General features: G+C 51.0%; 2 protein-coding genes across 8 annotated transcripts; both read left to right on the top strand.

The window, feature by feature from the left end:
- The first annotated feature begins 8,313 nt into the window (after nt 1-8,313).
- Nucleotides 8,314-44,276, top strand: ELMO2 (engulfment and cell motility 2). Of its 3 annotated transcripts, XM_033094679.1 has the most exons (23): nt 8,327-8,433; nt 12,692-12,789; nt 19,302-19,429; nt 19,733-19,773; nt 20,251-20,323; nt 20,698-20,748; nt 24,031-24,212; nt 25,815-25,914; nt 26,987-27,138; nt 27,752-27,830; nt 28,996-29,031; nt 30,908-30,958; nt 35,286-35,408; nt 35,775-35,909; nt 36,466-36,570; nt 36,663-36,771; nt 37,207-37,343; nt 38,460-38,623; nt 38,726-38,838; nt 39,003-39,110; nt 39,856-39,938; nt 41,526-41,603; nt 42,752-44,269. In XM_033094679.1, the coding sequence occupies exons 3-23, from the start codon at nt 19,352-19,354 to the stop codon at nt 42,950-42,952; spliced, it is 2,199 nt and encodes a 732-aa protein (XP_032950570.1). In that variant the 5' UTR covers nt 8,327-8,433; nt 12,692-12,789; nt 19,302-19,351; the 3' UTR covers nt 42,953-44,269. The 3 variants fall into 3 exon arrangements, with proteins under 3 accessions (XP_032950569.1, XP_032950570.1, XP_032950572.1); XM_033094678.1 differs by lacking the exon at nt 12,692-12,789 and having other exon boundaries at nt 8,314-8,433; nt 42,752-42,952; XM_033094681.1 differs by lacking the exon at nt 28,996-29,031 and having other exon boundaries at nt 42,752-44,276.
- Nucleotides 44,277-45,833: 1,557 nt separating this feature from the next.
- Nucleotides 45,834-59,112, top strand: SLC35C2 (solute carrier family 35 member C2). Of its 5 annotated transcripts, none has more exons than XM_033095017.1 (11): nt 45,834-45,951; nt 50,994-51,069; nt 51,200-51,364; nt 51,937-52,087; nt 52,983-53,046; nt 53,737-53,830; nt 54,365-54,533; nt 54,616-54,699; nt 56,783-56,958; nt 58,077-58,206; nt 58,553-59,112. In XM_033095017.1, exons 3-11 carry the CDS (start codon nt 51,203-51,205, stop codon nt 58,672-58,674), a joined length of 1,152 nt encoding a protein of 383 aa, XP_032950908.1. In that variant the 5' UTR covers nt 45,834-45,951; nt 50,994-51,069; nt 51,200-51,202; the 3' UTR covers nt 58,675-59,112. The 5 variants fall into 5 exon arrangements, with proteins under 5 accessions (XP_032950908.1, XP_032950910.1, XP_032950911.1 ...); XM_033095018.1 differs by lacking the exon at nt 45,834-45,951 and adding an exon at nt 47,928-48,079; XM_033095019.1 differs by having other exon boundaries at nt 50,994-51,364; nt 53,758-53,830.
- The last annotated feature ends 6,845 nt before the right edge of the window (nt 59,113-65,957 follow it).

The raw sequence follows: 65,957 nt of genomic DNA on the forward strand, positions 1-65,957 counted from the left end.
CATCGCACATTGCTGGGAAATCATCTAATGGTGTATGCGTCTGCCCCCGCCACCAGAGAGGGAGCGACTTGACAGAAGTACACGAGGCAACAATGAGATGACTTCCCAAAATCTTAGCAATTAGGCTGCCCTCTGATAATTAAATGATTAAAAACCATCCTCTGAATGGAGTGGAAACAGATCCAGAATGTCACCCGTGCGGTTACTGAGCTATCTCAGCTCCAAACCCATCTTTCCATACCCTGCTTTGTGGTGCTGGAGCTGGGGTCTGAGAACTGCACTGCATTGCGGCTTCGCAGCAGCTCCCTCCCAGCCTCTGCTAAAGGGGGTCTTCCTGGAGGAGAAAAAGGACTTGCTCCTTCCTGTTTGCTTTCTGTGGGAGTCCTGCGAGCATCACCCCGGGATCACTTACTCACCTTGGCAGTGGCAGTTTCTTCTCGTATCACGAGTTGGATCCAGTTCACAGTTTTTTCCACGTTTGCAGATGGCCTTCTGGTGCCCTGCAGATCCAGCAGCAGTCCCGCCTCGGAGAGCTGAGTCCCAGCCTCAGAGACCCTCCTCTGAGCTCAGGATCCCAGCACAAGGGGCCGGTGGCCCCTCCTCAGAGGGCTGAGTCTCGGGAACCTCAGGAACTGTCTCTCAGCTTTAATGATCCCCACGTCTTTCCTTTGCTCTTTCAGCCTTCGAGATGGTGGGTAGATGCTTCCCGTGGTCATTACCTCTGTGACACCTTAGAGATCTTTTGATCCTTTTTTTAAGGTACCGACTTAACAACTTTATCCCTAGTAAACACTTCTTTATATTGATTGATCTCTTTCAAATACCTGGTGTGGTTTCTATCTCCTGACTAGACCCCAACCAACACATCTCCTTGAAGGTGTAAGCCATTGCCCAGGACACAAGGCGACTGTACATCTCAATGCAGACACACAATCTCCAAAGGAAGAGAGTGTCCTTCAAAAGAAGTCTGGGCCAGTGCGTCAGCAGGACATCCTCAGCAGTGACGAGGACAAAACCATCCTCATCCATAGCCTGGATGACCGTAAAGCCCTCTGTCAGAAGGTGAGACTATTACTCAGTATCTGCAACCAGCTGAGTTTATTGCTTCCTTAAGTGCAGGAGCGCTTGGCTGGCCAGGCATAGTCTCTTGAGCAAAGCACGCTGTTGATCTTATATAGGTTTTGGGATCGGGTTGGTTCCAAAGGCAGGAGTGGGTCGACGCCAGACTTAGAAGCATGTTCATTGCAGTGTATCTGCTGCGGATTAGCTGACTTTGAAAGCACAGATTGTCACTGATTGGTTGGTTTCAGAGGCAGGATCAGTGAGGTGAGCTGCCATTGACCTATTAGACAGGGTTAAGCCCCGTTCTGGTGGTTTCTTATTACTTATTAGGGTTAGGGGAAAATCAGTCTTTTCCTAAGAGTGTGCAGGTTTTATAATATTCACATCCCACTTGGTCTTCCTGCTTTTATCTTTGTATCCTACTAGCCATTCTCAACACCATCTTATCCCAGCAACCAAAAAATCCTTTTGCAAAACTCAAATCAAATCATGTCATTCCCCTGCTTACAACCCTCTAATGGATTCCCATTGCACGTAAAACCAAACTGAAACTCTTCACAGCAGAGCCGACAAGGGCTGCATTAGCTGGCTTCTCTCCATCCTCCTCTTCTCTTTGCTTTTATGATGCAACCACCCAGTTCAGGTCAGGATTTCTCCTATCTCCAGGTCTTCCCACATTGCTGTTCTTTCTACCTGGCGCACCCTACCCTTCACCCTTCACCTGGAAAAGTCCTATTCATCCATCACGGCTCAATGTAATCATCACCTCCTCAGAGAGGACCTCCCGCTTTAGTGGCTGGAATGTTGGAAAGCGGCCCTAATCGTGGGGAGCATGACATTTATCACAGCTTATAATAACATATTGTATTCGTTCCTTTGTTTGTTTGCTGTCTGTCTCCCCTGTGGGGCAATGAATGCTGAGGACGGGCCATGTTGATTTGCTCATCACCATATAACCAGTGACTGTCATACATTGAGCGCTCAACAAGTGTTCACAGAAATAACAGATAAACTTTGGGTCGGGGGTTGACGTCACCCTACCATAAGCAGGAGCCTCTCCACATGGTACATGGTCTTCTCCCCCAGCCAGACCTCCAAGGCTAGGCCTTCCGGCAAGAGTGACCCTTCATTTCTTCCATGATGGCTCCATCAGCTTCTCAACAAATGGGCAGTGCTTGGACAAACCAGACCAATTCAGTAAAACTGGTGGAGGTGTCTACTGAAGCAAAGAAAGCACTGACAAATAAAGGAACCCCCAGCCGCCACCCAGGCTCTGATCACTAGGGTACGGCTTATAATTAAAAGGATGAAAGCAAGGGATGGTGAGACAGGGGTCCAGGGTCAGCAAGGCTACCTCTCTTCCCCACCCCAAAAGCCACAGGCACACACAGCCCCCACCACACACACACACACACACACACACACACACACACACAAACACACACACACGGGGCTTTAGATGTTGGAAGACGATCTCCTATGCCAGCAGAAGGCGCTGGTCTTACAAGTAGGCTCCAGCACACCCCTGCTGGGGCTGACAGCTGACTGCTCACCATGCTCTCCAAGTCCCCTGTCTCTCTCTCCGCCTCTACTCACACAAATACACGATAAGTCCCAGTTCCTGGAAGAGTGATCCTCACAAATTAAGTTATCGTGAGTTATGTGAACCCCCAACCTGCAAGAGCTGATGCTAGACTGGCTGTCTGCCTCCTGCCCTTTGCTTCCCGCTTAAAGAACCGAGTCACCATGAATTTTCTTAATGATACTTTATGCGCCTGTGTTAGTCATTTTTCTTCTCTTTCTATCTGAGGCAGAGAGTTGTCTTAAGGGAGACAGCACAATGTTGCAGAAAAGATCCAGGCCTTGAAATGAGAGAACTGGATTTGAATACTGGCTTCGCCACTCCCTCAAATAGACCTGGGAAAATGTCTCAACCTCTCTGTGCCTCAGTTTCTTCATTTGTATAATAAAGGTAATAAGAGAATATACCGTATAGGAACGTGAGGATCAAATTAGATAAATTATGTAAAGACCTTAGCACAAAGTCTCATATATATCAAGCCTTAAGCATTTTAAAATAAGAACAACTTGAAGAATGAAATGCCCGGGTATATTGTTTTCAGTGGGTAGTATAAAGAGAAGGACATATACTTTGAAGTCAGACTTGGGTACCAACCAGGCTGTGTGGCCTCAGCAAGTTTCTTTGCATCTCTAAACCTCAGTCTCCCTCATCTGTAAAATGGGTGCTCTATTAATACTCTACAGAAAATTGATAGTTTTAAATGAAATAATGTATATAATAGTCCCCAGCATAACTCTTGGCACATAGTACACCCACAGGAAATACTGGTTCTTTTTCTTTTAGCACATAAACATAGGTTTTGACATTTGTGAGCCACCCTATCAGAAATCCTTCTGGCATGATTACAAGGATTGTACTTGTATGATAATTGTATGTGAGAAGGGCCAGGCTGAACTTAGGAGCGTTTAGGAAGATCCAAACATAACAAGAGTCCAGTTCGTAGAGACCCTCCATTTACCCATGGCTTCCTTTTGTTTATTTAATGATGCAATAAATAAGATACTGATCACATATTAGGCACTAGGTATGCTCTAGGTGCTGGGGATCCAGGTAGGAACAAGATAACCAGCATCCCTGCAGCCATGGAGCTTACGACTAATGTGGAAGTCAGAAAACAACACTAATATGACATCAAGTGCTGTGAAGAAGATTAGAGCTGGTTAAGGGAACAGAGTGGAGTTGGACAGTCTGGATTAGAGAAGATAGGGTAGTCACCACCCAAGTAAAGCCATGTGATGATCAGGGGAAGAGCATTCCAGGAGAGGGAACAGCAAGTGCAAAGGCACAGAAGTGAGAGGAAACTATGTTTGAGGAATGGGAAATTAGACCTGTTGGACTCAAGCAGAGTGAGCTCGGGGGAGAGTGGAAATAAATTAAGTCAAAATAGTCAAGGGCCAGCTCGTCTAAGGTCTTATAGACCATGGTGGTGAGTTTGTCTTTTTAAGTCCCCCAGCACAGTACAGATGGGCTATATTACAGTGCTGATGGCGATGACAGAAGGGCTGATTTTATAAGGCTAAGAAAATAACTGCAGAAGCCAACTTTCTGAGTAGGAGAGAGGAGATGAAATCAGGGTACACCTGCAGGGTTGCCCTTACAGAGGATCAGAGAAGGTGCATTTATGGTACCAGGAGAGAAGGCAGAGCACTTAGGTGCTGATGCAGGTAGGTTGGTGGATTTTGCAACAAGAAAAGGAGATGAGATGGTTTTCTCCTTATTGCTTCTTTCCTCTCTTTCTTTTTTTGTCAGAGAGATGAGAAATTCATCAACTAGAGTGAGGAGGTGAAGGCAGAAGAAAGGAGAAGATGTGAGATAGCCTCTGGGTGAGTGAAAGTGAATTAATTGGCCAAGGAAATACATACTGTAGTATGGCCCGCAGTGGGAGGGCCTGCTTGAGCCAGAAGGCCCTGTATTTCTCTCTGGCCCCCATCCATTGCTGAGCGCATGTGTGGAACAGGTGGCGAGTTGGAGTTAAACAGAGTTAGGATTTTCCAGATGAGTAGATGGAGGGAGAATGGAGCATAGGAATTGAGGGTGAACATGACAGAGTGATTATAGTGAAGACCAGGGTTCTAAACTGGAGAGAAGTGAGGCCACACAGGGGATGACAGACCATACAGATGTGGAAGGTCGTGGATTAGAGAACTGGGATGGGTATTTTAACACACTCCAGTTTTAGACGTGATTTTAGAAGAACTCAAAATGTTATAGCTAATTCGCTCACACGATAAATACTTATTAAAGGCCCACTGTAATTTTTTAATCTACCTGCAATTTATGGAGCACTTATCATGTGCCAGGCATTGTGCTAAGTGTTGTGCATTTACTGTATCTCATTTAATTCTCACAATAACGCATTAAGGTCAGTACTCTTGTAATCCCCATTGTACAGACGAGGAGACTGAGGCTCAGAGAGATCTAGTAACTTACACAAGAATGCACAGCTTGTAAGTAGCAGAGAGCTCTGTATGATTATAAGGCCCAGGGAATCTTAACAATTATGCTCTACCATGTGCCAGACACTGTGTTGGGTTTGTGTAATCATGACATTTACCTTCAGGTACTTCTCCTACTTGATCCCAGCCTGAAAATAGGACACCTGGTCTCAGTTGCCCAGGGGTAGCAGCTGGGAGTGGAGGTAGAGGGATCTGGAATTCTTCCCTTGTGTGTAATCTTGGTGGAGCTGTCAATCAAGGTGCCCACCCTCCTAAGCTAAGGGGAGGACATGTTACCTGAACTCAGACAATTGGGCTCTTGCTCCGTGGACTTTGACTCTGATCAAAAACAAATCTGATCAAGAAAGAGAGATCTGATCAAGAAACTGATTCATTTTGGCTATCTAAACACCCAAAGCGTCTCCAGTCTCTGTTCTTTTCTAAGCCTAGCTCTCCAGCTTCCTGCCATCTCTGTGAATTCACCACTGGCCTGCCAATAAACTCCTTTTCTGCTAAAATGAGCCAGAATTGGTCCCTGAGACTTGCAATTAAAGAACATGCCCTGGCATATCAGGGGGAAAGTATTGTTCAAGCTAAAGTGAACAGTTCATTCCTTGGAAAAATATGTACTGACAGGGCCAGGGCTAGGGTGAGGCAAGTGAAGCACCCAGCGCACAAAATTTCAGGAGGCTTTCACTCTCAGGGTTGTGGAAGTGCAGGGCTGGCTCTACCACATCAAACAGATGCACACCCCCATCCCACCCCACCCCAGAAAGTTAGTGGCTTTAGTAACAAAGATTACTTCTTTTTCATATAAGAGTATGAAGTGACCTGGAAGTATTCCAGGTCAGCAGGTAGCTTTCTGCTCCATACGATCATTCTAGGACACTGGCACCTTCTGTATTTGTGGTGCTGTCATCCCACAGCACTTCCTCATTATCAAAGGTCAAGGCTCCCCAGCAAGTGAGAAGGAAAAGGAGCAGGGAGGAGGCAGGCTCATTTCTAAAGGCCTTGCCTGAAGTTTCACACATCACGTCCACTGGCAAGGACTTAGTTACCCAGCTGTTCTTAACTGCAAGGGAGGATGGGAAGTGAAGCTTAGCTGGGCAGACATGTGACTGAAAGGCAGGGAGAAGGGGTTTCAGCCGGCTGTGAAAACGAAACAGCTAGTACAGTGCTAGTAGACTCCAGCACTATCATTGCCCACAGGGAGCCTATTTTCCAGTATATTCTCTTCTCAGTAATATTAAAGGCTGCTGGGTATAAGCACCATGGGGGCTCAAAGAGGGAGAGGTGTTCATGGGGAAAGCAGGGAGGAGTGGGAGAATGCCCCTGAGGAGGAGTAAGCCCTGGAGCCAGGAAAAGGTGAAATGAACTCGGCTTGTCATCCTGCCTGGGCAGGAAGGAAATCTGCTAGACCAATGCGTGGAGCTCTCCTGCAATCTCCCAACACAGTGTGGGAGAGAGAGGATGGAATTTGGAGGGAGGAAAGCTGGATCTGACTTCCGGTTCCTGCATTGATGTCAGGTAAATCCGTAACTTTGATTGACATGCCTTACAGATGGCTCCTTTGTAAGATGATAAGGAGGACAACATCATGAACAATAACAATACATTAGCAACAAACACTACCGTGTTTCCCCGAAAATAAGACCTAGCCGGACCATCAGCTCTAATGCGTCTTTTAATAGAAGACCTGGTCTTATTTTACTATAATATAAGACCGGGTCTTTAGTATGATATAATATAATATAATATAATATAATATAATATAATATAATATAATATAATAATATAAAATATAATACTGGGTCTTATATTAATTTTTGCTCCAAAAGACTTATTAGAGCTGATTGTCCAGCTAGGTCTTATTTTCGGGGAAACAGGGTAGCAGTATGAATAATAACGAGGTGGCGGTGAGGATCCCACAAAGCAATGGTCTATGAAAGGCTCCAGTATCCAGCAAAGCACTGTAGACCAGGGGTGGGCAAACTATGGCCACTGGCTACCACCTATTTTTGTAAATAAAGGTGCAAAAGAACCCAGACACAATCATCTGTTCATACACCGTCTGGTTGCTTTCACACGACATCAGCAAAGGTGAGTGGTTGTGACAGAGACCATGTGGGCAAAAGTATGTCCTATCTGGACCCTGTTGACAGTTTGCTGCTGACCTCTGCAAAGGCGGTAGCGATGTCAGCTGTTACTGACCCTCAAATTCCCTGAGCATCACTTTATTCACCAGGAAAAAGGACTAATAAAAATTGTTTTCAAGCCCAAGATGTTCTGAAGATCAAATGAAACAACATATGTAAAACTGCTTTGCAGACTGTAAAGTGCCATTTAAAGGACAGTCATTATTTAGTCTCTTTGTTGAGGATCAGTTTCATTATTTAGTCTGCTGGGCATCTGTGGAATGGACAAAATACCTACCTCTGGGAGTTGTAAGGATCTGTGAAAGAAAACTGGTAAAACATATACTTTGGAATCAGACAGGCACAGGATGGTGTCTCGCTCTGCCCATCACTCTGCATGATCTTCGCCGTCTCCAAGTCTCAGTTTCCTCTTCTGTAAGAAGCGGATCAGCATAATATCCACCTCAGAGTTGCTGTGAGTATAAAGGGAGATAGCACGAGTGAGGCCTTGGCACGGTGCCGGCCTTGTTCCCATCGCAGGTGCAGTGACGAATGCCACCACCCACGGGTCTCTACCAACAGTACAGCTGAGCTGTACGCTGTACCCCTCTGCCTCTGCTCAGCGCCCACGGTCAGCCCTGGGTGTCGGTATAATTAGCTCCATTTCGGTGGTGATCAGCCGCGGCTGCTCACAGCCTCTGACACGACTGTCACCTCCCACTCAGTCATCTCCACTGTTGAGTGCGCGTTACTTGCCCGCTGTGCACCGGACTGAGTGCCACCGGAGGACAAGCTTAGCCTCCAAAACCTCTCATTGGTCACAAGGAATCAAAGCCTGTTTCTTCACTGCCGGCTGTTCCAAAAGAAAAGTTTGAGGGGGAGAAAAAAACAAAACTGCTGCCTCTTGCATTTACTGAACATCCCGTTGTTCCTGATCCCATAGCCCGCGGGAGGAGAAAAAGCAACTATTTCTTTAAGAGGCCTCCGCTAGGGGGCGGGGACCGCCGGTGTTTCCCCGTAAACTGTGCCCGCCCTTATTTGAGTGACAAGCAAACAACCCAATTGAAGAAATCGAATTCAGCGTGACGGCGAAACGAAGCAATAGAGGCCCGAGTTGGTCTGCGCGGGGCGGGGTCCCGGGAAGGCGGAGCGAGCGGAGGCTGGAGGAGCCAGGGCGGCGAGACCCGGGCGCGGGAGCTGGGCCTAGGTCCGCGCCCTGGTGAGTGAGGGGCGCGCGGGGGGCTAGGGCGTGGCGGGCCGCTGAGAGGGGCTTAGCCCAAAGGACGCTGCAAGGAGAAGCCGGGATGGGACGGGGGCCGGAGGCTGCAGCGTGCTTCTGCCCTGGGGGCTGAGGGCTTAGAGAGGGCGGGCCTGGGTTCCACCGCGCGGGTTCGGCAGGCCCCTGAGTGGTCGCGGTCCAGTGGGGCACTGGGTCCCGGACCAGGGAGAGGGGTCAGATGGGGAAGAGGGCGGACCAGGTCTGGAGAAGAGGGGGCAGGGCCGGGCAGGGGTCTGAGGAAGGAGGAGGGTGGGAGGATGGAGCCCGGGGATGCGACGAGAAGATGGGGGAGGGAGGAGATGGGAGAGGGACAGGATGGAAAACAGCTCGCTAGGAGTCCGGGGAGTGTTTGGAGCTGGGTGGCACACGTCCGAAAGCCAGGAGCCTTTCCGGACATCGCCACTGCACTCACACATACCCTGCTCATCACCCCGCCCCATCAATCTGGCCGGCTCAGTAGCCTGCAATCCATCTACTTTCCGTCTCCGCCTCTCCACTCAGTTCAGGCCTTTCTCGTCTCTTATCGGGACTGTTGGTGTCCTAACTGATCTGCCCACATGCTCTCCTGTGGGCCTCCCACGGTGGCCAGAAGAATCTCCAAAATGCACATCAGACCCGGACACTCCGCTGCTTCCAACTGGCGGGCTTCCCACCTCTTGCAAGATCAGCCCCCACGTCCTCACCCAAGCCCTGGAGATCTAGCCCCCCTCCCGACCCCCCCCCACCCGACCTTTCCCTCCTCTCAGTTTGCTGATCCCTCTCGCTTAATACCCTCCCCACACTACAAACCGAGCTCTGGCCCTCTTCAGGGTCTTTACACTTCGAGTTCCTTCTCCCTGAGCTCCTCTTCCCGCCTGTCTTACTCTAGTAAACGCTTCATCCTTCAAATCTCCACTTAAGTATCACTTCCTCCAGAGGCAGCCGTGGTCCCGGACTCCCCCACCAAGTGAATTCCTCACTTTCATCACCCTGTGTACTTCTCCTTTAGGACACTTGCACAGCTGCAGTTTTACATATACTTAGGAAAGTATGAACGTCTGCCTATCCGACCAGACAGTAAGGTCCACAAGGAAGAAGATGGTGTCTGCTTTTGCTCCTTGTATCTCCAGCATCTTGCACATGGCCAGGCACTTAAATACTTATTTTGAAAAATAAATGGAGGACTTGGCTTTGGCAGGAAGAAGTGGGTATGAGTTGTGGCCCCTGATGTCTGACAGTGGGGGAAGGAAACCAACTCTGGTACAGTGCCAGGCTCTGTGTTGGAGCAATGCTGTCCAATAGAAATATAAATAATGCAATCTGTGTAATTTTAAATATGCGTAATTTTAAACTTTTTAGTAGCCATATTAAAAAAGTAAAAAGAAACAGGTGAAATTAATTTTTGTAATGTATTTTACTTAACCTCATATATTCCAAAACATATTATTTTGACGTGATCAATATAAAAACATTGCTAGTGAGTTATTTCACATTTGTGTGTGTGTACTAAGTCTTTGAAATCTGGTGTGTGTTGTACACCTATAACGCATCTCAATTTGTGGTAACCATGTTTCAAATGCTCAGTAGCCCTCCGTGCTATGGGCTGCTGGGTTGGCCTGTGCAGTGCTAGAAGCTACATATACCTGTGGCATATAATTCCCCTCTAGAGTCTTTTGAGGAAGTTGTTATCTGCACTTTACTAGTAAAAATAATGAAGCTTCTGAAAATTATGTTTCCTGCCAGCAATCATCCTAGCTTAGAGTTTGAGTGGAGGAGGCAGGATTCGGACCAGGACCCCCATCTGTTAACCTGGAACCCCCATCTGTTAACCTGGAGGCCGCATCTTTCTATACCATATGCTGCCTCTAGGAGGTGCCAAGGAAGTATGGGGGTACGGGAAGTGGGGACTAAACTTTTATTTTTTTATTGGGGAATGTTGGGGAACAGTATGTTTTTCCAGGACCCATCAACTCCAAGTCAAGTTGTTTTTACTCTAGTTGTGAAGGGCACAGCTCACTGGCCCATGTGGGAATCGAACCGGCGACCTTGGTGTTATGAGCACCACGCTCTAATCTACTGAGCTAACCGGCTGCCCCAGGACTAAGCTTCTTGAAAACAATGGCACCTGTGGGTATATTGTATATTCTGTCTTGTTTTGTGCACAACAAATGTGTCTAAATACATTGGTACTACCTGCCTAGGTAGCTCAGGGATGAGCATATTTGATGCAGTTGAAGGAAAAACCTGCAAGGCAAGTCCTTCTGTGGTCCAGTCACCATACCTCAGCGCAGCCTGCACCAGCTCAGCCTGGTCCCAGGATCTGGGTAGAAAACTGTACACACCCTGCAGCATCTCAACGGTGCCGGCAGTACTAGGCTTGCTTTGATAGTGTGGCTTTTCAGTTCATCAATTGCTCCCTGAGTGAGGCCCCCGCTCCTGTGAGGCCAGCACTCTTCTAGGCCATTTAGGATACTGCGGAGTATAAGTCACAGCCTTCCTCTTCAGGATGCCTGTTGTGTACTTGGAAAGACAAGACCAGATCACAGAATGATTAGACCGTGTGCAAGGTACTGTGTGGTGTGATGAAGACCCAGGATCAGTGGTGTGCAGAGGCTGCCGAGTGGCCGGCTCGGCTAAGCTGTGTAATGTGTTTAAAGTGTTCAATCTGAGTTCCTTTAGGCAGGGTGGTACTTTGCCCTTTGCCACAGTCCCTGGGTAGCTACTGCATGGCTTGTTTACTTATTTACTGCCTGGCTGCTTAAGGCATTTGAATTTGTAACCCTGTTAGACATGCTGGCGTTTATTGAGTCACTAGAAAAGATTTGTTGAGCACCTATTACGTGTCATTCTATTCATCACTGCTGTGGAACTGACTCTAAAACCCTCCAAGGTTCTTCTGCTAGAAGAAGAAAGTAATAATGATAATACAACATCAACAGTACTTTGCCTTCTCTATTGATTTTATTCCCCGATTGACTTCACATGTACATGTATGTTCTCATTTTGTCCTCAATATACTTCAGCTCGGCAGGTAGGGCTTTTTTTGTGCTGGGGAAGTACGGCTTTTGCAACTTTTTCAAGTTCACACAGTTGGAAGTTTGCTTACTCTGTGTCAGGTATTATGCTTAAGTAATTGACATATATCCTCCTACTTAATGTTCACAATTTTATAGAGTAGGGTTGATTCTAATCCCCATTTTCCAGCTAAAGAGCTTGTTAGAGCTGGGATCCTGATTCAGGTCTGTCCCACTCTAGACCACAAGCTCCTGTTTGGCTATCCTGTCTCACTAGACGATCAAAGTTGGAAAAGACCTCAGAAACATCTAGTCCAGCCCCCTCATGTGGATCAGGACCCGAGGTCCAGAGAGAGGCATGTGCCCATGGCCAAGCTGGGCGGTCAGGTCTCCTGGGCTGTGGGGAGGACTAAGCAGAAGTGGAGCCTAAGCCTCCTTTGTCCCTAACTAGCAGGATGACCTCGGTTCCCTTATTTATAAAACGAGAGGGCCTGGCCTGATTTTACAACGAGAACAAAGCTGTGTTGTTATGGTGGGTAGTGAAGGAGTCAGGCCCACAGCCCAGGACTCTTCTCAGCTCACCACACTCCCCCATCTCTACACAAGCTCTGCCTTCCTGTTGCAACCCAGGCAGTCTGCGGAAGGCAAACAGTCTCTTAAAGTTCATCTGTATTTCCCATCTCAGTTTCTGTTTCATTTCCAAAAAGCGGAGGCTAGTGGTCTGTAAACACTGACCCCTTCTAAAGCCCTCTCCTCGATTGTTATAGCTAGGGATTTGCGAAGTTCTACGCCATGGATAATCCTCTGTCGGTAGTGTTTTTATTCTCTTTGAAGGGCAGTTAGGTCTAGGGGCACCCTGGAGGGTATTTTTGGTGTGGAATTCCGTGGGCACAGCTGCGTACCAGGCAGCGTGCTGTGAACTTTAGTTAGAGTAGGCGGGGGAGTAGACACTGGCTTGATGAGCCCGTCCTCAGACTGCTGACTGTCCTGGAGCTGTGGCTCTCGTCCCTGGCCACCCAGTAGAGTCCCCTGGAGGAGTTTGTCCGTGACTGTGGGGTGGGCATTGGTGATGCACAGTCACAGTTGATAACCACTGGTCTAGAGTCTGCTTCTCAGACTTGAAGTTGCGTGTGAACCACCCGGGTGGGCGAGGGTCTCGTTTCAAGGCAGACTCTGACTCCGTGGGTGATTCTGCATTCCTGCAGGCTCCCAGGCAGTGCCGATGCCACTGGTGTGCAGGTCACACTGAGTAGCAAGAGAAGCGACTGCCCGTAGAGAATTACCAATCGGTGGGATCGTGAAGGTATGTATGAAAGACTGGAAACACCGAGGCTACGATGTGTTTTGCCTGAGGCGAGAGGACTAGGACGTCCATGGAGAAAGAAGAGGGATTGTCTGAGATGGGTCCTGAGGGATGAGGAGTAGTTTGTCCAGTGGACAAGGAGGAGGGAATAACGGCACAAGCAAAAGTTCAGACTTAGAGGAGCTTGATGTTGGAGGGCACAAGGTGGCCTGATGTGACGGACGTACCATCTACAAGGGAGAGTCTGAAAGCCAGTTCTGCCCTGAAAGTCACACAGAACTGGAGTAAGCCAGATGTTCTGCTAAGGAGTGTAAGCTCTATTCCATAAGTATAGCGACGCTATAGAAAGTTTCTAAGCAGGCTAAGAGGAGACCTAGGTGATTCTTAGGGTAGGGGAAGAAGGGGAAGAAGCCCAGTTACCCTGTCCCCACACCCTTCCTCACTGCACTTGGGTTCTGTCTAACTTAGTGGCTTTTAACCACACGTTTGAGTGAGTCCTGTATTCAACACATTGCAATAAAAGAGAAACCTCAGCTGCCGCTGGCATGATGGTCCTTCTCAGCATTTCTAGCAGTGAGTGTCAACCTGAATCTCTGCCAACCAAATTCCCCTCTTCTGTAGCTCAGAGCCTCGTCCTCACACAGTGGTCTGAACTAAGGGAAGTTGAGTCACTTCTCAGATGAGAAGATTTGAGGGAGAAGCCTCTGTTGAGATTATGTTCTCGATTATAAAGAGGGTGTGACCTCTAGTTGCCTTCCTGGTGTGCTGCCGGAAATATAAACCAAACTTACCCATGCCTCCCTTACTGAACCAGCAGCAAAAGAACCGAACAAAAAGCACTGGTCACTCCTTATCCTTAAAAGGAACAGGGGGAGGGGGGAGGTGGAAACCTCTGGCATTCTTCATTCTGAATTCCTCTGAATGGGAAGGGATCATTTTTCACTTCCTTTCTGAAGACAGGCTACCCAACTCAGCCCGCTCTACGGTCGCTGCCTGGCTGATGGAGAAAGCTCCGTGGTGCTGATGTGCTGGGCATACCTTCATTGGAGAGGTTGCTGGTTTTCTCTCGTTTCCCCAGCTTAGCCTTTGAAAACCTGGGCTTTCATTCTCGTGTCTTCTAGAATTACCTTCTTCAGATCAGTGTGTGCCTCTCTCCTGTGGCATTTTGAGTTGTCCAAATCATCTTTCTATCTGTAATACTTTCAAGAGCATGGAAGGGCGTGGGGTGGAGAGGTGTTTCATGGAAGGGGTGTGTTACTTCATTGCCTCCTGGGCCTGGATGTGGAATCCAGCTCCCTCCGCCTGCCTGTTTGCTGTTGAATTCTATAGTATTGCTGAGAGGAGGACAAGAGGCTATTTATAGCCCCGGGAATTTTGCAATGTTATTGAATTGCTTCGACCTAATTTCTACTTCCTTTCTAAAATGAAAATGAAAAGAGTAAGCAAACAAGTGCTGGAAGAGTTAGTTCCCTACAAGGAGATCCTTTATCCTGGGAAGACTGGAGAATATTATTACTTCTCTTCTCCTACCTCCTGATGTTTCTATAGGGAGCAAAGCAGAGGGATATTTCCCCCTTTCTTTTAATGAGAGTCAGGGATGTGAAATCTGATTTTCCAATGAGACATGCTCTAAATTTAGAAATGAAAACAAAACGTGAAACAATGGCCTACTGTGTAACTGGAAGGTGGTGGGACATGAAGGGAACACCAAGCAACTAGGATAGTTCATGCCAGACCCTTTCCTTGTAGAGCCAGCCGGGTTCGTAGGGGTTAAGGAATCAAAGCTGGTGGAGTTGAGCAGACACGGGTCCTTATTGAACCCTAACTGTATGCCAGGTGCTGTGCTAGGTTATGAGCCCGCAGGGCTGTGCCTGCCCCGGAGGAGGAGCTAGTGAAGAAGGGCGATGTGTACCTGCATAGAGGAGGGCAGGAGGCTTCCCACAGGTGTGAACAGAATGCTGTGAGGCCACGTGGCCCCTATCCTATTTCATTTTGCCTGGGAAAGGCGGGGAGAGCTAAGAAGGGTGCAAAGAGGAAGTGACACCAGAGCTGGGCTTTGAAGCTTGAATAGGAGCTCTTTTGACAGTCAAAGGAAAGGAGAGAATGCACAAAGGTGCAGAAGAAATGAAAGAACATGGCCTGCCTCGTGGAGATAGCAAGCGGTGCAGGAAGCTCTGGCTAGATTGTGAAGGGCTGAGCACCGTGAGCGGGCGGGGATCACGTTCTTGAGGTGGTGGAGGACCGTTACCTGTTACAGCAGTGAGCTCGTGTCATGTGGGTCTCTGAGCGTCAGTGGGCTGTTGCGTCAGGTGCGGCAAGCTGGAATTGTCCCCTGGGCACCTGCTGCGGACCAGGTACAGTGCTCCCCGCTTCCACCTGGCTTTCAAACAACACCAGGCTGCCCGGGATCGGATTCGGGCTGTGCCCGCTTCTAGCTGTGGGATGCTGAGCGCGGTACTTCATTTTTCCGTGTCTCCGTCTTCTTACCTGTAAACTGGGGGTAAGAATACACTGCACAGCGTTGAGGTGTGGATGGAATGAACGATGATATGAATGCCCTTGGAACAGAGCCTCGGCACGATGTTAATGTGCGCCAGTGTCGTCATCAGCATCTTCCCTGATGTAGAGGGAAGAGAACTCTGAAATCCTAAGACCCAGCCTTGAGACCCAGTTCTGATGTAATCTCTTTCTTCTTTCTTTTTGGGGGTGGGGAGGAGGCAGGTGGAAGACAAGCTTCTCACCCATCTGTGCTCTAGATGTCTCATCCGTAAAATGGGGATGCTTTTCAGGTTCTTGGGCGCATCCGCTGTCATAATGCTCTACAGCAGAGGTGTCCAAACTTTTTCAATGTTTTTCACCAAGGGCCACATGCGGTAAAATACACAAACAGCCGGGCCACTCACTGGAGGTGAAGTACGTATTGCCTCACCTGGTTTATTTAAGTAAACTAAATATATTTTTGGAATTTGCTGCGGGCCAATTAACAATGGATTGCGGGCCGCAGTTGGCCCGCGGGCCGCAGTTTTGACACCCCTGCTCTAGAGTGAGCAGTCAGCTGTAAAGAGGCCGTCTACACGTGACTATTACATACAAGATGGTTGCTACGAAGTCACCATGTAACTGTTCTGTTTTCAATAAGCCAGACTTAGCCAAGTGGGTTTGGCTCTTCATTAATTCAGCCAGCGTTAACTAGGGGCTTGCTCAATGCCATCGTCTGATGCCTGTTACGCTGCTGCCTGTTCAGACCTCCACTTCTGAGTTCCTTCAAAGCTTGGGGGTCAATCTTAGTCTTCGGCCTTTTAGTTATAATGAACAGAAACACAGGTTAGTTTAATGTAAAAGGAGTTTTATTGGCAGGATACAGGGGGATTTCAGGTACCCCAAGTGTAGGAGGTGCAGCCATGGAATCTGGAAAGTCATCAGGCAGTGGCTTTTTCCATCTCTTTCTGGGACTTTGTGGTTTCTGGTTTCTAGCCTCCACTCGCCTACACATTTCTGGATTCTTCCTTCAGAGCAACTTCCCCTGCAAGGCTCTTGGTTTTTGCTTCTCCGTATCATTGGCTTTCGAGTGGCTTTGGCCTGCCGTGGTACCTGCTCTGAAGCTGACAATACCTTTCTGCTCCAGGACCCATTGCCATCCAACCCCTTTACCCTGTGTCTTTAAGTTTAAGAGAAAGAAATGGACTAGTCCAGCTAAGGTTGAGTGTTCACCTCGGTGCCGTCAGCTGCGGCGTGGTGTGGGAGAGTGTCATTCAGATCACATGGGCTGCCTGGGCTTTGTGGGAAAGGGCAGAATTGCTGAGAATGGGGTGTATAGTATCTCTTGAATAGTCCTGTGGTTGCAAATTCTCAAGCTTGAAAATGGATATGAATTCTTGGTATAGCCAGGAATCACTCAGGGCTAACTCTCATAAAGAAAGAGACAATCAACCTCGGAAATGCCCTGTGGGTTCTCAGTACAGTGGAACTGTGAATTAATGAGCTTTAGCTCTTTTGTCTCCAAAGACAGTATCCAGAAAGGAGTTCCAAGAAATATAATTTGTTTCCAAGGAGCACCATTGAAATAAGGGCGTAGCTTCTTTTAGTAAGGACTTTGACGTGGGCAGTCGTCATTTGGATTTTTAAGTTCTGCTTTAGAATATGGACTTTCACATTTAGAAGGCACCTTACACACGCTTCAGTCCAACACTCACGTCTCACGGTAGAAGGAAACTGAGACTTGGGCAAAAGGGACACGTACACATCACCCAGACACTTAGTGATGGAACTGTGACAAGGTCCTGAGTCCTTTAGCTCTAAATTCAGTTGCTTCTTCATTCCAGCCTGGTGCTCTTTATATCATACCTATTCTGCCTAGTTATTTTAAAAATGAGAAGAACTGAACTAAATAACAAATGGTCTAAGAAGCCACCCTGTTCAGTTCCATGTGTATAAAGTATAAAAGCAGGTAAAAATAATGTGTAGTGATAGAACTCAGAAAGAAGTTGCCTCTTGGAGAGCTGGAACGTGGGCGATTGACTCGAAGGAGATAGGAGGGAATTTTCTGGGGTAATGAACATGTTCAAAGGCTTGTTTTGGGTGGTGGTTACAGGGAGGTGTGTGTGTGTGTGTGTGTGTGTGTGTGTGTGTGTGTGTCTATTTTATATTTATATATACACACATCTGTATATGTACATGTACATATACACACATACATGAGCTTGGTGCATTTTATTGTATGTAAATGATATCTCACTTTTAGAAAATGGTCTCACAGCTGATGTACTCCTAATTATGGCAGCTTTACCGATAAGGATAAGGATCTCTAGGCCCCCAGAGATTCATGGTACTGCCCCTGCCTTGCTGTGTCGCTGGAGCAGAGTATTTCAACCTGATTCTTATGGGGCCAGCTTCTATGCAAAGGTTTGTGGTGCAGCTAGGCACATAAAAATTACACATGAAACATTCTGCTTGGAACTCAAGAGGTTGTGGAGGCTTTCGGGACCTTCAGTCCCTTTAGGCTTGATTTAGTTGCGATGAACAGAAATTCAAGCTAGCTCAGGGGGTAGGGGAAGAGCATTGGCCAAAGTCAACTCCAAGTTCTGTCCCCTTTCCTACTTATTGACTGGGCGAACTTGGGCAACTGAACCAAACTCTGACTTTCATTTTGTCGTCTTCAAATGGAGGTAATAATCCTACTCTGCCTACATCAGAAGGCTGCTGGGAGGACTCAACAAAATAAGGGAAAGCACGTTGAAAACCATCGTTTTTACATTGTCATGTTCTGGAAATGCTGGTAGTTTTTGATGGTCGACTTCTGAAGCAGTCCACCCTGATCAGGAAATGGTTGTGAAATCTTCCCTCTTTCTGAGACCTGTGGTTGGTAGGGGAAGGGACTGTTACCCCTTTTACCCACACTTACAAGGCTGTGAGAACTGACATTTGTGTTTGGGCTGAAAAATGATAGCGTACAGGAACTACAGCTTAGCAACAGCTGTGCTGCGTGTTCCAGCAGAGGCAGGCGGTGCGGTCTCCCTTAGTGAAGCGTGAATTGTGGGCGACTGGCTTAACCTGGAGGGCACAAGAGAAAGGTCTTTTTCATTAAGAGAGAGGCCTCTCCTGAACCCTGTAGGCAAGGAGTGTAAACATACGTGAAATAATCCATCCGTCGAGTGACTTCCCTTCATCAGACCTTGGAGAGAATGCTTTAGCTGCTGCTTGGAATACCACTAAGCTAGCAGAGTTGCCTAGGATACCGGTCACATGGGCCCATCTTCCAGACTTGTTCAAAATGATTTCTTGTCCTTTATTTTGGAGAGAAGTGGGGGAGGGGCTCAGAGTTACCTCCAAAGCCTTGTCCTCCCATAGAGGGGCCTTTGTGTGAGGGTCCCCTCACCTCCCTACACTTGAGCTCTCAGCAGCCCTTGCCCTTGGCAGTAGGGACTAAAATAGCATTTCCTGTCCCAGTTCTCTTCCCCATTTTCTGCACTCTGCATCATCCCACACAGAGGCTCCACACTGTGTCCTTGGAGGAAAGGAGTGGCAGCAGTAACCAGGGAGGAGGCGACAGAGCATGTGGCCGGGCCCTGCTGACACTGGCTCTTACTAGATTGACTGTGGGACAGAAGTAGGCTGGTTCCTGTAGCTAACTGCTCAGCCAAGAAAAGGCTGTGTCTGTTCCTGTCTGTCTCAGAGCGCACACATCTCTCTTTCAAGGCCCCAAAGACATGAATCTGCAGTAAATACGCTCCTACCACAGAGCCCTCCTGCCCCTGAACTGGTGTCACATTGTCAGACCTTGCTCCTGGCTGGCCCACAGTTGATAGATAGGTTTGTCCCATTTCTACTTGCTGATTTAATCTAAAGAGACAAAAAGCCCAAGGAGAGATAGATTGTGTTGTGATCCAGAAAGCTTCAAACCAAAGAGTTCCGTATGTTCTTTTGGACACTATTCTGAGTGTCCAGAATATCCAACAAGAGTGAAAAGTGAAAGCGAACTTGGTGACTTTTTCTTTCTGATTCTCTCTCCTCAGGCAGCTGTGTCCGTGTGTCTGTCTTGGAGGACTAGGGCCCATTGGGAACAATGCCACCACCATCAGACATTGTCAAAGTGGCCATTGAGTGGCCAGGTGCTAATGCTCAGCTCCTTGAGATTGACCAGGTAAGCTCCTGCGATGAGACACAGTGGTGCAAGGAGAGGGGGCTGGGAAGTGGCATGGCCGAGGACGTCTTCAGGGACAGGGACATTTGGCATCAGGAGTAAGAGCCAGCAATGGGAAAGCTGAGGCCTGTCCCACTCTATGGAAGGTCGGTCCCCATGGCTTGGGACAGGCTGGCTCTCCGACAGAAGCTATCAGGGAAGGAGTCCATGCTGAGGCCCCGGGTTGGTCCTGCTTGGCAGCCCCTGGCATCAGAACCTTGGCACAACTAGGCTGTGGCTGGAGAATCTTTCTCTTTCTTTCAGAAACGGCCCCTGGCATCCATCATCAAGGAAGTTTGCGATGGGTAAGTAGAAACCGCCCTTGTTTTGGACAATGGCACGCTGAAGACTAAAGGAGCACTGCCAGCCCTCGAAAGGACTGACGTTGAAGAACCTGTAGTTAGTCAGGTCCCCAGAATGGGGCTTTTGTGTATCGTTGTTTTAGGAAGGAAGTGGAGCTGATGAGGGTGTCCCTTGGAGTGCCCCTCAATCTCCAGCTTTTCTTTAATCCAGGAGTGCCCGCCCCGAGGTCCTGGTGGGATCTGAATTGTACAGTGGCCCACGCTGACTTGTATGTACTGCCTTTTGTGGTACCAGCCTTACAGAAGGCTGAGGCGGTTATTTTTTCAACACCTCAACTTAAAACTTTGGGGTTTTTCACCCTGTTCTCCAAATAGGCCACCCGATCCCTTGAGCAACGCTACTAAAAATTATTTATTTGCAGCTTCTAGACAGGCCCAGAGGAGTGGCCCAATGGACTGGACTGTTTTTCTCTTATGTAGGTGGTCATTGCCAAACCCGGAGTACTACACCCTGCGTTATGCCGACGGGCCGCAGCTCTACATCACCGAACAGGTCAGTACAGGGAGAAGCACATCAGTACAGGCCTTTCTGTGCGGTGACCCACCCAAGGAGCCCACGCTGTTTACCTCCCTTCAATCCGGTAGCTTCCACCTGTGGGGAAAGAGTTCCTTCCGGGGCGCAGGGGGAGTGCCAGCCCTTGTTCTCCTCGAGCAGCTGGCACTCCATGGCTGTTACTGCCTGAGAGCCCAGGGCACTGGAAGAGGGGCTCAGAAGGTCTTTGCCAGGAAACAAGCAGGAGAAGAAGGCCCGACTGAAGAGTCCCACTGACAACTCCTTTCAAAGGACAACAAGTTCTTGTTGGTTCAACTCGCTCGCACAATTGTAATATTTTTTCTTAGTTACTCTTTCTTCTCTTTGCTTCCCAGACTCGCAGTGACATTAAGAATGGAACCATCTTGCAGCTCGCCATCTCCCCGGTAGGTACTCTGCTCTCCTAAGGAATGAATTTATTTAACAAACATCTGTGAGCATCTACCATGGGCCAGACTCTATTCTAGAAACTAAGACTGTGTAGATTGAAAACTCATTTCTTGGCTCTCACAGCCTGGTTGGGAGTAAACAAATACAACATAAGGCCTCGCCCGAGGGTCTGGACGAAAAGTTGCTTAGGAAGCTGCTGGAACTCAGAAAAGGGATCACCAAACCCAGCCTGAGGAGTCCCAGAGAGGGGGACACGTAGCACACATGTTGAAGGGTAAGCAGGAATTAGCTAGAGAAAGAAGAAAAGTGCCCCGAGATGTGCTTTGTTTGGGGAAGGTGGGGGTGCTAGATAGCTAAGGACCTGGAACAGTGGGTACCAGGCAGACACTGAAGGTTCCCGGCTAGCCTGCTTGTGGGTTTGGGTTTTATCTGGAAGGGAACGTGGAGACACTGAAAGATTTTAAGCAGGAAGGTGTGTTGTGTTTAGATGTATATTTTAGAAAGATCACTTTAGGGACAGAGTAGTGGAAGATGGGCTAAAAAAAAGAAAGGTTGGTGGCAGGAGGAATCTTCACGAAACTAATGAGGAATATTCACGGCCCATCAAGGCACATGGCAATGGACACGAAAGGATGGACATGAAGACTATTTAGAGGTAAACTGAATGAATATGGGGGTATACTGGATGTGGAAGGAAAGGGGAAAATCCAGGATGACCCCTGATTTCTGCAAGAGCAGCCCTTCCAGGTAACTAAGGAAGCAGCCAGAAGGGGAGGAAGAAAACCAGGAGCGTGAAATGGCTTAGAAGTTGAGGGCAGGGAGAGTGTCAGGATGGAGGCAGGTGTGGTCTGCGAGTGCAGAGAGGTCAAGTAGCCTGAACACAGTACGGCTGTCCGTGGACCCGGGAAGTCAATCTGTTGCTCGTGAACTTCCTGAAAACCCATTCTGTTAGGGTGATGGCAGTGAGTTGAGTAAAAAGAAGTTGAAAAACTGAGAAGCTCAATTTACCACATTATCAAGAAGCTTGGTTATGAAAGGAAGTAGAGAAGGTAGTAACTTGGAAGTGTGGAATGGAAAACATGTGCTTTTTAAAAAGGGTAAACCATTCATGTGTTTCAAAAATCAAAAAGGTCTGACAAAGATACAGTGAAAGGTCTCCCTCCGACTCCCATCCCTCATCTACCCAGTTCCCTGCCTCCTCTTGACCCTTCAGAGTTGTTAACTTCTGTTGCAATTTTTCACGTGTCCTTGAAAATACGTTAAGATAGAAGAGAGGAAGGTTGACAGTGCAGGAAAGAGGGTAATTAATGGGACAGACCTTCGCCCTGACAGCTCAGGCTGGAGCAGGGTGATCCATACGGTGTAGCTTAGGTACATTTGCAGAAGGGCTGCCTGAAAGTAAGGGCATAATGACACCTGTTTTCTTGATGAGGCGAGAGACTGGTTCATCTGTGAGGAAGGGAGGCGTGGAGTAATAACAGCTAACGTTTCCTGAACACCTGCATTTTGCTAAATACTGTGCGTAATATTATATACTTTAGTCCTGACAAACTCCTGATGAGTTAGGCATCTTGATAGCCCCATTTTGCAGGCAAGGAAACCGAGACTTAGAGAGGTGAAATAACTTGCCACCTGTCACACAGTCAAACAGTGACAGGGCTGGGGTGGCTGGTTAACTCAGTTGGTTAGAGTGCGGTGCTCTTAACAACAGGTCACTGGTTCGATTCCCACATGGGCCACTGTGAGCTGCGCCCTCCACAACTATGTAGATTGAAACAACTACTTGACTTGGAGCTGATGGGTCCTAGAAAAACACACTTAAAATAAATAAAAATTTACAAAAAAAAAAAAAGTGCCAGGGCTGGCTCTCAAACGTCCTGGGTCTGCCTGACTCGAGGCCAGTGTTCTTGCTATCGTGTTCTGCTTCCCTCTTCTCTTGAACTCATCTTAAGGACTTCCTTATTCCCCACTAAACTCCGCAAATTTAGTATGACAGTCTGGGAGTTACTTTATAGAAGGGCCGAAGCATTTTACAGGCCTCTCGCACGTAGTGGTTGACTTTCCCAGAAGCACATCTCTCTGGAGGGGGAGGCAGCAGCCCAGAAATGCTGTCTCAGGAGGAAAATTAACATTTGGAGTGGGACGTTCCTAAGCGTGATACAGACCGAGGCTGTTCAAGTTGTTCCCGCCTGTGACCTTTTCTCCAGGCGCACACTTTCTCCCCCGCAGAGATCTTGAAGGATTTCTGTATCCCTGAGAGCAGTGTGCCTTCACAGGGCCGTGTTTATCACAGCAATAGAGGAGAGGCAAAGGGGAGAGAGGAGAACAGGCCTGACTCCTTGGCTGGCAACAGGAACTGGGCTCCAGTCACTTGCTTAGCGCTGTGAGAAAAAATAAAGACCACAGGAACATTTTTGCCCCCAGACTCCTCTTCCGTTGCGACTGAGAACACTCCATGAACAACACCAGAAATAGAGAAGGATGAGCTGGTACGTTGTGAGGCACTGACTAGAAAGTTAATAAGTTCAGCTAAAGGAAAGTCTGTGAACACTAGAAGAGGGATTGTAGCTGCAGCTTGCAGAACAGAGGCGAGTGTGCTGCCAGGAAGAGTTCCTATGTTAGGAGGAGGCTTTGTCACCAGCCATCATTTTCAAAAAGCTGCTCTGAAATTAGCTGCTTCCCGCTCTTTGATATTCTTACAAGTTCTCCAGGACTGTCACTTTGAGGGACCATGATGTGGACTTTCAGAGAAAGTTTAAAAAACAATTGTGAGACTTTTCACATTTTCATGTTGAAAGGGAGCTTCAAGGTCATCGGATTAAATTCGCCGCCCAATGCAGGCATCCCTTCTGTCGCGTGTTTGACAGATGGTTGTCTAGGTTCTCCTTGATTGCTTCCAGCGACTGAGAGCTCATTATTTCAAGAGACAACCTCTTCCCCTGTCTGATGGCTTTAATTAATAGAAATCTGCCCTATCTGGAACCAGTATCTGTTCCCCTGTGACTTGCCATAGTTAGTGCACTGTCATCTCCCAGAGCTTTTGTATTCCCTCTGGGGGAATTATTTTAATCCATAGACCAGAGTGGCACAGAAAGCATACAGATAACTGCAGAATTAGTCTTGGCATACTGGTAATCCCCTGATCGATCCAGTAAACATTTGGTTCGCGGTGGAAAACCTAGTTCTGCCTCAGGCTTGGATGCTCACGGAAAGGCCGCCTCGGAGCAGTAGCCAGCCACGAGGAGCAGATGGCATGTATGTTGTCCCTGGTTTCACAGTCCCGGGCGGCACGCCAGCTGATGGAAAGGACCCAGTCCTCCAGCATGGAGACCCGGCTGGATGCCATGAAGGAGCTGGCCAAGCTCTCTGCTGACGTGACCTTTGCCACTGAGTTCATCAACATGGATGGCATCGTTGTGCTGACGCGGCTTGTGGAAAGTGGGACCAAGCTCCTGTCTCAGTGAGTATCGCTGAGGTTTCGTCCGGGGGGCTGTCAGAGGTTTCCTACTCTCCGAAGGGCATCCTCTGCTCGTCGCCATTGAGCCAAATCAGTTTATGGAACACCTTCTGCGGTAACCTGCCAAGCCCGGGGTCTACACCGGGATCTGCGTCACTGGCGTGGTCCTGAACCTGTCAGCTAGTTGGGCTCTGATAAATCCCGTGACAGCAGAAAATAGTACTGTGCCAAGTGGGTGGTAAAAATAGGAGCCACGGAAGGCAGGAAGATCCCTGTAAATTTATGGCAAATGGCTGGCCTGATGGAGGTTAGTGAGCAGACTGTCCATTGTCCACAAGAACAGGTGTCTGTCTATTTTTAACCGCCCCCTGCCTCCCACCCTCTCCAGTCCCCTACACACACACACACACACACACACACACACACACACACACACACACAGAGGCCTTTCACTGTGTTTACCATAGGCTACCCCCTTTCCATTCTCCATTTCCCTGCCTCCCATTTTCACAGGGGGCAGGAGATCCAGAATTTTGCAAAACGCCACAAACATCTTTCCGCTACTCCATTGTTAAGATGAATGTAGTGGGAAATTGGGCCTTGTCGCGATGAGCAGTGAAGAAACAGGTGTTTAGTTTGCCTTCTAAGCCTTTGGAGCCTAAGCTGGCAGAGAGGGAGTCAGAAATCTTTCAGCCGATGCATCAGCTATTGAAATCTTTAGCCAAAGCCAGCGACTAATCGTGGGTATTTGTTTTAAGTCTTGGAAAATCCTAAAGCCTTCGGCTATCATCAGCAGTGACCCGAGCTGATGTTCCGCTGTCTCCCGAGAGTACAGGATTAGAGGGGTCCTTGTTTCCTCCTCTTTAAAATGGGGTAAGACCTACCTTGCAGTATTGTCATGAGAAGCATTGTTAATGAGAATGGATCTGAACACGCTTTGTACCTGGGAATAGAGTTTGTTAATTGCAAAGCACTTTACAGATATATAAAGGATTAAATGTGTAAAGAGGAGAAACAAAGGAGAGAAAACATTTTCATCCGTATTCTCCCTCAGCCCGATGCGAAGGGCTTTGCATGCATGGTCGTCTTGGCCTCAGCACGACCCTGTGAGGTTAACACTGTGAGATTAACTCGGTTTTACAGAGGAAGAAATCGAAGTTTGAAAAGATAAAAGTTGCACAGTTAGTAAATAGTTGAACAGGAATTGAACCCATTGTCCAAAGTTGGTACTTTTTCCCCTGTACTCTGCTGCCTCTTGGCCTAAAGGGACATACACTTCCTTAGGTACCGCCACCAAGACTTGGGGTTAGGCAAAGGCCTGATAGCTTCTTTGTTCTTGGGAAGTAGGTAAGTGATTCTGCTTCTCTGAGATGAGGAGATACGGAGAAGAAACGCCTAATCACCCAGCATCCCTTTCGTTTTCAGGGATAGATAGCTGGACAGAATCCCCTGCGTCTGGGTAGGTGTGCATGCGGCGCTCACTCATCATGTCAGCTGATTTCTCATGTGATGCTGACGTTGAAATCTGTCCCCACATGGTGCCTTCACACCCGTGTTCCCGGTTCTGAATCTTTGTGTTGTGTGTGTGTTTTGCACATGTCTCAGCTACAGTGAGATGCTGGCATTCACCCTGACTGCCTTCTTAGAGCTCATGGACCACGGCATTGTCTCCTGGGACATGGTTTCCATCACCTTCATTAAGCAGGTGAGGCCTCCAAAGCTGTGCTTTCTCCCCGCCCTCAGGCTTACCGGGAGAGGCAGGCCATGCGGCCATTCTGGTGAGGGTCGGCTTTCTATCCCCGAGGCCAGATTTTTCATCCTCAAGCTCTGGCCTTCCTGTGGCTCTTGAAAGGTTCACTTTGCTATACTCTCAGCACCTACACTGAGAAGCTGGAACTGGGCGCGCAGAGCTATATGTGGCCAGAGCGGCACTGGATTTGATTGTCAGTGAGACTTGGGATAACAAGTTCTCCTAAACCAGTACCATCCCAAAGTCTTCTGACCTGGCTTCCTGAGCTCTCCTTTCTCTTTGATAAAAAAATGTTCATTTCATTTGCTCTATATTTACAAGTCTGCCTTTTGTTTACAGACCTGCAGGGTAGCCTGTTTGGACTGTCAGATTGAACTCAGCGGGTGGGAGTGGATACTTCTAGTGTTGCCCTCCTTTCTTCTACAGGAAGGGGCAGTGTCAATTCAGAAAACTGAACTAAAACCAATAAATAATATGTCCACTGACCTGTAATTACACCTATCATCGGCTTGGGACGCTGGGAACTTGCCGATGCTGGAGATACTGAGGCAAAAGTGAAATGGCCATGTGTCCAGGATAGTATGACAGGGACGGAGAAGAGGGATTAGATGACAAGACATTGAGGTCCTTTCTGCTTCTCCAAGTCTCTGCTGTTCTACATGCCTATAGGCACACTGTATGTCAGGAGAAGAGTACCTGGAGGTAAAACGATACCCCAGTATCAGTAAGATCCTCTGCTTTCTACAGTCAGCATTTTCACACCTGAACCCTTATTTTGAAGACAAAGGATTAAGCCCATAGACTTTTAGGAAACATAGTTGACTGGCGACTGTAATTTGAAAATCGAGTTACCCATGCCTCAGGAATTCCTGGCACATTGGCCAGTGCAGCCGTGACCCACTCTCCACCTAGGAGGCACAGCTACCAAAATGTGGGCAGCACGCCTGAGAGGAGAGGGCCTTCGCAGGCTCGCGTCAGAAACAAGCCATCCAGCTTCCTAACTGACTTTGCCCCTCTCTGGCTTCAGATTGCAGGGTACGTGAGCCAGCCTATGGTGGACGTGTCCATCCTTCAGAGGTCCCTGGCCATCCTCGAGAGCATGGTCCTGAACAGCCAGAGCCTGTACCAGAAGATAGCGGAGGAGATCACAGTGGGCCAGCTCATCTCGCACCTCCAGGTGTAAGAGACCCTGCCCACACCTCCCTTCCCTTGTCTGTGCTCTTCTCCTCTCTTGGTCTGCTTAAGTCTTCCCTTCTCTTCTGCTTGATTTGTCTTCCAAGCTGCTGGTCTGCTTGGTCATTCATTCATCACCTCTTCCACACTACTGCCAGCTTCCTCCCATAATTCCGACCTGATGTTGTTATGCTCCCGTGTAAAATCCTCTGTAACTCTCCTTGCCGTTTAGGATAAAGTGAAGTTTTTCCCAATCTTCCTGTATATTGGTAACTGTGATACCAGACAGAATGAAATGTTTTTTTCCTCAATGGGCCAAATAGCCTCTGTGTGTACCTGTGATGATTATATTTATATTAAATATTGTATTTGTATTATCTGTTTCCCAGTTTAAACGTTGAGCTGCCTGGGAACAGGGACCAATCATTTTTGTATCCCCTTTGATTTTAAGTAGAAGCTCTATTAGTATTTGTTGAGTGAGCACTTTTAAGGCTTTTGAGACTTAGCCCCAGATTATTATTTGATTGCAGTCTGTGATTGACTTTATAAGCCGTCTCTAAGTGTCGTCATGCTGGTCACTCTTCTCATTTCCCTGTGCCTTCTCTCTCCATTGACACAGCTCCAACCAGGAAATTCAGACCTACGCCATCGCCCTGATCAACGCACTTTTTCTGAAGGCTCCTGAGGACAAGCGACAGGTCTGTGGCTGCCTTTTCAAGCTTTTCATCTGTGCTCTTGCAAGGGAGGATGTCTCATCCACCCACCCTTTGCTGTGGAGAGAGCAGAAACCCAATCATTTCCCCAGGAGCCCTCCCTCCTGGCCTTCTGTGGTCAGCACATCAGAGCGGCTTTGCCAAGGGAAGAACTAGCACGGCAACCAGCTGGGTCTTATGTCAGAGCAGGGCCTGCAAACTTGCTCCTCTAAAGGACCAGAGAGTAAATATTTTTCGCTTTGTGGGCCCTGTGATCTAAGTGGCAACTATTCAAACTTGCCGCTGTAGCCCAAAGCAGCCTCAGACAGCAGGCCCACGAAGGAGTTTGGCTGGCTTCCAGTAAGACCTATTTACACTAATAGTTTGCCGACCTCTGGTTAGAGGATCAGGAAAGGAGAGGAGACCCTCTGAGCCTCACTGTTGAGTCCAAGAGACCAAAACAACTGAGGCCCTTACTTCAGGAAGCAAGAGTCAGGGGACTTAGCATGAAGTTTCATGTAGAAGGATCCTCTGATCCAAGTCCTAAACTTCCTTTTTCTCCTATTAATTAGCTGTGTGACATTATGCGAATAGCTGTACTTCTCTGAATCCCAGTTTCCTCACCTGTTATATGGGAATGACAACATCTGCCCTGTTTACTTCACGAGGCAGTCACGAGGGAAAACAGGCCCCTGTTTACAAGTGAGGACACCAGGAATGAGCTGGGCAGAGAAACAAGCGCCGACCTAAGAGTGCGGCACCCCGAGGCTAAGTTCTTGTCCTGCCGCTGGCTGGACACGTGCTGTAACCTCACTGGGTCTGTTTCTCTTTCTGTAAAATGAATGGGCCAGATTAAAAAATCTCTAAGGGCCCTTCCAACACTGACCTTCTAGATTTCTCTGGTCAACGCCCAAGGGGTGTACAAAAGGCAGACTTTTTAGGTCTCTGCCAACACCCTGGGCTTGCTAAGTTGAAATTCATGTGGGATCACGTACGAAGCTCACAGTGGATTCTAGTGGGAGGACCAGGAGCATCTGTGGTTCTGTCTGTCCTTGTCTGTCTTGGATGGCTTTGCTTTGTTAATCTCTTCCTTCCTAGTCCTGTTTTGAATGTAACCCAAAGCTCATTCTTCCATCTGCTTTTCTCTGTGCTTTTTGCTTTCTGCCGGCAGGACAAGCACCTTAATCCGCTAGACCTGCCTGTCACTGTAAGTAGAGTCGCTGTGCGGAAAGGGCCGCGGCCCCCTTCCAGGTGGGGAGGTCAGAGCGGGGCAAGAATCTCACAGCTGATTCCTGGGAATGGTCAGGGAACTCCAAGGCCCAGGCAGAGGGTGCGTGCTGGACATCTCATTTGTTAGGACACTTGGGGACGTACCGCAGCTCAGAGTCACATAAAGGGTTCAGGGAGGCCTGTCCCAGGGAATGTGGCCCAATCTTTCCCTTGTCACTTGCCTTTGCATGGGTCTGTAGTTCAGCCAGGGAAGATCGGATTCAGAAATAGCCTGTGACTTTCATCTAGATGATCCCACGATGCATCGCAAGGTGTAAAGGTAAATCCATGCCCTTTCTGACACTTAGCAGACCGTGGGAATTTGAAAAGCTTGAGATAGTTGACAGAAGAGAACCGGGATGCTCGCCTCTGGGTTAGAGGGAGCTTTTGAGGGGACGGCTCTGTGAGGACCTGGAGAAGGATGAGGGGTTTCCCCCGGCACCACAGGGAAGCTTTTGGTGTAGGGCCTTTACATTCTATTATAGCAGTGGGCGCCTGGCACTTACCCACTTTGTTCACTGTCCACAAGATTGAGTCTCACACCGACCTCCTGCAGCTGCCAGTTTCTAGGCCACCTCCCTCCTCCAGCCAGTGTGTGCTCAGAGGATGCGAAGTGAAAGGGTTCTGGCGGCATCAGCTATTGGGACTATGGCTAGAAATGCAGCCATATTCCAGCTCTGAGGGACATGGCAGTACCACGGATATTGCTCCCCTGGAGACGTGTCACAGCTCCCTCTCGCCAATTGATTTACAATTATCCGTAAAATTAAATTACGGCAGCCGTTTAGAAAGTGAAGTCATCCTAATTAACATTATTAAGAAGTGATGGCTGACATTGGAAGGAGACAAAAGAATTATGAAAAGCTGTCAGAAAAATTAAAAGCATAGTAATCTGGGACTGTTTTGTTTAGAGGAAAATAGCTTCAAATTTCAAGAGCTCCTTTAGGGTATCAGAGTGTCACAACACAGAATAATAACGAATGTTCTTTTAAAGGAAGCCACATTCTTGGCAGTGATTAAATTATCACTGTAGTTTCTTCCGAAATAAATGTATAGAATATATTTTTTTCAAGATTTGCATAAGAATAGGTCAAAGTAATAGTTCTGAAAGGACCCTTAAAGCTTGGCTCCCTGGAGGTCACTTACGTAGGATACTTTTCTGAGCGTGCTAAATGAATAAAGTGTTACTGTCAAAATCTGAACCAAATATAGCAAAAAAGGTGACCCTATTATGGAAAATTCCCCAAAAACACCCAACATGTTGTTCTCTAAACCGATCAGAAGTGAATCAGGTACTACTCACTGTTTCAGATGTCCACGCCCGGCTCTGCTGGTACAGTGCTGGGGGGCTGGAGAGAGAGCAGGGGGCTAAGCCTTTTCCTCATTCCGTGTTTCATTAGCGTCCCTTCCAGCCTGGGGGGTGGGGTTCTGCCTGGACTAGTGCGTGTGGCTTGGGATCCATCACGCTGCTCTGTGCTCCGTGTGCATCGTCCATCGCCCGGCGTCCTCGTAACACAGTGTCTCGTCCTAAAACAGTCTTTGTCCCTCTTTGAAAAGGACGCGGTTCATCGCGCCAGGAAGGGAAGCCCTATCTGAGCTGATCTGCACTCACGAAAAAGAATCAGGGGGAGTTTTTGAAAGTATAAAATACATTTGATGGTCCATGGATTTTTTTCAATTTGCCCACTTTTCGTTTGAAAGGGAAAAAAAATTAAAAGAGAAAGTTTCAGAGCTGTGACTTCACCGTCTTCTTGGTAGTTGTCCCAGCTGTGTGCCTGCCACCTTGCCTTATGTTGGCTTTTCTTCCTCAATAGGATATGGCCAATGCATTTGCACAGAAGCACCTTCGGTCCATAATTCTCAACGTAAGTTCCCGGAACAAGCTGTGTTTTGTTACCATTGTTGTTTTGTTATGATTAATAGCAATTATTACTGTTATAGAAATTACTGTTGAGTGGGGAGGGCACTCAGAGGGAACTTAACCAATAGGTATTAAACACTGCTTAAGGTAAAAAGCTTTTTTTGTAATCCTCTGCGAGCAGAATTGTCTTTAGGAGGCCATCCCTCCAGGAACTGTAGAGCCTCAAGGAGGTACTGTTTATTGTCCCCTGCAACTCCAAAAGTTTGTATCTAGAGGGAATGTGTTAACATAGGCACAAAAGAGGAAAGTGATTCATTTAACTAACAGCAGTGGTCAACCTGAGTTGTTGTGTGGGGCATTCTCAGGGGTGAGTAAGACAGTGCTGTTTGTTCTCAAAGACTCTGGTCCAGTAGGAAAGACACATGGTAATAGCACCGTGTGGGCAGGTTCCTTAGAGATGCGTGGTCTGGGAGGTTTCAGAGGCGAGGCAGCCAGTCCTGCATTGAAAGAGAGGTGTCAGGAAGCCTTCAGAGGACTGTCTGAGGTAAGGCTGAGGATAAGGAGCTCCACGAGGCAGTGGGCAGCTGGCACCGAGAAGGAGAGTGTGATTGGGTAATGGGTGAAACAAGGGCAGAGCTGTGCTGAGGCTGCAGCGGTAGCAAAGGCCTGATAAGTAGGGCCTCAGTCTTTTTCCCAAGGCCACTGAGAGGATTTAACCAGGATGGTGGAATAACCAGATTGGCATTTTAGAAAGATCACACTCCAAGATCTGTGTATGAGGGAGGAGAGCAGAGTAGGAACTGGTGGGGAGGGGGGCATCTGGACAGAGTCTTAAGTCCCTGTTACCAGGGCGGTGATATGGGTGGGAGAGAGCTGAGGTGGGCGGTGGGGGCAGCGAGGGCTGGGGAAGAGAGCCAAATATCTGGATTAAAAGGAGACTATTTTATCAGTTACCAAAACAAGGGAAAACTAGGAGACGACAGTGAAGGGAATAGCATGAGAAATCTGGAGTCAAGTGTGAAAGGCTTACTAATTCTGAGCATGAACTTTGGAGCCACCAGCCCCCACTGCTGTTCACCAATCTTTGATCTTGAGCAATTCACTTAACTTCTGTGTGCTTCAATTTGCTCGTCTGGATGTGAGGACTAAATGAGCTAATATATATGCAGGGCTTAGCAGGGTGCCTGGCACGTGGGATGCGGATGCGCTCCACGCATATTGGCAGTTTTTTGTGAGCAGGAGACGAGGGTGACAATTGAAAAAGTAGGCTCTGAGCCCTTGTGAAGTCCAGCAATCAGCTGACGTAAACACGTGGAGCCTGTCAGACTTCACCTTGCAAAACCAGCTCCTGCCTGCTGGCCTTTTCCCTGGTCACAGCCCCACAGCCAGCCTGGTGGGAGGGACCTGAGCAAATGCTCACTTGCTCTGCCGGCAGGTGACAGGAGCACGCGGGGTCCCAAGCATTCTTGTCCTCATTCCTGAGCAGCTGTCCTGGGTGCCGTCCTCCACATGTGTGGGAGTGAGGGTGCCCTTCTGGGGGAAATTGAATGAATTTCGAGGCTTACCATTTACCTGAATGGGGTTAGAAGTTCCGCTCATTTCTGGACAAACCCTGTGACAAGCAAAGATTCCACCACAGAAGACAGTTCAGTGTCAGGACTCAGGGCTCAAACAGTCTGCTAGGAAGTGGCCGGTGCATGGTCCCTTAAGTCCCAGATTTAACTGAGTCAAGCCACAGAGCATAGGCCTTGAGGATCTGGCAGTCAAATAAGGCTTCAGATAAAACCTCGGCGTCTCTAACTCATCTGTGTGGCGCTGTACTGCTTTAAGCTGTTGGTGGCTAGAATAATTCCTTCACGCTAGGATATGTCTAAGTTTGAGAAAGGGGGATTAAAGTGAGTGAAAACCAATATCACATTAACTTGAACCTCTCTGTAAAGTGGAGAGGTGAGGAGGAAGGAATAGGGGTAGACAGGTAGGGAGCAATCAGAGTGGCAGAGCGAGGGAACAACAGAGACAGGAAAAGGCTCAGAGTGAAGCAAAGAGGAGGTGTGGAAGAGACAGAAGAGCAATGGCTAAAAAAGCCCCCAGACAATGAGAGACGGGGGGGAGGGAGGAAGGCAAGCTAGGTGGGGAGGAGAAGCCAGCAGAGAATGAAAAGTAAGCTTAGGGGGGATGGAGAAAGACACTGAGACTGAGTGAGAGGAGAGAGCTCTTGCTAAAGAGACAAAGGGAGCGAACAGGACACAGGGAGCTAGAGAGGGCTCAGGAGAGAGGGCATGAGGGCATTAGCACGCCCTCTAGTAAGAGATAGGAGTAGCCTTGTCCAGTAGAAATTTCTGCAGTTGGGGAAGCACTGTCCAGAATGGGAGCCACTAGCCATGTGTGGCAACAACATTATAAAAAGGAATGTGGGTGGCGGCCGGTTAGCTCAGTTGGTCCGAGCGCGGTGCTCTTAACAAGGTTGCCGGTTCGATCCCCACATGGGCCACTGTGAGCTGCGCCCTCCACAACTGGATTGAAACAACTACTTGACTTGGAACTGATGGGTCCCGGAAAAACACACTTAAAATAAATAAAAATTTAAAAAAAGAAATACCTTCCTTTAAAAAAAATTAAAAATTAAAAAATAGGAATAGGGAAAGTTAATTTCAAGAATATATGTAATTTAATCCAATATATCCAAAATAGTATGATTTCAACATGTAATCAATAGAGGAAAACATTAACGAAATATCATCTATTTTCCTTTTTCCTACGAAGGCTCTGTGGTCCGGTGTATATTTTGTGTTTACAGCACTTCTCGCTTTGGACTAGCCAGATTTCAAGTGTTCAGCAGCCACCTGTGGCCAGTAGCTACCAAACTGAACTGCACAGGCCTAACCATCTCAAGCCAGAGCAGGCTCTAGAGAGAGCTGATCTCAAAGTTAAAGGGAGCGCGAAAGCTGTACTGATCATGGCTTCGCGGCGCGAGGGCGGGGCTGTCCAGCAGAACTTGCTGTGCTAATGGAAGTGTCCCACATCTGCTCTGTCATCGGCTGGTCGCCACGAGGCACGCGTGCCGCTTAAGCTTCAAACGGGGCTAGTGTTACTGAGGACCCGAATTTTCAACTTAAATTAATATTAAAGGACTTAAATTAATATTAACGGACTTAAATGCAAATAAGCGCGTATGGCTGGTGGCTACCATATTGGACAGCACAGCTCGAGAGACACAGCTAGACTGAGTAAGAGAACACGAAGGACACGGCGGTGGTTCGTGTGGGACACTGGACAAGAGTCTCCTTTGGAGGAGAAAAGACCAAGAGTGACGGGATTCAAGATGGTGGTGGGATAAAGAGCGGGGGCAAGAAACACCAGAGCGATACAAGCGGGAAAGGGCAGGCTCGTGTGGGAGTGAGACCAGGACAGCTGGAGACCAGAACGGCACGGAGCATCGATCCACCTGGGGGGACACAGGGAGATGGAGCGTGCAAGGGAAAAGACAGGGACAGCACGAGAGAAGAGGGGTGGGCATCAGAGGGACAGAGGGAGGGGCTGATGAACTGCGAGGGGCCCTGGGGAAAGAGCCAGGAGGACAGAGTTGGAGGAAAGGGAGGGATGCAGGGAGGGGGGCATGCACTGCTGAGAAAGGGCGGGGGGCGCAGCCGTTGGACAAGGAGTGTTGGATTCCCCCCTCTGTGCAGGTGTCTTGATACCACTTCAAGAAAAGGACCTTTTCTAAAGCCTCTCTACTTGGTGAGGCCATCCAAAGCATTTTATTTTTCTAAAGGAAGATAAAAGATCCATAGTGTCTAATTCTACAAGCGAATCTTCTCCGTGCATACTGTCTATTGTCTTGGATTGAGTGAGCCATTACTTTAGACCTGTGCAGTCTGCTTTGGTAGCCACTAACCAGCCACATGAGGCTGTTGAATACTTGGAAGTGTGGCTGGTCCAAACTGAGACTAGTAATTCCTTACCTGATTGGGACCAGTCATTACTTACCCGGTTGGAGTAAGGTCCAGCTGCTGATTGCCCATATCGTAACCTTAACGGGGTAGCCTCCATCCTCTTTGGTGTGGCCGGGTGCAACCTCCACCTTTCAATCTACCTTCCCAGGCCAGGGGAGTGCAGAAAAAAGGATGGTGCCCTCTGGGCACGCAGTGAAGCATCTCTGCCTGAATCAAGCCATTCATGTTCCGTCCCCTTCTAGAACATGAAGTCCCCATGTGTGGGAGGAAAGTCCTGTTCCCTGCCCAGCATACTTGCTTTTTTTCACCAGCATGGATGTGACACTTCAGTAAGAGAAAATCAGTTCAGCCCCCGGCTCCCTGCTTTGCTTTTTCTAGCATGTGATCCGGGGAAATCGCCCAATCAAAACCGAGATGGCCCATCAGCTGTATGTCCTGCAAGTCCTGACCTTTAACCTTCTGGAAGAACGGATGATGACCAAGATGGACCCCAATGACCAGGTAGGTGCTAAGTGGGGCAGAGCTGTCCTGGCTTAAATTGTGCGCTGTTTGATGTGGTTCATTCCGCCCTCAGGCTGTGTATTGCATGCCTGCTGCGTGCCCTGGTGCCTGCTGCGTGCCAGGGATCGTGCTTGGTTGTGTCTGCAGAATGGTTTGTGTCTGCTCTGGGAGCTGTGCGCCTCCCTGTGATCTCGCATTGATGGGTGACCCTGTGGGCCAAGTCCCCCTCTGCTAAGGCAGAGGTGCTCCCTCCTCAGACCCGTCGGGGCCAGAGTTCTACCCAGAAAAGCCTGACCAGCCCTTCCTTTTCCCGCTTCCCTTGGTTGCCTCATCACCGGCTGACTGTCTGTCGGTTCCACCTGTCAGGCTCAGAGAGACATTATATTTGAACTGCGGAGGATTGCATTTGACGCGGAGTCTGACCCGAGCAGTGTCCCTGGGAGTGGGACTGAAAAACGCAAAGCCATGTATACCAAGGACTACAAAATGCTGGGATTTACTGTGAGTTTCCCCAAGCACGGACGTTGGTGGGCCTTCTCCCCTGACAGGAAGTCACAGGGCCCATCCAGACAGAGCCCCGAGAACCCCTTCTTCGCAGTGGTGGCCCTGGCATAGATGACACTAAGCAGCTGGAAGGGCCTTGCCGCTTATTTTCCTTGGCTGTGGCAGAGTCACAAGTTCATGTGCAACATTTGGCCTGTGAAACAAACCCATCTGTAGGAAGGCCCAGGAGGTCAGCCAGAGGGTAGAGAGTGGACCTCTCCCCAAAGCAGGGGGTTCTCTGAAAAGCTGGAGTGAGTACTGTGTGATAGGATATAGCTAAAGGATAGAGTTAAATCAGTTAAATATTTGTTGTGAACCTACTCAGTGTCCAGGGTGTGCTAGGGGCCATGGTCAAGATGAGTCAGCCGCGGCTCAGTGGTCAGGAGCTCACAGAGTCGTGGTGGGGGTGGGCATTAGGACAGAGGTAGGCACGCGATGCCAGCGGCCAACCCTCAGGTGGCACTGCACACAGGGAGACTACCAAGTCTCAAATCTGTCTTCTCCGTTCGCCCAGAACCATATCAACCCAGCAATGGACTTCACCCAGACTCCTCCCGGAATGCTGGCCTTGGACAACATGCTGTACTTGGCTAAAGTCCATCAGGACACCTACATCCGGGTAAAGGCTGGGGGCCCGCTTTCTCGGTCCTGGGGCCACAGGTCTGGCTTCCGTCCCTCACCTCCCTCCTCCTGCCTGCCTCTCCCCCCCAGATCGTCTTGGAGAACAGCAGCCGAGAAGACAAACACGAATGCCCCTTTGGCCGCAGTGCCATCGAGCTCACCAAAATGCTCTGTGAAATCCTCCAGGTTGGGGAACTACGTAAGTCTGTGCAGCCCCTCTTCCTTCAGCCAGGCCTTGTAACCAGGAGCCTGGTGAGGCACAGGTTATAAAGTTAGGTGTCCGTGGGCTGCTTTTTAAAAAACCACCTGCGTGCGCTGTAATCCACCGTAGCCTTGTTAATAGGGACCTTGGCTCTTGCTTTGTTTGAGCTGGCAGTTTGAAGGGGTTTGAGAGCTGTGCCACCATCCACTTACTCCCGTGTGTAAGGACTAGCTGAGGCTGTGACACGATACAGCCAGACCAAGAGCAAGCGCCCCAGAGAAAAAAGCTAAGGAAGTGGGGAGGGGCCCATCCCGCACTCCTTAGGTCCAGTCCCCGCTCAGGTGTTGTTCCAGGCGGCTTTGGGGCAGAGGGTCCAGAGGTCCTGGACAGGAGCCCCCAGCTCAGCCTTTCCCCATTTCTCTTCTTCCACAGCAAACGAAGGGCGCAACGACTACCACCCCATGTTCTTCACCCACGACCGAGCCTTTGAAGAGCTCTTTGGAATCTGCATCCAGCTATTGAACAAGACCTGGAAGGAGATGAGGGCAACGGCCGAGGACTTCAACAAGGTCAGGGTCGCAGAGCTCTGCGGCCACGGGCTGAGATCCCCCGTGACAGTCCGTGACAGCTGGCCAGCGCCTGGCGAATCCCTGAACTGGAAAACCAGCTTGTTTCGCAGCATTGAGTCACAAGGCCAAGGCATTGGAGAGCCTCAGTCCTCTGTCACCTTGAGTAGTTGTCTTTCCCTTGGTGCTGGGGTTTCCTCATTTGTACAGTGGAGACAGTACTTGCCCCTCCTGTCTTCCTTAAGGAACAAGAGGATAAGCGTAGCAATGATAGCTGTGGTTTACTGAGCACCTACTGTGTGCAGGAACTGTTGCAGTTTTGGGAACTGGGAATGTCAGGGAGAGGTCAGAGAGACCCTGATGTGCGAGTCGTGGGAGTCATTCTCGAGGCTTCCCGAGGCCCCGTCTCTGTAGAGCACCGCTGGGCCCTCCAAAACTGATCGCCTAGGAGCCGAGTATTTTGAAGCTGTCATCTCATTGTAAAACATTTGGAAAGTACAAAGAAGAAAAAGTATTCTGTAATTCCACCACCCGGTGATGGTAATTTTATGTGTTTCCCTCTAGTCTTTTTTTTCCCTATAGATTTTTCCTTCATTGGTGGAGCGCTGACTGGATGTGCAGTGTGATGTCCTGGTTTTTTCTTTACCTGTTGTTGTTTGAGGGGAAGTAACACGTTTTTGAATACAGTGTGCCAGGCTCCGTGCCTCCCGATAGCTTCTCAGGTCTTTCAGGCAACATGTGTCAGAAGATCCGTCTTCCTTTCTTTTGCTCTAAAGAGTAGATGGAGATCTGAGGATGTTAAGTGATTTGCTCAAGGAACAGATTAAGGGACGGAGTCACGATCTGAACCCATTTCTCTCTGACTCCAGAAACCTATGCTCCTTCCACCACACCGCTGACTAACTGAAATGTATGAGGAATGAAGCATTTGTCTGCATCAGTCATTTTGTCTTAAATAACCATGAAAGAAGGGGGCCTTAGAAAATGGGTGCTCTTGTTCCCCCGGCAGATAGCTGTAGTTCCTGCTGTGCTGCAGACCCCGGGCAAGGGCAGAGCCATGGCAGCCTGTCCATGTGTCAGAGCTGGTGCGAGATGGCCGCCTTCTTCCTCTCCCTTTAGGTTATGCAGGTGGTCCGAGAGCAGATCACTCGCGCTCTGCCCTCCAAGCCCAGCTCTTTGGATCAGTTCAAGAGCAAACTGCGTAGCCTGAGCTACTCTGAGATTCTGCGACTGCGCCAGTCCGAGAGGATGAGCCAGGATGACTTTCAGTCCCCACCCATTGTGTAAGTGCAATCCAGGGAGTGGGGGGGGGGCAGCCCCAGCTCTGCGTTCTGTCAAGAGCTCCACCCTGACCCTCGCCTCCCTCTGGTGCACGTCTACCCCAGGGAGCTGAGGGAGAAGATCCAGCCCGAGATCCTTGAACTGATCAAGCAGCAGCGCCTGAACCGACTCTGTGAGGGCAGCAGCTTCCGAAAGATTGGGAATCGCCGCAGGCAAGGTAAGGGGGTCCTGGGCCGCAGAGCCACTGCCCGGGCAGGGAGCCTGCCTGGGCGGACCCTGCAGGGAGCAGGCAGGGAACAAGCCATCCTTTGCCCTCTGCGTGCCCAGGCCTTGCCCAGAACTATCTTTTGGCTCAGCTGCTTGGCTTCCCTTGTGTTGCAGAGCGTTTCTGGTACTGCCGCCTGGCACTGAACCACAAGGTCCTGCACTATGGTGACTTGGATGACAACCCTCAAGGGGAGGTGACATTTGAATCCCTGCAGGAGAAAAGTAGGTTCATGTCTTTGTTGGTGTGTCCTGGGAGCTGACCTCCACGTCAGGAGAGTTCTCCTCCTGGCTGTTCCAAACGGATTCTCTGGTCTCGAGCCAGTTGTCACTCTGGGCCCCTTTCCTCATCTGTCACAGGTCACCTCTACCTGGCCGACCTCACAGAGCTGTTGGGCGAATTCAGCGAGATCAGAGCTAGGTTTTGCAGATCGTAAAGGGAGAGACAAGACTAAGTTGAAAGGCGGTGGTTAAGAGCAGACTTCCTGGATTCAAATCCTGGCTTTGCCGCTAATTCTAATTCATTGCAAGTTCATTGTCCCCTCTGCTTGGTTTCTTCTGCCGAGTGGGAATAGTAGCCACACACCCCTCATGCGAGGATTGAACGAGGCGTGTATGTAAAGCACTTAGAACAGTGGTGGGCAGGTAGCAAGCGAAACTGGTCGGTGCTGCCACTGCTGTTTGCTGTGGGGTTGTCGTCGTCATTACTGTGAGTGCAGGTGAGGTGAGGGGCAGAGGCCCAGCCTTAGGGAGACAATCCAAACGCCCTGAACTGACCCCCAGTTAGATTTGACACAGCCCAGCAGGCCATGGTCCATGGGAAGTGACCACGGAGGACGGGACAATACAAGGCCCCGCTCCCTGGGCTAATACAGCCCTTTGAGTCTGGGGGCTGGGGCTTCTCTAGCACCACAGCGACAGCCAGCTTGCAGCAGAACGCTTCCAGAGACTAATTGCCTTCACTTCTCAGTTCCTGTTGCAGACATTAAGGCCATTGTCACTGGGAAAGATTGTCCCCACATGAAAGAGAAAAGTGCTCTGAAACAGAACAAGGTGAGTGTAAAGCAGTCCTGAGCCTGAGTCACGGTGACACCTGGAGAGGTCGGTCACTGTCATGGTGCCTGCTCTCGCCCTCATTCTGTCTCTTCAAGTTAGTCCTGAGTGCTCCCTGAAGAACAAGTCTGAACATACACAAACAAAAGTAGGTAGACCCCCCCATATACGCATCTCCCAGCCACAACAACCATGGCAAATTCTACCCACCCCCTTGTCTCTCTCCCTTATTACTTTGAAGAAAACGTCACGTATTGCGTCGTTTCATCTGTAAATATTTACAATGTATCTCTAGATTAAAACATAATCTTTTAGCATAATCACAATACCATTATCACACCTAAGAAGAAATAAAAAGTTGTTATTGAATGTCAGAGAGTCCATTGATGTTTCCATTTCCACTCATTGTCTTACAAATGTCATAATTTCTCTGTATAGAAATATGTAAATGTACTTAATACACGCACGTATACACATCCCCATTTTGTTTGCTAAATCAGAATCCAAATAAGAGCTAACACATTATGATTAGTCTTCTAAGTTTCTTAATTCGTAAGTTTCTCCTCCATCTTTTCCTTTCTATCTTTTTTTTTTTTCTCTTCGCAGTTTATTAGATGAAGAAACCAGATTGCTTATTGGGTAGTTTCCCGGACTCTGAAATTTGCTGATTGTCTCCCCATGGTGTCGTTTAACTTGTTCCTCTGTCCCAGATCTGTAAATTGGTAGAGAGATCTAGAGGCTTGATCCAGTTCAGGCTTGACCTTTTTCTTTTTTTTTTTTTTAAGACACTTCCTAGCTGATAGTGTTTTATCAAGAGACACATAACATGTGGTGTCTCTCTTTTTGTGATGTTAGCACACGGTGGGTGCTCAGTGCCTCGTCCCATTAGTCAATGCAGGTTTGCAAGCGAGTGATATTCTAATGCAGTCAGTCCTTTTCATTTATTAACTGAACTACTTCTCTAAAGAGGAGCTTGCCATCATCTGCTGTTGGTTTCCCAGTGATGAGAAAGGAGGATGAATGCTTGATTCTTCCCTTTCATGTACCCACTTTTAAAACAAGGAGGTAGTTCCCTGGTAGCATCCAACAGTGACCAATTTTGTGTCTATTTTGGTTTGGTTTTTAGTATTAGTATGAACTCAAGGGTTTAAGCAAATTATGTTTGTTTCAATCCATTACAGTTATGTTGTTGATGCTCAAGTTGTCCCATCTTTGGCCACAATTTGCTTTTGCTATTGTGGTTTTTTTAAACTGTTGAGACTTTCAGTTTAACAACCAAGATACATATTTAAGGTGACACACAGTCTTGGACTCTGACATTCAAAGCTCCTGAGTGTTGAGGAGTGACGCTTCTCCAATCTTAAAGGAATCACCACATCTTAGGCGTGACTTGGGTGGGGAGTGGGCAGGTTGAGCTTGATCACCACTGGGCCCCATCTCCAGCCACTCTTACGTGCGTGCCTTGGGTCACATCTGAATCAGCACATTTGGTGATGGTGCCAAGTTACTAGGACTTTGGTCAAGATCTTGGTGTGCAGAGCCCAGGCCGGTCCGTTGCTCCAAGTAACCGAAACCTTTGTCCTTCAGGAGGTGTTGGAATTGGCTTTCTCCATCCTGTATGACCCTGATGAGACCTTAAACTTCATTGCACCTAATAAGTATGAGGTGAGCGGTGACACTGCCTTGGACTGCCGAGCCCTCCCTGTGACACTTCAGCTGGCGGGGAGGAGTGGGCAGAACAGGAACGTCCCCGTAAAGGCAGGGGGCCATAGCCATAGCCGAGGATCTGTCACCTGGGGGTCCTTCCGCCTGAGCCAGGCTCTCCAGGTGACTCCTCAGCAGTAGCTGTAGGTTGTCATTAGAAAGACAGGGCCAACCAGGGATAACTTATTTGCCTGGGACTGGCAGAAGTTGTCCCTTTGCAGTTGCTGTGTAACCACTTCCCCAATGTATCTGACAGGTCCTCCCCGCTCAGGGCTCCTCCTTCCACGTGTAGTGGATCGGGCCATACGGGTCTGGTCCTGCTGACATGGGTTGGGCTCATCTGCAGGGTTGGAAGATGCTAGATGTTAAATGAGTCACTGCGGTTGAGACCACACATGTCTGGTGATCGCCAAGAGCCATCAGAGGAAGCTAGGGGCGGGGCTCTGGAGCAGGAGCCGCTTAGTCAGGGGCCTGAGCTGCCAGCTGGGTTTTATTGAAAAGAAATGGAGAACTAGCAGGTGGGCAGAACTAGCCAGGTGGGCAGAAACACGAGAAGGATGGAACAGGAGGAGGAGGGAAGGATGGGTTGAGAATTCTGTTATTCCCTCTTGTCATTCCCTCAAGTTCAGTTTCTCTAGTACTTAATGTATTGACTGGTTTTTGTTTGTTTTTTCAATTTTGTTTTTGAAACAAAATTGAGGTTCCGCCGTGGTTCCTTTTGTGTCCTGCTCTTTTCACCTAATATGTATTTCCTCCCCTCCCCCTCCCAACCCCCAATACTAATTTCAGGGGCAATTTCAGTTCCTTGATGCCCCAGTTCTCAGGTCTCGTTTTTGCTGTATTCTTTAACTGCATTAAAAAAAATCCTATTTCATGTTATCTTAGGAAGTTTGAGTGTCAGTCCCTCATAAACACCAAAAGGTCTTTTGAGAAAGTGAATGATCACCTCCCATCTTACCTATTGTGCTATTATCCCAACTCCGATTTGCCTGTACTGAGGACCAAAGGAGGCTGGTGTGAGTCCTCCTAGAAAAGGGACCTTGGCAGGGCCTCCTGCTGACCAGGTGCCACCATGTGACGTTTTGCCACTTGCTCCCCCCCCCCACCAGTACTGCATCTGGATCGACGGCCTCAGTGCCCTTCTGGGGAAAGACATGTCCAGCGAGCTGACTAAGAGCGACCTGGACACGCTGCTGAGCATGGAGATGAAGCTGCGGCTCCTGGACTTGGAGAACATCCAGATTCCCGAAGCCCCGCCGCCAGTGCCCAAGGAGCCCAGCAGCTATGACTTTGTCTATCACTACGGCTGAGCCTGAAGCCAGACGCCACGGTGCCCAGGAAGGGATTTGGGGCCCAGGAGAAACACTCACAGTCTGGTGCCTTGTCTTCCGCTTGTACAGAATCTGTAGTGACCGTGGTGGCCAGTAAATGCCAACCATTCCTCGGCCCCACCGCAGACCACCCGGAGCTTCCTTGGTCCCTGCCCACCGTGGGTCAGTCACGAGGGCAGGCTGCCCTGCCCGCCCCATCACTGTGGAGCCTGGGTTCGGGCTGTGAGGAATGAACAGCAGGTAGCGTTGCCTTCCAGGCCAAGAAACTGCTTCTTGAGCTGTGTTTAACAACAGCCACTCACCTTTTCTTCCTGAGCCCGCTCTCCCGTTGGCTGGATCCCCATGTGGGCAAGAGCTGGCCCGGAGAGGCTTCCTGCAGAGGACAGACGTGCTGGGCGTGTGGAGAGCCTTGGAGAGGCTGCCCTGGGGTGACCCGTATCTGTGTCTCAGAGCTAAGCAGAGGCTTGCCCGCGCTTTGGCCATCTTTGTGAGGGTTCCCTCAGCCTCCCAAGGGCCAACATGCTGCTGCTGCTGGGGTTTGGCTCTAACATCTCTGATCTCTGGAGCCACCAGGTCTCTTGCCCACGCAGTTGTCTGGGCAGATGGAAATTTCTTTCTCCAAGCTCTCAGTCTCTCATCCTGGCAAGTCAAAGACGTGAGGGCTAAGTCCCATCCTCTTAATCTCAAGAAACTGCCGAGAGCGCCCAGAGGAGCCTGGGCCCAGACTGTAGTGAGGTCACTCGATTCCATTCCCCTGCCCCCGTACTTATATCTCTTCCTTCTCCTGGAGAAATGTCCCACCTACCCTGAATTGCAGCCCCCTCCGGTTTGCTTTCCTCCGGTTTTTCCAGACCTCAGGAAGTTTGCCTTCCCTTCCTCCCCATTTCCCGCGCTGTGGTCCCTGCCATTGGCCATGATTTCAGGGAGCTGGCTGCGGCCACAGCTGTGCCAATGGGGCGTCCCTGGTGCTGCCGCGCTTGTAAACCACACGCACAGCCTCTCTCCTTGGCCATAGTGAACACAGTGGCATTCAGTCTTGGTGGCCTGGCATGGTAGGTACTGCCCAATGAAGAGTGTACTATATATTTTCTTTATTATAGGCCATACTTATACAGACGTGTATATATATTTATATAAGATCTACCAATCCTAGGATGGTATGTTTGAGAGAAAATAAAATTGGAGGCCAAAAAAGAAGAAAAGTAACACTTCCAGTTGTGAACCAAGATTGTAACCTGAGAGCAACCAAGAGCTTCCTGTCCGTAACCATGTTTTCAATAAATACTCTTTCATGTACAAACTGCGCTTCCTGCTAACAGCTCTTGCTCTGTTACTTGCTCTCTGCCCAAGGGAGCTTTCACCTTGATAAGCCTTCATATCATTGTGTCTGGGCGACTTTGGAGAGCTCCAGCTGGAGCCCTCAGCCGCCTCCCAAGAGCCTCTTTCTCCTCTTCAAATACCCTGCCGCCTCCACACACACACACCTGGGTAAGGATGCTCACAGATTGGCACATCAGGACAAAGTGTTTTCTGCTCAGGCCTGCCGGGTACAGCAGGGAAAGGCAGACTGTACACCCCCGAGAACATCTCCGCCCTCTGTTCCCTGCCAGGGACACAGCCAGGGAACAGCTCGAATACTTGTGCCTTACGAAGACGACACGGTTTGCACCGTGTGTGTTGCAGTGCTTAGTGCCCAGCCTTCCAGCTGGTGTTTTAGGCTGTTGCTCCAAACCTCAGCCTTGGTAGCTGGGAAGCTTGAATGAAGGCGATGATGAAAATAGATACTTTCTCTTGCCTCTGAGAGAAGGAGGCGAGGACAAGCTCACATGGCATAGAAAGTGCAAGCAGTACAAGCCTTGAGGATTAAATAAAGCCAAGACCATGGGCAGCAATGGGTGCCATTGTAAGTGACCGGTAAGGGCCAAATGAAGTAATGCCTGCGAAATGCCAGCTGGGGTGGGGGACAGCATTGGTTTGCATAATGAACTGCTTACACTCTGGTCTTGAGCCTTCTGTTCAGAGGGGCCAGGGAGCCCAGCTGAGTCACTTGTAAGGATCCATGTTTGCAGCCAGTCTTAGAGCCAGAGCCCAGAAGGGGCTGGGGGGGGGGGGTTGGTGTAGGGGTGGGGTGGGGGGGGAATTAGCAAAAAGCACCGAACTGGGCTTCAGTCTGCAACCCTAGCCCGCCCTGGTCTCCTAATGGATCTCCCTCTCTGCTGGTTCTGCCTTTTAATCCATCCTGCAAGATGAATAAGCTAAACTCCCTAGCTGGTATTTTTGGGACCACTGCAGCCTGCCCCTTGGCTATTTTTCCAACCATAGTTTTTGGTACTCTCCTTGTAAATAACTGGGCTCCAAGCCAGGCTCCATTCCCCTCCCCTCCTTATTTCCTGTCTGGGACTCTCTCTCCCTACTCGACCTATTGAAATTGAGATCATTCTTCTAAAGTTTCAGGCACAGAGAAAATGTTTCACAAATGTGTATTATTTATTACCTCCCATGGATCTCCTAAGTCCTAAAATGAAATGCCCTGACTTAGCACTCCCCAGCTGGCTTGAGCAACCAGAAGAAAATAGTGTGAGGCGTATGTTTGTAATTCTTTCCATGGTTGCCCAGCACTGGATTGGAATAAGGTAAACAATTGGTTCATTAGAAGTTAATGGTGACAATTTTTCTGGGTGCCCACGGCGCGGAGGGCTCTGCAGTAAGCACCGGGGCTCCAGAGCGAGGCCCTGACGTACAAACATCCACAAGGATGCCCCGCGCTGGACTCCAGGCGCTCCCCACAGGGTGCACGTGGCTTCTGGGCGGGCAGTGCCGTGAGGACCCACCCACGCCCTCCGCCCCGCCTCCGCGGCCGCCGGCCCCGCCCACCCCGCTCCCAGCGGCTTCTGGCGGAAATACTCCCGGCAGCGGAGCGCCGGCCGGTCCTCGCACTTCCGGCGAGAGGGTCCCGGCCCCGAGCAGCTGCTGCTGAGGTGAGTGGGCGCGCCGCGGGCTTTCTGCGCGCTCCCGGGGGCGGGGAGAGCTGGGGCTGAGCGGGGGCGCCGGGTTCCAGCCGGACTCTGCGCCCCTCTGCGTGGAGCGCGCCTGGGCCTCCGTGTTCCCGCTGTGGAGGGGACCGGGGCCTCCACGCGCCCCCCTCCGCAGCCTGCCGCGCGGGCTTCCCTGATGCCGGGCAACAAGCTGGGCTTGGACCCCGGGTGGAGTCACGCCGAGACGGCTCTGCCCGCGGCGAGGCTGCATCCCGCGGTGGGGTGGGAGTGGGGGGCGGGCTGTAAACTCGGGGGGAAACGAGGAAACGTCAGGTGGTGGGCGGTGCCATGAGGATGAGGAGGGGGCCCAGCAAAGACCTGTGGAAGAGGGTGCGAGGCAGAGGGAACAGCGAGTGCAAAGAAGGACACAGGCTTGATGTGTTTGACAGACCCCAGGGGCCGGCGTGACGGGTGCGGGGGGAGCGGGGGAGAACGCGGTTGCAGACGTCGGCGGAGGCCGTCGTGGGAGGCCTTCCTCTTGGACCTTCCGGGGAGTTGGGATTGGCCCTGGGGCTGATGGCCTGCTGTCTGTGCTGAAATCATCTCTCCAGCTGCTTTGGGGACTTCAGGCTGCAGGGGCAGAAGCAGCAGGCGCACCAGTTAGGAGACTTGCAGTCAGGAGGCGAAAGATAATTCAGACTGATGGTGGAGTAGAAGTGAAGAGAGTAGTTGGGGCAACAAGTCTATTGCAGGTGGAACCGATAGGACAGGATTTGAGAAATGTGGGAAAGTGGTCAGAGACGACCTCGTCATTGATTTGGGGGGTGAGGCTTAAGTAACCAGGTGGGCTAGGCTGGCGTTTACTAATGACTTTCGGAGAGGTTGAGGGCATGAGTCGAGGAATCTACTTGGGACCCCTTCCGTGTTAGGTGTCTGGGGTGGAGCTACAGACAGTTAGATGTACTAGTCCAGAGCTCACAGAAAAGGTGCGGGCTAACGGAAGGAATGGATTAGGTTGGTGCAAAAGCAATTGCGGTTTAAAAGGTTAAAAGTAAGGGCAAAAACTGCAATTACTTTTGCACCAACCTAATAGAAATCATTGGCCTGTGGATGGAATGGGATGAGATTACACAAGGTGAGACTTTAGATAAGAGAAGCCAGGCTCCAAGCCTCAGGCGCCCAGTTTTACAGGTTGGGTTGACGAGCCGTCATCAGAGACCAAGGAGTCCAGCAAAGCAGAAGAAAACCCCTGAGAGTGTAGTGTGGCATCCACGAGGTTTTCCCAGGAAGAGGAAGCGGTGGGATGTGTAGGATGCTGATGAGAAGAGAGACGTGGCCCTTGAATGACCCGTGAGGAGGAGGGTGTGGTGACTAGTGGAGCAGTGGGGAAATTTCCTTATAAGGGGACGGGGAGGGGAGTAAGCCCAGACGGTGAGCCAGCATGAAGTGCAGCACCTGCTGCCCTGGACTCCCCTCCCAGGAGACACGCGATCGTGTCCTCCTTTACAGTTGGGGAAACGGAGGTCCAGAAGTCAGATAACTTAGGGTCATGAAGTAGCAAGTAGAGGAGCCAGGATTTGATCCCAGAGCTTTCTCACTCGGAGCGCACATTTGAAGCACTAAGCTGCACTGCCCATGGTGCAGCTGGGGAGATTCAGGGGAGCCGGGTGCTACGGGGGTGCAGCAGCTCTACGCTGATGTGGCTGATGTGGCTGCTGCCCCAGCGAGGCTCCCCCCCCTCCCCCGCAGTAAGGCAGAATACGCAATTCCTCAGGCAAGTGAGATTTGAAAAAGGGCACTTGCTCTTTTCGGCCTGGTTTTATGATAAGATAAAAGAAGGGTGGGGTAATAAATACACGTTGAATAAGTGGCTGGATGATCTCCAAGAGCCCTTCTAGCCGAAGTCCGATTTTGTGTTTGAGGTTGGGTGACCTTCCTGACAATAATCAGAACGAGTGTTGTGAACGTGGAGTGTTGTGAACGTGGAGACGGCGCTCTCTGTGGGCTGGGCTCGTCATGGGGACTTCCTACAGGCGGGCACCTGGACTGGCTCTTTGAAGGAAAGGCAGAATTTGAACAGGGGAGAGAGGGCATTGCAGTGTTGGAGCAGGAACAGCAGCACAAGCAGAAGGTACAAGTTGACTCACAGAAGGGTGCAGACTGCCCTGGCTTGGAAGCCGAGGGTAGGAGCCATGGGGAGAGAGTGCTAGAAGAAAGCTTTTAGTGCCAGCAGGCCCTGTGGTGACTTGTGTGACATTAGCAGTCTTTTCAACAGGGAACAGTTTTGCCCCCAGGTGATATTTGGCAATGTCTGGAGACGTTGTTCTTGTTTGTCGTCACTTGGGATGAGGGGGAAGGGGTGCCACGGGCATCTAGTGGGTAGAGACAGACCTACAGTGCTCAGGACAGGCCTTCTCCCCACAAATATTACCTGGCCCCAAATATCAATGCCAAGGATGAGATGCCCTGATCTAGAGGAAAGAGTATATGGACCTGAGATCCGGGAGACCCCACTCCCTCGCTGTGTTAGCAGGAGTCTGACTGGGGGAGGTGCAGGGAGAAGCTGGGAAAACCATCTAGGAGACTAATGCATGCATCGTGGAGGGGAGGGCTCTGGCTTGGCTGGTAGTGGTGGATGTGACCTTCTCTTTTTGGGATGTTCTCTGAAGATGGAGCTGACAGTATTTGTTGATTGAATGTGGGCTGAGGGAAAGAGAGGAATCACGGATGAGAACAAGGTCTCTGGTCTGGTGCCACTGGCTGGGGTGGCAGGTTTGGATGGAGGGGGATGCCTCCTGGGAAGCAGGAGCCCGTTCTGGACAGGCTGTGTGTGAGATGCCTGATAATACACACCCACGCGAAAAGGCCGAGTAGGCATTAGGATATTCTGGGGTTGACGGGAGGCCAGAGGGATGACCACTCGGGTGATGTCGGCCTACAGAAGGCGGTTTAAGGATTGGGCCCACAGCAGGTCACATAGCACCGGGGTTCTCAACCGGGTAGATGCAGCACCCTCTTTTTAATGACAAATATTTTGTTAACAACCCCCCCTTGTCACTTTAAAATGAAACTTGGGGTTCATAAAAACTGCCTACACATTTTTTTTTAATTAAAGTTTATTGGGACGACCGTGGTTAGTAAAGCTACATAGGTTTCAGGTGTACAATTCTGTGTTACATCGTCTATATATCACCTTGTGTGTTCACCCAGAGTCAGTTCTCCTTCCATCACCATAGATTTGATCCTCTTTACCCTCACCTACCCACCCCTTCCCCACATGTTTTTTGTAATTGGCAATGCCCTAACCATAATATAAAAGAGAAAGAAAAGGAAAGGAATTGATAATAAAATTCCTCAATAGGTTTGTTCCTGGGCACCAGGACGTTAGAAGCCACCGTGAAACAATCAGTGCTGACCCCGCTCCGTGGAACTCTGGGTTGCGTTGGCCTCAGTGCCCACGGCTACAGCCTGGTTGTGTGGCAGCTCGAAACCTACGTGTGCTGTGATGCGGTTTTTCCAAACTGGGAGCTCATGGGACCATTTTATCAAAAACAGTTCAGTCTCCCCCGACCCCTCAGTGTACATGGCAGATGCATTCTTGGAAATCTTAGTACCGAGTAGAACCCTGGAAAAACTGCTGTTACCTATAAAACAGTTGGGTTCTAGCTTCAGGTCATTATCAGCAGATCTTTCACCTACAGGAATGTCAAAGTTACGTAGGATGCAGTACAGCTCTTAGTTTTGTGGACTGACCCCCTCAGTGCCCCCACTCACAACAAGCTAGGGGTGTCCCCTAAAACACCACCACAGGTTTCCAAAGTGCCCCTGAAGAGAACTACAGCCCTAAGAGGTCCTTGGGATTTGAGCCTTGTGCCAGCTCCCAGTTTGCTTTGGGGGAGGGGAAATGATAACCCAGGTTCCAGAGAACAGAGCCAGTGTAAACACTCCTCAGAAAGGACTGGGGTGGCGGAACTCGGGCTGTGTCTGATCAGGTGATTCTAGGAAGGCTTCAAGAAGGAGGTGGCGTTTCCACAAAGTGGGAACATCTCAAAGGAGGAGGGGGGAAGAGGGGCACAGAGATGAAGCAGCAGGTGGGATAATGCTGGACCCAGGGTCCACCCGTTCTCCCCAGGGCCTGGCACGCTCCCGGCACTCACTGGGGTTGGCTGGCTTGTAGGGAGCCAGGCAGTGGTTTACTTTGGCAAGACCCGAAGGCAGGCGCCGTGTCAGTGAGAGGGGTTGTTAGAGGCTAGGGCAAGGTAGGTGTTGGTTTCCTGGTCCATTTTTAACACCAGATTGGTGACCAGATTAAAGACCAGAGTAGGCCCCTGAAGACCACGTGCCCACCCTCTTGCATTGAGTCGTCAGACCATGTGGAGAACTTGCAGTGTGCCAGGTGTGGTGCCAGGCTGACATGGACACCGTGGTCCCTGTGTTGGCGGAGCTCAGCCTTCGAGGGGACTCGCCATCACTCGAATCATCACACCCTATACACATTCAGTGAAGAAAGAGTAGGGGAGCTGCGAGAGCAGCCTACATCTCGGGGACCCGTCAAGGAGGCGGGTGGCCTCTGAGGAAGCAATATTTGAGCTGAAGATAAGTAGGATCCGCCGAGAAAGGAACGGAGGGAGGGAGAGCGTTCGGTTCCTTCAGGCGGCAGGAAGGAGCCTGGTGTGGGGACTGAATGGGCCAGTGGGACTGGGCCACGGAGAGTCGGGGGCTGAGCAGAGAGGCCCTCAGGGGCCGCTCAGGCCTTCTCAGCCCCAGGAGGCGGTTTGATCTGTATCACAAGAGCACTGGAAGCCACAGAAGGGCTCTAAGCAGTGGTCTGACATGATCAGATTTATGTTTGTAAAAGGTCATTTTGGTGGCAACTCATGGAAAACAGCTTGAGGTTACGCAAGTGGACGTGCAGGGCGCTGTGTGAGTGCCTTCCTGCTGTCCGGCCTGCTCTGACCTGCTCCCCGGGGGACAGGCTGGGGTGGAGGGAGTCAGGGGGCCCTCACTCTGCGCAAGCCACCGGAGCTGCCTTTCCATCCTTCCAGCCTCAGGCCTGGGGACCTGTGAGCCCTGCATCTGGTTAACCATGGAGACGGTCGGCTCGGGCCACCAGCCCCTTAGGTGAGGACTCTGCCTAGGGCTCCGTGGGCCATCCTGCATCATGGAGGTGAAGAGGACTCCTGGCACCGGGCCGCGTTCTTGTTGAAAGTCGTGGCCCAGCTCAGCCGGCTCTTCTGTGGCCTGTCTTCAGGAGATGCCCATCGTGACCCCAGCGCGGGAGGTGCCGCTCCCACGGATGGGGAGGTGGGCCCTCGACGTGGCCTTTGTGTGGAAGGTGGTGCTCACTCTGGGGCTGGTCCTGCTCTATTACTGCTTCTCCATCGGCATCACCTTCTACAACAAATGGCTGACAAAGGTAACGCGGGGCCTCGGTGTGGGGGGCTGGGGACGCAGTGGCCCTCACATTTAACAACAGGCAGGCACCGGCTTGAACTCGTCAAACTGGAGGCCACTCACACTAGTGACGGGACAGGGGCCTACATGCCAGGGCTTCCCCTGAAATGTCTGCGTCGAGGGGGAATCAGGGATGAGCTGGGGAGACTTGGGAGGCTTGAGGCAGCAGCTGTTGCCCCCCCCCCGGTAGACAGGTAGTTGAGTACTCTGATCATCGCACGGCCCTCCTGGCCCCCACTGGCTGCTACCTGGGCGTGGGCTGTGAGGAGGGGCTGGCGCAGGTAGCTGGCTACCCGGCTGCTAAAGGGGTGGACATGGCACCGTGCTAAGGTCCGCCCTGCCATGCCACCTGCTCTCTGGGTGACCTCCAAAATGGGGACTGAGTCTGTGCCAAGTGACTGTAATGTGGGTGAAAGCCCCTCATACACTGCAGAGCAGCACTGCCAGCAGGTAGGGGCAGGAGGGAAGAGGGAGCAGGGCCAGGCTGACTGTCTACACCGCGCCTGCGCCATCTGTGCTTTGGGCTCCGTACAGAGCTTCCACTTCCCCATCTTCATGACGATGCTGCACCTGGCCGTGATCTTCCTGTTCTCCGCCCTGTCCAGGGCGCTGGTGCAGTGCTCCAGCCACAGGGCCCGCGTGGTGCTCAGCTGGACAGACTACCTCAGCAGAGTAGCTCCGACAGGTGTGTGCCTGTGCCGTGGGGGTGGGGAGGGCCCCAGCAAGAGGAGGGGGGCTTGGGAACAAAAGGACGCCTTCCTCCATGGCTTGAAACTTAAGCCTTTTCTTTCCCTGCCCCCACCATGCTTCCTGACACCTCTGTCTGCTCTCCCCACCCCCACTTCTGCCTCTTGCATACTCCTCATCTTCCCACTCCCCTCCCCCATGCACACCCAGAAAAGGCCCCGTGTGGCAGTGGCCTTGCAGTTCGCTCACCCTCGAACCCTACACTGAGCCTTGTACCAAGGCCTGGAGATGGTGGTGAGCAGGGCGCATGGTCCCTGCCCTCGCCATGCTGAGCACAGGGGAACCAATGAAGGCCGGGCTGGGCGCAGAGCCGGGAGGGCTCCCCAGAGCAAGGCCGGAGACCTGGAGGGAGAGTGGGGTGGCAAGTCCTGGGAGCGGAGGGCAGTCCATGCCCAGAGAGCGCACACAGGGGCCTGCAAGAGAACAGAAAGTGTCTTGGGTGCTGAGAAACAAGAAACCCCTGGGTGGCAGGGGTCAGATCCAGGAGGGCCAGGTGCTCCTCCATGATTACTCTGAAGAGTTTTCAGTAAAAGCAGTAGGGTCTGATTACTACCCCTCATCAGGGGGGTATTCAAAATACTTAACCCACAGGACCGACACAAGCCCCAGCCAGTCAGAAGAGACCGCAGCCTGAATGCTGGAGCAGACCTCCTCTCCTTTTTTTCGCCAGGAGTAGAAAGGGTAGAAAGGCAGGTCCAGGGCCCCAGAGAAAGCCAGGGTAAGCAGGGCAAAAGCAGGGGCACTCAGGTGCCGCGAGGAAGGGTTATAACCACCAGTGCCCCACACCGGCCTGCCCCGGCTGCATGTCCGGTGGGTGGCCCTTGTCTCCGCAGCATTAGCAACGGCGCTGGACGTGGGTTTGTCCAACTGGAGCTTCCTTTACATCACCGTCTCACTGTGAGTACCGGCCGCACCCCGCCACCGCCCTTCAAGCTCACGCTGTCCGTCTGTCTGTCCAGCTGGCTGTCTTCTGCCTGCTGGCCTATGGGCCAGCCACTCCACCACTCCCTGGGACCAGCCCTCCTCCCTCAGCCCCTCCCTGACACCCAGCAGCTCTCCAGAAACTTGCCACCCGCTTCCTGAAGCCGAATGCAGAGCGGAGCTGTGCCTGCCTGCCAGGTGGCCTGGGGAAGCCAGGGGCTCAAGTAGAATGGGGACAGGTGACAGTCACGGCAGTGTAGCTGCACAGAGGGAGGCATAACATTCTTTCTTATCTCTGATTTTGTGCTTCAGAGAGCACAGTCCTGTCTTCTCTTCTCCTCCTCCTCATCCTTCCTTCCTCATCCTGGTCTCCATGTAGGGGTAGGGAAGGGTAGGCCTCAGAGCTCAGGGCCAGGCCTGCAGGCTTCTCCCTGCTGCTCAGCAGAGGCTTCTGAGTCAGAGATTTTGTCTGATTAAAGGTCACCTGTCAGCCCAGATGACTCAGGCCATGTTCTTTTGATCTTTTGTACCCAGATTGCCCTGCTGCCCCAGCAGAGCCCGTTGCCCTCAGGGAAGTCCGGAAGCTGCCCCCCCTTTTCCAGCCCACTGATGGTTCTGTGGGCTCCTTTCCTGATGGCGGTGGGAGCCCCGGCTCCCCCTGTGCAGTGTGGTAATTTTCCCTTGCAGGTACACAATGACCAAATCCTCCGCCGTCCTCTTCATCTTGATCTTCTCTCTGATCTTCAAGCTGGAGGAGCTGGTGAGGCCCCAGCTTCACTTTTGTTCCTCCTACCCCCGCAGATGCTAAGAATAAAAAGGGGGATCTGAGCAGTAGCCTGTGGCTGTGTGACAGAAGAGATAAGCCCAGCCTGGGTGGCAGAAACTCCCATCCCTGAGGAAGGACCTAGGACTGGGCACCACTGAGAATATTTAGAAACTGGTGTGGCAGGGTCATGACCAAAGGAGGAAGGGAGTGAGGACAGGGGTCCAGGTCAGGCAGGGTCCGGGAGGCTCCCCACTGCGTGAGGTAATGCCCTTTGTGGGTCCCGGGGAGGGGTGAGGCCCCGTGGGGGCCTGCGACAGCCAAGGAAAGCTCTTCTGTGTTTTAGGGCAGCTGACGTTGGGTATATGCCAGCTGAATGTCAGCTCTGCATGCGTCAATGGGAAAGAGCTGGCCAGGACCCCCAGGGTGGGGGGGGTAGAAGCAGCAGCCAAGATGGCTGCTGACCCCCAAGCTAGAGGTGTGCCGACCTTGAGACCCCAAGTTAGTGACCACTGTGCCCCATCCTGACAGCGTGCAGCTCTCGTCCTGGTGGTCCTCCTCATCGCCGGGGGCCTCTTCATGTTCACCTACAAGTCCACCCAGTTCAACATGGAGGGCTTTGCCTTGGTGCTGGGGGCCTCGTTCATCGGTGGCATTCGCTGGACCCTCACCCAGATGCTTCTGCAGAAGGCGGAACTTGGTGAGACAGGGGCCCGGGCGCCAGGCCGGGTGGAGGCAGGCCGGGCCCGAGCGGACAGCTCACCCGTGTCCCCGTTCTGCAGGGCTCCAGAACCCCATTGACACCATGTTCCACCTGCAGCCACTCATGTTTCTGGGGCTCTTCCCTCTCTTTGCCATATTTGAAGGTACGTTGGGTCATCCACTCCAGGGGCTGGACAGACACTTAAACCAAGTGGCTAGAATCCAACATGATAAATCCTACATAGAACGTGGATATGAAACACAGCAGAGATAATTACAGTGAATGTGTACAGCCCTGAAGGTATGCCAGGGCACTTCTAATCATTTTCAATATATTAACTTTAATATTTTCCAAAACCCTATGGGATGTACTGTTAATATCCCCATCTTGCCAGTGAAAGAAACTGAGGCAGAGAGAAGTAACGATAACCTTGCCCCAGGTCCTGTGGCTCATAAACGAGCCAGGATTTGGATCCAGAAGCTGGTTTTCCAGTCCCTCGGCTTAACCATTCTGCTGCATTCTGCCTCAGGAGGGACAGAGGGTCATGGATTGTCCCAGGATCCATGTAGGGTGAAAAGACAAGTCAGAAAGCCTTCCCAGACAATGGATTTGGGAGGATGAATGGGCCTGATACGGGCCGATGGGGCGGGCATCCCAGGAAGTGGGAACAGTAGGTTCAGACTTGTGGAGTGTGTGCATTTCTGGAGGGGGTGGGGGGCAGCTGAGCCATTCCCCTCCGCTGTCATCCCCCAGGGAAGAGGAGAGGCCACTCCTTCCCCCAATGTTTTGGGATTAGTCTCTGTGCCCTGTGTGTTTATCCTTCCTCCCAGAGTCCCTTCTGTCCTCAGGATCATTACAGAAAATTCTGTCCCACATCCGTTTACGTTTCAAGCAGTGAAGCGTCTCGAACCTCTGAGAAAATTATTCTGCAGCCCTGTTGTCCAGGAAACTTCTGTTCTGCAGCCTCATTTGTTTCCTTTTTAAAATCTCTCCCCATCCCTTCATTATGCCTCCTGTACCAAACGCCACTCACCCTCCCTTCCTGGGTCTTTACACCATTCCCCATCTCTGCAAACCCTCGTCCAAAAGCCCCTGGTAGTCGTCACTCAGCAAAGCTGCATGGATTTAGCCCCTTTAATCTTTTCTGCTAAATTAATCCCCCAAGCGCGTTCATTACTTACGTTGCTTTCCCCGAATTTGTTTCCCCTTCAATTTGCCGACGCCTCTGCAGTCCTGCTGAGCCCAGCACCAGACAAGATGTCCTACATCACGAGGCTGTTTGCCTCAGGGGGGACTGTCACTCTGCATTTCTTTGGTGCTTCCCTCCAAAAGTCTCAAAGTCCTCAGCCAGCCTCCTGCTCCCATAATTGTGTCCTTTGTGGCTACTTCAGGGGTCACTTCACACCTTGCTATATCCCAAGGGGTCTTTCCTGCAAGGAGGGACCCATAGAATCATACTCTCAGATGGACAGCGTTAGAGGACCAAGAACCCTCTGCAGCAAAAGTTGAAATAAAATTTGGTGCATGGATGCTTGCGTGGGTGTCTCTGAAACAAGGGACCGTGGCATTTGTCGCATATTCATGTGCAGTGTTTGCTTTTTAAGAACTGTTCGTCAAATTATGCCATCTGTTTGAGAAGCACTGGTCTAGTCCCAGCCCTTTAATGCTGTTAGTGGGAAAACCATGGTCCAGAAAGGGGCCATGTCTCAGCAAGTTACACAGCTATGTAATAGCAAGACCTGGATTGAAATGGTGAAGGTTAGTAAGGGCAGAGTATTGTTCCTGTTTATAGGTGGCCCACCTGAAATTGAGAATAAGAGACTTACCCCAGTGGACCAGGGTGTTGACAGCCCTCAGCTGGGCTGCCCCACCTCTCTTTGGCCCACCCGGTACCACAGCTGCAAAGGCCACATGAGGTCACCATCCCGTGTGAAAGAGCAGGGTGCTTTCTTGGATTTTCTCTGCAGTGCCTTCCCCGCTACCTCAGCTAGGGGCCCCATCCCTGCCCCTCCCATCACTCCCTATGAGGATCTCCGGCTTGTACTGCCCGGGGCTCTCTGGCAGCCATCCCTGCTTCCCCGGCTTCCCCAAGCCTCAGGCCATCCTTTTCCTCAGGGCTTCCATCAGCAGGGGCTCAGGAAGTATGCACTGCAACAGTGACAGGTGTCACCTGGCTGCTGGGAGGCTGCGGCCGCGGGGCAGGCATACCCAGGACGTGGCCGCCCTCTCTCCCCCATTGTTTTCAGGTCTCCATTTGTCTACATCTGAGAAAATCTTCCGTTTCCAGGACACAGGGCTACTCCTGCGGGTGCTCGGGACCCTCTTCCTTGGTGGGATTCTTGCCTTTGGTTTGGGCTTCTCCGAATTCCTCCTGGTCTCCAGAACCTCCAGCCTCACTCTCTCCATTGCCGGCATTTTTAAGGTACAGACTCAGAGGTGACCCCAGTCCTGTCTTAGAGGGGAGCCCCCTGAAGGTGTTTCCCAGCAGCAGATCCTGCACCCCAGGGCCTACAGAGGAGATGGAAGTCCCTCGGGGTGCTAAGTGCCACGTTCTCATGTGTATCCCCTCCCACCCTCACTGCAGCCCTGTGAGGTGGGGGTGGTCTTCAGACATGAAGAGTTAGCTGCTCCTACCCCAGAAAACACAGCTAGGTGGCCGAGCTGGGATGCAAAGCCAGGTCTGACTCCACTAGGCCTTAGGACGCATTTTCATTTTACCAGGAATGCAACTCTGGTGACTGGGGAGTGGCCTGAAGCCCTGGGTTGAGAAACCCCATCCGGACTCATCAATAAAGAGTTCTGTGATTGATTGGCAGTGTCTGCCATGGGCACGGCCAGGGATAGTTACAGATGAGTGCCCTGTTTTCCCCCATCCTGCATTTACTGCTGCCTGGCCGTACTCTTGCCCTTCCTCTCACCACTCCTCCCTCCCCTTCACCATCTGTCACGCCACCCGTACTGGGGCCGTGTATAGATTTTGCTCTTTGACAAGGTGGACACTGATACTGGAGCAGTGTTGCCAGAAAGCAGAAATGTAGGCTCCCCAGGGGTCCTCTGGACAACCCAATGAGGAGGCATAAGCTGTGGTTCTCAGAATGAATGGTCTCACAGTGTCATTTGTAGCCACCGTGCACAAAGAACCCCAAGACCAGTGAGTGTCCTATAGAGTCCAGTGTGAGGCTGCATTCTCCCTGGGCAGCTGAGAGCTCTCCATCAGTAGGTGCCTTCTGCAAAAGCAGCTCTCCTTTATTCCCATGGACACGGCTGGATTTGGTGTGCCTCTTCTAATCCTGGCAATTCTGTGAAAAGCCAGAAAAACCTCTTTTGTTGCACCTCAGGAACACCAAAGGAGCAAAGCGTTACGGGCAGGCCTGGTCTTCTGAGCCTGTGGAAGCTTCCTCTTTGCCTTGCAGGCCACCTGCCCAGCCTGGGAGTTTGGGAGGGGCTGGCTCTTTCCTGCGGGTATGCCCAGGAGGGCCTCTCGTTTGCAAAGGAGCCATGTCCTGCTGATCACTTCCCTTTCCGCTTCTCTGCCCACAGGAAGTCTGCACTTTGCTGTTGGCAGCTCATCTGCTGGGCGATCAGATCAGCCTCCTGAACTGGCTGGGCTTCGCCCTCTGCCTCTCGGGAATATCCCTGCATGTCGCCCTCAAGGCCCTGCACTCCAAAGGTGACCGGAGCCCCTTTCAGAAGCCAGTGTTCTGAGGACAGCCTCTCCGTTGTCTCTCAGCCCCTCTCATTTCCCCTCAACCCAGCCCTACCAGGAGGAAGCAGCTGGCCCTCAACTTCCCCAAAGCAGGTGCAGCCTGGTGCCTGTCTGCACAGTTCAGCCATCTCTGCGTTGGCTGTGCCTCTTAATTCCGAAGGATGCCTGGTGGTCCTCCCGCTGCCACGTGTCTGAGAAGATATGGGGGTCGTCTGCAAGGACTTGGGGGGGGGCCTGGGCGACTCAGCACTCACATCAGGGGCCACCTGCAAGCCATGATGAGATCCGTAACTGGTCTGTCTGTCCCCAGGTGATGGCCCGAAACCCTTGAAGGAGCTGGGCTCCAACCCCGACCTGGAGCTGCTGCTGCGGAACAGCCAGCCGGAGGAAGGTGACACCGAGGAGGAGGAGTACTTCCTGGCCCAGGGGTAGCAGCTACCAGCCGGGAGCAGCTTGGAAGCAGGCGCGCCCCAGCCTCACCCTGGATGGCAGCTCAGGGACCCGGCTGGCTCCTCCCCGCAGCTGGGAGCAGGGGGCCAGGAGCATCCAGGCTGGGCCTGGGCTAGCACGTGACCCGTGGTGGGGCTGGGGCAGGGCGTCGGTCAGACAGGGTGAGCAGCAGGCCAGCCTCGGACTGGGACCTGCGCTGTGGTGGAGTCCCAGCGGGAGAAGGGAGGGCTGATTTCACGTGCTTGCCAGGCTCTGGCTGCCAAGATGGTGATTTCAGAGGCTTAGCAAGCCTGTAAGGGGACTGGGTGTGGTCTGCGGAGCAGTTGGGAAGGGGCCATGGAGAGGCTGGGGCCTGATCACCTGGACAGCCTCTTTTCTCAGCAGATCTGTTTATAGTTTGGAAATAAAAGGTTGACACTCCGCTGGCCACCGCATGTTGCCTGGAGGTGTGGGGCAGGGAGGGGCAGTGCAGGCCTGGCCCCTCCTTTCCCCGCCTGGGGCCAGCTTCAGATGACGGCTCACACTCCAGCCCTTCCACGTCTCTCGTGCTCCTGTTTGAGCCACAGGGCCCTGTTGGGGCCCCACCACACCTGCAGGCAGGAAAAAAATGAATATGTACTAAGTACCATATCCTGGGGACTTGAGTGCTTTCGCAGCCTGGGTTTGAATCCTGACTCTCACTAGCTGTGTGACCTTAAGCAAATTACTTATCCTCTCTGTACCACAGCTTTTTAATCTGTGAAATGGGGATAATATCTCAGAGTTGTTCTGAAGATTGAGTCAATATTGGTTATAGAGTAAATGTTATATGTGTTTACTCTGAAAATCCTTTTAACAGCCATGGAACTTAGACCCTAAATGAGTGGCTGAGCCGGGATTCACGGCCAGGTCTGTGTGCCCACGTGTATGTCCAGGGAGCGTCCATGGACGGCTTTATGGGCCTCTTGTACCTGGGCCTTGCGCTCCCCTCCCTTGAACAAGGCACTCCTCCCCTCTAGACTGCAGTCTTTATAAAATGGGGAAGGAAGGGCGAGATCCCAGCTGTGATGTGCTAGGGTACTGAGCCTGGCCTGCTCCTGTGAGCTGGTCCCCTGGGTCCGGGAGGGGGCTGCACCCCATAGGGCCGTGTCTTTCCAGACAAGTGCTTGCAGGCACTCGCAGCAGGTGGCGCCATTGCACCACTCGGGGACTCCGGGAATGCCTGACCTGCCGTTGCTTTCCAAATCCAGTCAGGGGTCTTTGGAAGAGGACAGTGGGTGTCTGTGGGTGGCGATCATGACGGAGCTTGTTACAGATTGTTCTAATCAGGTCACTCTTAAGCCTAGGAGAACGTTAATACCGTGTTTCCCCAAAAATAAGACCTACCCTGAAAATAAGCCCCAGTTAAGATCGTCAGCCAGACCGACGCATTTAGTACGTTATGACGATATTCCAGAAGATGACATGACTGTCATTGAATAAATGTAGATTGTTGTACATGAAAAAATAAGACATCCCCTGAAAATACGCCCTAATGCGTCTTTTGGAGCAAAATTAATATAAGACCCGGTCTTATTTTCAGGGAAACACGGTACTTTAGGAACGGGTCGGCAAACTTTCTGTAAAGGATCACATAGTAAGGATTTTCCGTTTTGGGACCATATGGTCTGTTGCAGCCACTCAAGTCTGCCATTGTAGCAGGAAGGCTGCCATAGACAGATACAGAAACCAAAGGGCGTGGCTTTGTGCCACCGAAACCTCATTTACAGAAATAGGATTCAGCTTGTTGGCTGTAGTTTGCCAACCCCTGCCGTAGAAGAATCCTTAAGAATTGTTCAGTCCCACCCCCAGTTCTTACAGCTAGGGAAACTGAGGTGGGGGGCTAGTGGCTAGCCTGGGGTCCTCAGAGCCCCCAGGCTCAGGAGGAATTGGAACCGAGATCTGCCTCCAGTTCAGCTTCACAGCTCAGACTTCCAGAAATGGAGGTGTAACACCAAGGGCTCCACTGGGGGTGCCTTCCTTCTGCCTCCCTGGAACTTTGCAAACTCAGAGGCCAGGATTTGGGGAAGCTTGTCCTCCACACAAATGACAAGAGAGCCAGAAAAGGAGGGGCCAGGGCCTAATCACCTCTGCCCATTAGGAGGCTTGGGACGCAGGATGCCTGGGCAGCGGAGAGCCTGCCAGAGCCCAGCGGGCTCAGGTGGATGAGAGCTTCCCTCGGCTCCCCCATCGTCCCGCTCGCCTCACACGGAGCAAAAGCTGCTGTCTCGTGTAGTAATTACAGGGTATAGAACGGGGGCCTTGCCGCCCACATGTTGGCTTCAGTGACAGCCCCTCACTTAGCAGCAATTACCAGCGGATCCTAGAGGAGGGCTCCCTCCCTTCCTCCTCCCTGCCTGCCCAATTGCCTGGCCTCCCAGGCCAGACTGTCCACCCTCAGCTTTGAGCCCTAGAAGCACCCATGCTGTCTGCAGCCATTGCATCTCAGGGCTGCAGCGTTGCCATGGCAACTCGGTGCTTGCACAGGTTTCGGGAAGCTGAGGATGTGACTTGTCTCTCCAAGGCTGTGGTGTCTGTCCCCACACAGCCTACAGCTCCAGGGCTTCTGCAGAGGGAGGAGGGAAGGAGGGCTGACCTGCAGGTTCGATTTTTAAGTGCTTACATGCCCACCGCCTCTCCCGGGAGCCTGCGATGGAAGTAAGGTTATTGCCCCCAATATATGAGGATGTCTGCAGTTGAGGTCGTGGTGGGGATGAGAACAAGCTGGGGATTGCCTGTTGGAGAGACCTGAGATGGCAGGCAGGACCTGGAAAGCCTTCCTCTTCATCCTGGTACCCTTCTCTGCCACGAGAGCTCGGTGGACCACCTGTTCACCTCCATCTGTTTCTGCTGCATTCTGCTGAGAAAAACTGGAAAATCCCAGTGGCTTGAGAGTAGAGTTACGTGGAATCAGGAGAATTGTCTTCGTGGTACTTGCCACAGGCTTCTGCATCATGGACTAATGCTAGGGACTGAGTTGGGTCCCCAACTTGCAGACCAGAGGCCTGAGGGTGGGGACTCGGATCATCCATTTGGCTCGACAGCATTCAATCAGTATGACTGTGCAGACGTCGTGCTGAGCTTGGGGTGAGACATTTGTCCTTGGAGAGGTGACCAGTGGGGCTCTCCAGCCCAGGCAAGTGTTGAGGCAGGAGACCAGGGAAACGAGGTGGGGGGAACAGAATTGACCATTCCCGGGGCACCCTCGAGGCTTCTCACGTAGGTTATTTAATCCCTAAAGCCCAGTGCAGTAGGAATTGCTTGTGCCTTCTTCATAGCTGTGGAAATGGCTCGTAGAGGTTAAACGTGATCGTGGCTGAGAGCACACCGCCGGGACTCCAGCAGATTTGGATTCGGATTTACATCTCGGCCCTGTGATGAGCTGCGTGTCCGGCGCATGTTACCAATGCCCTCTGAGCCTGTTCCCTTGTCTATAAAGCAGGAATCAGCACATATATCCCAAGGAAGCTACTGTGAAGATGAAATAACAGTGTATGTAAACCAGTAGCACCGTGCTGGGCACATAGTAATAGCCACTTAGTTAAGTGGCAGCAAAAACGGTGTGACATAACGCCCTGGTGACAAAGCCAGTGAGAGGAGGAGCAAGCATTGGAGTCCTGGCCTTTCAAGGTCACCGTCCTTGCTTCAGTGCCTGGCACAGCAGAGGCACTTGATAGATATTTGTTTTGTGAAGGAATTTCCAACAGTGGCACCTAAAGTGGGGATTTTCCAAGGCCTGGGGGCCAGCCTACCTTCTAAGTGATTTGCCCTGCAAAAGAGAGCAGTTCCCCACCACCACTACCCATTCCTGCCAGCCTGCAGCCCCCCAGTCATCCCCTTGGGCCTTCACCCTCACCAGGCAGCCCTGGCATCAGCCAGGCCCCTTTGCCCCTGCTTCGTAATAACCAATTTCCTTGACTTCTGTTCCCATGGTTATCTGCGTCTTCATTTGCAAGGAGTACATTTCCCAGAAACAGACCCCCAACCTTGGTCCTGCTGGCCTCCTGCTGGTGGGGGTCTGATGAGAACTCTCCTGCTAGGACAACAGAGGGACAGAACAGAGAACCGGGAGAAAATGCATTCAAATATGTTTAGTAAATGTTTCTGGAGCATCTACATGTGCCCTGCCTAGTGAGAGCTGCTGGAGACAGAGACGTCATAGAGACACCACGGCTATGGTCAGGGACTCCTGCAGGACTTTTAATCCAGTCGGTTCCCTGGGAAGTCGACTCCGACACGGAGATCAGAGTGTGGGACATCGTTTAGAAAGTGGGCTTGGGAAATACATGTGGAAGGGAGGAGAAGGACACAGGTTTTGGCAGAGGGGGAAGTTGAGTCCCAGTGAAAGTCTCCGTACCTCACAGGGAGCGCTGGAGCTCAGGTAACCAGCCCTGCAGACTTGTCCCAAGGTGGGGCCAGAGGTGGAGGCCTTTGTACTTCCTCCCTGTTCTGTCATTGGAAGTGGAAGTGTGGGCCTTCCCCTGCAAGGGGGTGTGACTTTGGGTGAGGCAGGTTTCTTCTCATCAAGAGAATCTCCAAAGAAGGCTGACAGCTGAGGGCCGTCTTCCAGCTCCGCTCCCAGCAGCCGGGGAATCAGCCTTCAATTTCCAAAGGGGCATCTGAGCCGCTCGCTCATCACAGCGCCCACCACACCCGGGTGTATGTGTATATGTGCATTTTTCTGGGAGAGGGTGTCCTTGGCCCCCAAAAAATTAAGAACCACTGGTCTAGGAAAAGCCAGACTGGTCCAACTTCAATATCAACAGAGTAGCACACTGTAGGTGCTCGATGAATAGGAATGGATAGATGGATGGATGCCATAACAGAAGAATGTACGGGAAGCACAGAAAAAGGAGCAACCACTTCTGCCTGGGGCAGGAGGAGAGCAGATTTCCGGGAGGAGCTGACCCTTTTGAACTGAGTCTTAAAGACCGAATAAGAGTTGCCAAGCAGACCTAAGGGTAAATGCGTACCAGGCGTGGTGGGGCTGGGGGGAGCAGACGAAAAGGCACAGAGGCATGAGAGCAGGAGGATGGTGTTGGGGCACTGTAGGAGTTAGTCTACCCTGGCTGGCATAGGAGCACCTAGGTAAGAGCAGGGTGAGGGGGTCCTCTCCTTTGAAAAGCTCCCAGGTCCCCAGGAGATTTCCTGATAGGAATTGTTCCCCCAGGTTGTTCTTGAACAAGCAGGTGTCTGCACTCCCCGCACCCAACAATTGCGTGTGTCCCTGGGTAAGGGGATCGGGAGGTCCTAAAGCTAATACCAGTCAAGTGAAGAGTATCAGGTCATTCTCCACGTCCTCTCCCATCCTCCTTTACTCCTGCAGCCCACCCTGGGAGGCTGGTGGCGTTATTAGCCGGCCTTCTTTCCAGAGGAGAAACAGGCTCCCGAGGCTAGGGGACTTGCCCAAGGTCACTCCCTTCACTCGTTCCTCCTCCGAGAGCAGCAGGACCCCTCCCCAGGGGCTCATGCCTCCCAGTGCCCTGCTCTTCCCACTCTGTTGTTTGGCCCTCTGCTTGGGACGCCAGCAGTCTGGACACCCCCCTGGGATTAGGTCCCTCTGGTGAGGAGAGTAAAGAATGGCCCACTGCAGGGGTCCCAGGGGTGGCAGGGCGGCATCCTGCTGGCAATATTTCGCTCTGGGAGGAACTCCCGACTGAACCAGAGCCTCGGTCCTGATGCCCAGCTGCCCCATGAATTAAACATGCCCCCGTGGTTAACTCAGTAATGCTTTTATTAATAGTTAATTACTCAAGGCGCACTGGGGACATGAAATTCACTCAGCCCTCGTAAATTAAGGCAGCGATCTCGTGAAGGAAGCCAATGGGAGTTCATTACCCCAGCCCCTCCCCTCGCTGCACCCCTGGGCTTGCCATTTAGTGGTACTAAACAAGACGGGGGGACGAGGTGAGGGGACTGGGTGGCGCTGGGAAGTGGAGGATGAACTTCCCAGTGTCGGGGAAGGGCCGGAAGGGAGGGGCAGAAGCGGCAGCTAGGAGATGTTAATTCCTGCAGTTCGTGTTCCCTGTCACTTTTGGGGACTCAGCACGGCCTCCTGAGATTGCCATAGAGGGCAAGGCCACCTGTCTCAGTTGTGGGGCTCCCTCACTCAGTCCGGGGGACTGGAGCATAGCTAAGGCACCCCCGTGTCAAGCTGTGTGCCTCCCTCCCCAGCTAAGACCTTTCTGGCCTTGCTCATTTCACAAGTGTTGCAACTTCCCCTTCTCCAGTTTTGTTGGGGCTGAAGCCAATTTCCCATCCTGGTTTTGCAGCTGAGCTGGAAAAAGGGCTTGTTCTAACCTAGTTTGGCTTTTCTAAATTTAACTTGCTCCCATGTTTTGTTTTCCTCTGTTTATTTTCTTGGGACACGAGAGCCAACACCTGCTTTGAACCTACCATGTGCCAGGACCTGTCCCTGTGGTTCATGTTCATTCGCTCACATTTTTCGCTGTGTGACTTTGGGCCAGCAGCTCCACTCCCCGGGTCTCCATTTCCTCCTCTGGAAATGGAGGTAATAGTAAGACCTGTGTGTGGAGTTACTACGCTGATTAAAGGAAGTAATACACGCTGATTAAAGGAAGTAATACACATACAGGAGTTGGAGCGCTGCCTGACACATGCTAAGTAGCAGCTGTTACTATGATCTTCACAATCATGTTGCCATTTTACAGATAAGCAACGTGAGGTTTTAAATACACTCCTTTGCCTAAGGACACATAACCCAGAACTTCACGTGGCCAAAGCACGTCACTTTTCTCCCATGGAAAGTTGATGGCTCCTCCAGAAGAGCATTCAAACCAAGTCCCAGGAGCCAGGGAAGATCTGCCCTCTGTCCCCAGGTCACAGAGCCTCCCCCAGGCAGTCTGGGATGAGACACAAGGAAGGCAGGCTCTCCAGCCCGGCTGGCCAGGGTCAAAATCCTGCCATACCCCCCAGCTGTCACATGACCCTGGAGCCTCTGCTTCCACTTCTAGCAAAATGGGCTCGTGGTAAAACCTACCTCCTTGCCTGCTGTCGGATTTCTGTTTGAAAGTGCCTAACATCTACTAGTAACCTGTCTTAGCGCTCTCTGCACCTGGTTTCTTTATACGTGTCACCTGGGGATAACAAAAGCCTCCCTCACTGGGCTGCTGGAGCCCCACGGAGATAATGGGGATCAGTGTGCCTTGCAAGCCGGTAAATGTGCACTGCGTGAGCGGCAGGTGTTTCTGGGCAAGGCCCCTCAAAGGCAGGGATTTTCAGGGAGC

Source organism: Rhinolophus ferrumequinum, chromosome 23 (assembly GCF_004115265.2).
Source record: "Rhinolophus ferrumequinum isolate MPI-CBG mRhiFer1 chromosome 23, mRhiFer1_v1.p, whole genome shotgun sequence".
NCBI lineage: Eukaryota > Metazoa > Chordata > Mammalia > Chiroptera > Rhinolophidae > Rhinolophus > Rhinolophus ferrumequinum.

Excerpts from the sequence above, each read along its gene's own strand:
- ELMO2 (XM_033094678.1), top strand. The coding sequence starts at position 19,352 with ATGCCACCACCATCAGACATTGTCAAAGTGGCCATTGAGTGGCCAGGT. Across the intron at positions 27,139-27,751 it reads CTCATCTCGCACCTCCAGGT|CTCCAACCAGGAAATTCAGA; the intron begins GTAAGAGACCCT and ends CCATTGACACAG. Across the intron at positions 39,939-41,525 it reads GTGCTCTGAAACAGAACAAG|GAGGTGTTGGAATTGGCTTT; the intron begins GTGAGTGTAAAG and ends TTTGTCCTTCAG.
- SLC35C2 (XM_033095017.1), top strand. The coding sequence starts at position 51,203 with ATGCCCATCGTGACCCCAGCGCGGGAGGTGCCGCTCCCACGGATGGGG. Across the intron at positions 56,959-58,076 it reads CCATTGCCGGCATTTTTAAG|GAAGTCTGCACTTTGCTGTT; the intron begins GTACAGACTCAG and ends CTCTGCCCACAG. Across the intron at positions 58,207-58,552 it reads CAAGGCCCTGCACTCCAAAG|GTGATGGCCCGAAACCCTTG; the intron begins GTGACCGGAGCC and ends GTCTGTCCCCAG.